This window comes from Amborella trichopoda, chromosome 3 (assembly GCF_054954075.1).
Source record: "Amborella trichopoda isolate Santa Cruz 75 chromosome 3, AtrichopodaSantaCruz75HAP2 v2.0, whole genome shotgun sequence".
NCBI classification, from domain to species: Eukaryota; Viridiplantae; Streptophyta; class Magnoliopsida; order Amborellales; family Amborellaceae; genus Amborella; species Amborella trichopoda.
In genome coordinates this window covers 42,499,156-42,571,244 of record NC_142338.1, presented here as the reverse complement: position 1 = coordinate 42,571,244, position 72,089 = coordinate 42,499,156, and the positions used below count along the sequence as shown (strand labels likewise).

The window sequence follows — 72,089 nt, the reverse complement described above, 5'->3', positions numbered from 1 at the left end:
TGTGCATCATGAATGCTTTGTGCGTAGTGTTTGGATGCATGCATGTGTAAGATTGAATTTGGAATCCTTGAAGTTGTATGTTAGAAACCATGGGTGTGTAATCTTTATGAACAGTGATGATGCTTGGCAATATTCTTATGAATTTTAGTATAAATAGAGTAGATGGTGATTGTTTAGCAACTGTGAGTTGAAAGTCATGACTGTGAATGGTTTGTGCTTATGCCTATATGAAGAGTTTAATAAAGAAAAGGGAAAAAATTAAATTTCCAGGAGCTATAGCTGTTTTTGTAACAAATGGCTCAGTGACCAAAAGGGGTCCAAATGAACTAAAATTGACCTTGAATGAAATCTATGTGTGTCTAATACAACTTTTATTCTTATGAAATCGTGAGATTTTGCACAAGTTGAGATTTATACTTTAAAAAGTAAGGATATATCACTGTTTAACAGACAGCAGATTTCCAGCCACTGTCATCCACCTTGCACCAAACTTTTAAATAACCAACCGGTGTTCAAATTCATTCAAACCACCGCCATTTGAAAGGTGTATGTATCCACTATAATGTTCATATTAAAACCATGTCCAAAGTTTTCATGAAAAATAAGCTATATTCTCAATTATGTAGATAGGTCACTGTGGCAAGCTATAATAAATTGCAGAGTTGATGTTTCTGTGGTCATGATTTTAAACGACCAAATGATATTTATTTTCTTCCAAACCATAGTCATTTTAAATATTTGTGGGTGAGCTGAAAATCACATGTTGAGCACTTATTAAAATTCTTCTTAAATTGAAAGTTACATAGCTAAAAGTGAAAACACATCAATATGGGTAGAACTTTTCAGAAGTTGTGCATATTAAAGTAATGAGTGAGAATGCTATTTATTGAATGTTATGTGATATACAAGTGATGAATGAGAATGCTATTCAATAAATGCCATGAATTATTCATGTGTTAAGTATGAATGCTATACCATAACTATCATGTGATATACTTGGGCAAAATGTATATGTCCTCTTATGAGTGCTAAGTAATGATGAGATTCTATGTGTTAGTAATGTGAAAAGCCTTAAGTACCACAATGATGAATGATAAGTGAAAAGTGGCTTGATGGCATGCCTCAATCATGACCCTCTATTGTGATTACTGATAGTGAAGTGTTTCATTGAGGCCACGCACGGGTTACTGGTGGTTGTATGAAGTGATTCGAGAAGAAAGTAAGACCGGCAATGTACCCTAACTCCCTGTAAAATAGGAAGGGAATTAGGTAGAAAGTGTAATGGGTGGGTCGCACCCCCCCCCCCCCCCCCCCCCCCCCCCCCGAAATTCGGTATATTATAAACAGAATATAGTGAACCGTGCCTTGCAAGGCAAGTGCCTATCAAAAGCTTCAAAGCGCGCTGGAGACTGCGTGTATGAGTGCGAGGGTATTACTGAATGGGATACTTATTGTCATTGCCTTCTCTCCCGAATGATGGTAGAAGTCCTAAACAATATGACTGGCTTGGCCTAATGAGTAGGGCTTCTACTTTGGGAGTAGGTGAATCTAAGGAGTGAGTGGTTAATAATTGAATTTGTGACTGTGAATGCTGGAAGTGGTAACGATTTTTTTTACGATCATCATGATATGCACTATGTGCTATGTAATGAATGTATTGATAAGATTGCTAACAAGATGCTTTTCCCATTGTGATTGCTTATAGATAAAAGAATTATTTATAATATCAAATAGATATGTTATAGATACATTACTTCTAGACTCTCTTACTGGGGTTTATAGCTCATTCCTCATTTTTTCACCCTTATAGAGTAGAAGTTGCAGGTTAACGGACTGCCGGTTGTGGGAGATCAATCTGGTCGACGAAGGCTTGTACATGTGAAGATGACTTTTTTCTTGTATGTATTTGTCGGTTGTGGGCCATGTTCTTGGTGGTCTTTTGGAAATATGTATTTTGTATTTTGGCCCTTCTGTGCCTTGAACAGATGTATTACTTTAAGATGTTTATGTAATGGCATTCTTAATTCTCCTTTTACCTAGTTTTTGGGTTTAGTGTTGGAGTTTCCTTACTTACTTGGTTTGCTTAAGTTACCGCTTTATCAAAGCAATGCACTAGTTTTTCTTGAGTCGTGTTCGCCTCCTATGGATCACGAACCCACACCCTGCTAACCCTCAGTGTGTTCGGCGGATCAGGGGGCGGGGTCGTGACATCTATGGTATAGGTCAACCCTTAGCACATTCGGTCCCTCTGTTTCATTCGGTCCAACAAATCGTGCAATTTCCTCAACCAGTGGCAACATCTATAGGTCAGTACGCCCCTCAAGCACAAATGTATGAAACTGCCCTGGTGACTGCAGCTCATCGATTTCAGTTCCATGCAGGCCAACATATACCCCAAGTTCCAATTTATCAGTCTACGTTTGGGAACCAACCAATTTGTGGGCCTACTACCATGCTAAATACTCAACAAGAAGGCACCTTTAAAGTAATGCAGGATATGCTTGTAAGAATGGGCATGCATGAAATTCTAGCCTCAAAGGCCTGTGTTCATGAGCCCTATGGAGGCACGGAAGACCTTCCCTTGGGATTTGTCGTCCCAGAATTTAGAAGCAAGTTCAATGGGAAGAGCGATCCAGATACTCACGTCAACGCATGCCTCCTCTCCGTTCGAGGATAGGCCTAACCAACTGAAGGCCATCTTTTCAAAAGCATTGACCGGTGAGGCCTTGAACTGGCATCGGAAAATAATGTCCGCTCGACCACACATCACTCCAGACGAAATATTCAAACTATTCGTCTCTCACTTTCGCGGGTCGACACCAAGACCTCTCTCCCTAGGCGAACTTAGTACAACAAAACAAAGCCCAGGAGAATCCTTCAAGGATTTCATCGGTCGATTCCACGATGCAAAGCGGGTCATAGAATGTCCACTTACAGACCCAGCCAAGATCTCCGTAGTCTTAGAGAATGCTGCTCCCGAATACAGGACCTTCTTCAGCCAAGGTCTTATCCCCCACTCTTTCGACTCCATGATCGAGCGGGTGGCATGTCATGAAAGGGCCAAAGGGGCACCCCTTTGCACCAAGCTCGATAACTAGCCGATAACAGCTCCCCAAAATAAGGGAAATGCTTCCAGTCAGGTTAATGAGATCGTCGTTAACGGATCGGCCCAAGGTTTTACTGCTCAACGCAACAATCAGAATCAAAACCGAAGGGGTCAGCCTAGAGTCAATGCTCAAAATAATAACCAAAGGCGAGAGGATAATTTCACCCCTCTCAAAGACCTATTAGAAAAAGTGTTGGAATTACTCTTAGCTAAGAATATGGTTTATCTCCCGCCACCATCTGAACCACCACTTCAAGTCGCGGATAAGAGCAGTTGGTGCAAATGGCATCAAAACCATGCTCATGATACTCAAAACTGCATATATTTGAAACGTGCAATTCAAGGGTTAATCAATAGGGGAGGCATCACTGTCGCACCTAGAAATTAACCTCTCGAAGAGCCTAATCAAAAGATGGGTATCTTCACAAATCCTCTCCCAAAAAATATGGTCACAACGACTGAAAAGCCGGGAGCTCAAGACAACTCGAAAGAGAACGTTGTCATTCACATGATTGAGTGTGGAGACAAAGAAGAGGATCTTAGTCAATTCATATTGGCTTGTGATCGTCACTTTCAAGAACCCGAAGAAGATCTTTTGAGGCTCCTAAGAGGAAGCCCTTTATCTTCAAACCTCGATAACTTTTCCAAATGAGACCGATATGATGAAGATAACAAACTAGAGATTGATATGGTCAGGACCAATGAAAAGGCGTCATCTTCCAAACAAGGGGCCAACACCCCAAAGTCTCCTATTACTCTTGTTAGGGCCGACCCTATCGAGCTTCAGGCTGGCGAGGTTGACTCCTTAACCCGAAGAGTCTGAGTGTTCAAACTCATTCAATTGATGGCCGATACTCTTGATGAAAGAATGAGAAATTCCTCAAAAACCAAACAACCAACGGGGGTCGTAGAGCACAAGCCAAACAAGGAAATTCAAGGATCTGCAACTACCTACGATCTACCAGCTCATCTCGGGAAGATCCAAGCTCAAATCTTCTTTTAGAGCTACTCGCCAATTCACCAGCACATAGAGCCTAGATCAAAGAGGTCCTTGTCAAGACACACATCCCGAGCAACACACAGCCGAATGAGTTGTACGGAATGATGAACCAGCTGATGGCACCAACACCAATCGTGTTCACCGACAATTACATCCCAGCCAGCTTCAACCGATTTCACGTCCAACCTCTACACATCACCGTCTTCAAGCAAGGATATGAGATGCGAAGAGTACTTGTTGATAATGGGGCATCCTTAAGCATATGCGCTATGAAAGCAGTGAAGCAGATAGGCAAAAGCCCGGATGATTTCAAGCCATGTCAACTAACTATCGCTGCGTACGACGGAACTAAAAGACAAGCTGAAGGCAGACTGCCTCTCACACTCAAGATCGGCCCTACCGTCCAAGTGATAAAGTTTTATGTCTTGGACATAAAACCTTCTTTCAACATGCTGTTAGGAAGACCGTGGCGGCATGAAAACCTCGTTGTCGCCTCTACAAGTCATCAATGCCTCAAATTTCTAACTAAAAACGGTGTCGCAAAGGTATGTGCTGACCCCTTGCTTTTCTCAATCCTAGTATACATAATGGGAAGCTAGCTGTAGAAGTCGAGCTTGGAGAAATCCCATTCTCTTCCTTCGAGCAAGCCGATTATGCCACCTTACGCCTAGAGGCTAGCGACCTTATTCATCAAATTTTGCAAACTTCTGCATCAATGGATGACATTGTCCAATGTCAACATCGATACGGTTTCGGGTCCCTCGAAGCTTGGCACATGCTCTTCTCCCAAGACTTCCAACTAGGCCTAGGCTTGGGTAGTAAAGGGCAAGGCGTAACGGTGGCAATTTTTTAATCATTCGAAGCCAAACTGAAAACGGAGATCGAAGAGGTCTGGAGTGTTTTCTCACCTTATTGCAAAGCCGGATGAAGCCTTCAAGCTATCCAAGCTTTGTATTTGGAGGCATTCAAATCCTCGATCCTCTCAATGTCCGTCCTTCAAAACGGCTTAAGGTGATCCTTGAATCCCCAATGGGGAATAACTCTTCTTCCACATCTCAGCACACACAAGAACTGGGAATCAATGACCTTTTAGCTAACCTGGATTTGAAGGTATACACAATCGGCTCTAACACAATCAAGCGTGCACATCCACCGATTCAAACCTAGGAATGAAATTGGTCGATCACTCCCCTATCTTGAGAATCACTGGAAGCATACCAACAGGACCTTCAAGTCCTGGTGTCAAAAAACGGATAGGCATAAGGTGGCCATCTAACCACCCTACGCATCTAGTCCCTAACATTTCTCTCGCGAGTCCCATAAGGGACACCTCATGTGTTATTTCAAAAACCATTGAGAAATCAAAACATGATAAAATTAATAATAATAATAAAATAATTTTCAAAAACGATGAACACTCAATATAGCCCGATAACAGTGCACAATACCCAAGATGACGAATTAGGTGACCAGGACGAAGATCAAGAGAGCTAAGAGTCTGAAGAAATCCCTCAACCTGAGGAACTCACTTCCAATGTTGAGCAATTCAAGAAGAGGTTCGATGGTGACCCAACGGCTATCATGGAAGCGACGATCGACATAAAACTTAGGAACTGAGAAGGACCCAAGGTTAACCAAGATTGGACCCTCCATATCTCCTGAGGAGTAGGAAAATATGATTTCCTTTCTCAAGAAATATCATGTGTCTTCGCCTGGACATACGATGATATGCGAGGGACTAGATCCCACATTGGTGCAACATCACCTAATATTCAGTGAAGGGGCCAAGCCTGTAAGGTAGAAACTTCGACGTCAGAAGATCCACCTTGAGCTCAAAATTAAAGAAGAAATCGACAAGCTGCTCAAAGTGAAGTCCATTACCCCCGTCAATTATTCAGAATGGTTGGCCAATGTAGTGGTCGTACCCAAGAAAGATGGGAGGATCCGAATGTGTGTTGACTACAGAGACCTCAACAAGGCATGCCCAAAGGACAATTTTCCATTACTAAACATAGATGCCTTGGTCGACAACACTGCAGGGCACGAGATGTTATTTATGGACGGCTTCTCAGGTTACAACCAGATCTTCATGGCAGAAGAAGACCAGACCAAGATTTCGTAACGCAATGGGGAACTTACTGCTACAAAGTCATGCCCTTCGACCTAAAAAATGTAGGGACAACTTATTAGCAGGCAATGACTAGCATCTTTCATGACTTAATGCACACCATCATGAAAGACTATGTCGACGACATTCTGGTCAAGTCATATACCAGGCCTCATCATCTCACCAACCTGAGAACCATTTTCGAAAGGCTCCGAAAGCATCAACTCAAACTCAATCCACAAAAATATGCCTTTGGGGTTGAATCCGGCAAATTACTAGACTTTATAGTAAGCCAAAGAGGCATTGAGGTGGACCCGTCCAAAATACGAGCCATCACTGAAATGCCCTCTCCCCGAAACATCAGAGAAATTTGTGGGTTGCAAGGTCGCATACAAGCCATAAGGCGTTTCATCTCACAACTAATAGACAAGGGCGCCATTTATTAGACTACTAAAAAAAGATACCTTATTCATATGGGATAACGAGTGGCAAGAAGCATTTGATAAAATCAAGTAGTACCTCACAAAACCTCCCATCCTTAGTCCTCCTAGTCCAGACAAACCCCTGTTCCTATACATGTCAGTGAGAGACAGGGCCATGGGGGCAATGTTAGGACAATACGATGACAATGGAAAAAAACAAACGATCTACTACATCAGCAAGACTATGGTGGACTATGAGACAAGATACACATATGTGGAGAAGCATTGCTTGACGCTTGTGTGGGCTATGCAGTAAGTTAAGACACTATGTCTTATCTCATTCAGTCATGCTCATCTAAAAAATAAACCCACTCAAGTACCTATTAGAGAGACCAGTCCTGAACGGACGTTTAATGAAGTGGAGAATACTATTGAGCGAGTTCGAGATCGAATACGTTACTAAAAAATTTATCAAAGTACAAGCCATTACTTACCACTTAGCTGAACATGCATTACCAGATAACACTCCCGTCAACACGGATCTCCCTATGAGAACATCTTCACAATTGAGGAATCAATTTGAGAGCTATACTTCCATGGTGCAAGGAATGAATATGGGTCAGGTATAAGAGTCATACTATGCTCACCCGAGAAGATTTTAATGCCAACAGCCATTAGATTGAATTTTCCATGTACCAAAAACATTGTTGAATATGAAACCTTGATAGCCGGGGCTCGATAACGCCATAGGAATGAAAATCCATCAAATACGAGTGATTAGTGACTCCCTACTTGTCATAAACCAAGTTCAAGGGATTTGGAAGGTGAAAGAAGAAAACTCAAACCTTATCAAGAAAAGGTAGAAAAGATGATCCCATATTTTAAGAAAATCACCTTTCATCACGTAACTAGGGAAATTAACCAATTCGCCGACACCCTTGCGACCCTTGCTTCAATGGTTGATATTCCTTCAAAAATCACCACACTACCATTCTATATCGGCAACAAACATGATCCTTCCCCACCAAGGATCGAAGAAGAAATAGAGCAAGAAAATGAGAACGATGGGGAAGTGTCTCTCGTGGCTTCAAATGCGCTAGTTAAGCAAAATCATGGTTCCACGATGTTCTGTTCTTGTCGAAAGATAGGTTATACCCTGAAGGAGCTATCAAAAAAGATAAAGGAGCCCTTCGAAGGTTTTCTATGGGATTCTTAGTAAGAGGTGATCTCCTGTTAAAATAGTCATTCGATGACATCATTCTACAGTGCCTTGATCAGCCAGAAATCGGCCAAGTACTGACAGAGTTACACAATGAAGGAGGTCATTTTGGTACAACCGCCTTAGCTCAGAAAATCAAGCACCAAGGCTATTACTGGACCACCATGGCCAAAGATTGTTGGAAGTTCGTAAAGAGGTGTTCCAAAGATCAGCTTTATGGAGACTTCATCCATGCATCGTCCGTACCACTGAACTCAACACCGCCTATATGGCCCTTTGCCATGTGGGATCTTGTTATCATTAGAATGATCTCACCGAAAGCCTCAAACAACCACTGTTTTATATTAACAGCTACATAGTACTTTACCAAATGGGTAAATGCCACATCATTTGTCAAAATTGAGGGACAACATGTTGCCTGTTTCATAGAGAACAATATTGTATTCATGTTCGATGTTTCTGAGTCAATCATTACTGACAATGGATCCAATCTAAAAAATGAAAAGGTCTCTAAGGTGTGTAAATAGTTTGAGATAATGCATAAATTCTCCACACCTTACTACCCTCAAAGAAATGGACAAGCAGAGGCTACAAACAAAGGACTTCTCAGAATTATAGTCAGAAGAATAGAAGGTGGCAAATATTAGCATGAAAAGCTAAATGACGTGTTATGGGCCTACCGGACAATTGAGAAGACTCCTACTGGCATGACCCCGTACTCATTGGTGTATGGTATGGAAGCAGTGTTACCCATTGAAGTTGAGATATCATCTCTCCGAGTGCTTATTCATAAAGATTCAGATGAGAAGTACAGATCAAAGCACGAATCGCTGCCCTCGTTAATTTGGATGAGAGACAACTATGAGCAACACAAAATATTGTTGCTTATCAGCGTTGAATCGAGAGGGCATACCAAAGTAAAGTTGTTCCTCGACAGTTCAGGGAAGGTAACATGGTACTCAAGAAAATTTACCACACTCCTACAAACCCACACCCTTTAGGCAAGTTCAAACCTAATTGGGAGGGGCCATTCGTGGTCACTTGAGTACACATAGACAATTCTTACAAGATCAAAAATTAGGAGGGGTGCGAGCTCAACGACCCCATCAATGCGATGTATCTCAGAAAATACTACCCATAACAGGCTCAAAAGAGTGGTGAAAACCTGAAAAGGCATAAAAATAAAATAAAAAAATGGATGTGGTGAAAACCTGAAAGAGCATTACGGGTAAAAAAAAAAAAAAAAATCTCCAAGAAGGAGCTTCTAATTCAAAAACACTCAAGTACAAACAAGTACTTGCAAGTTCCAACAATACGGTACAAGCAGACCTTGAGGACGTAGACTCTTCCTATACCCTACAGGTTCCCAACAGAACTAACTCAAAAAGATGAGGGAGCGCGATATGAATGGAAAACTGAAGTGACTTCGACAAATCCTGGAAGAACATCATGACCTCTCCAAGATGGAAGCTCAATAAGAATCTAGAGAACTCTTCATGGACCCGCGAAGCACAGGGTGAAAGCTCCAATGATAAAAAGACAACTTCGAGACTTTTGAGTTCTCACGCTCCCACAAGGAAATCCTTTCATCATCTTTGGGTAAAATATAATAAAGAAAATGACCACCAAAAGGGCCACAGGGGGCAACGCTGTAAGGCCCGTCCCTTTGTAAAAGCGCTTTTTCAATCTGATTGTTAAAGCCATTCATTTCCAAAACTTTTTTAGAATTGACTTCTTTCATCACTACAAGAGGTTAAACTGTTAGTGGATCTGACCTCGTTCTCGAAGCCAACTTCCTACTCATGTTATGAATGCTTGAAACTAGCCAGGCACTCCATAGTTATATGAGTATAACTACTAACTACTACAAATTGGAGATAGGTGAATCTCGCAAATGACGATATTGGCTAGTCTGGGAGCATTTTTCTCTCGACTGAATCCCCTGAGGCGAAATGAGGTAAGCTCATCCCCATGTGTGTGTACGATCTCCCAAAGTCCAATTCTGAAAACGTCAAACTCGTGCGACATAAAAGAGCCGAGACAGGATAAACGTCAAACTCGTGCAATGTCCAATAATCGAGACATGATAAGCATCAAACTCGTTCGACGTTAAAGAGCCGAGACAGGATAAACATCAAATTCGTGCAACGTAAAAGAGCCGAGACAGGATAATGTCAAACTTGTACGACGTTAAAGAGCTGAGACAGGATAAACATCAAACTCGTGTGACATAAAAGAGCCAAGACAAGATAAGCATCAAACTCGTGCGATGTTAACAGTAGAGACAGGATAAACGTCAAACTCGTGCGACATAAAAGAGCCGAGACCGGAAAAAAAAAAGTCAAACTCGTGCCACGTTAAAAAGCCGAGATAGGAAAAACGTCAAATTCGTGCGACGTTAAAGAGTCGAGACATGAAAAACGTCAAACTCGTGCGACGTAATAGAGCCGAGACAGGGACTGTCTAGCCCCATATGAGGTGAAAGGTCAGGTGTATTCAAGGCACAACCACCTTTTCAATGAAAAAACGTCAAACTCGTACGACGTAAAAGAGCCGAGACATTTATCGTCTAGCATTGTACGACGTGAAAGGTCGGGTGTATCCAGGGCACAACCACCCTGTTTCAATGGAAAAACATCAAATTCGTGTGATGTAAAAGAGTCAAGGCAGGTCTATCTCTGTATGACGTGAAAGGTCGAGTGTATCCAGGGCACAACCACCCTGTTCGACGAAAAAATGTCAAAGTCGTGCGACGTAAAAGAGCCGAAGCAGGTACCATCTAGACCCGTATGATGCAAAAAGGTCGGGTGTATCCAGGGCACAACCACCTTGTTCGATGGATTCCGTCTATCGCCTTATTGACATGAAAGGGTCGGGTGTATGGTCCATCGCTGCATGATGCTAAACTGCTTAGAGGGCTTTATGGTTGTAGGAGTTAAAACAGCTAACCAACCTTGTTTCCGAAATATCTTTCTCTTTTCAAAATTTTCACTATACCTTTTGTGTTTTCCAAAAACTTTAATTTCTTTGTTAAAATCGTAACTTGTCCTTGCTCCGGGTTCTATTTCAAATCTCCCCTTGTCCTTGCTCCAGGTTCTATTTCAAATCTCCCCCTACTTTCAAAAATTCTAAAAAAAAAGTCTTTAAAAAACAGAGCTTGGACACCCGTATATGATGATTACTGCGTTGTCACGATTGCCACGTTGTTGCCTCATCTCTCACTTCGGATTCGGCTAGCAAGTCTCTTCCTATAGAAAGCCTTAGGAAATCCTAAGGAGATCAAAAAAAATGGTAGGGTTAAAAATTCAAACTACAAAAACCCCTGAAGTTAAGTGGCATGGTTGGAAATCCAACTAGAGTTTTCAAGCTTGTGTAACTCACCGACATCTCACGCCGAAAATCCTAGGAGGAAAAATTCCTTAGGTGGGTGAGCACGGTGAGCGCAATGACTTGGAAGGATAGTTGGTGTGCCCCCTGACCATGTGACCTTAGAAAGGAATTTAAAATGTCTGCTTTATCTTTGACGTTCACCTCCCCCTCGAAGGACAAGGAATGCCAAAGTGTCTACTTCTTTACCACTCACATGTCCCTCGAAGGACAAGGAGTGTAAAAGAGGGGCAACTGTAGACGCCCCATTTTAAATCTGAAAAATTTTATTTTATGAACCTTTAGGACCACATTATCCTAGTAGAGCCAATTTAATTGCCCCAAAACTACCTAAGTCCTATTTCAATTTGAAGTAGAGGCCAAGAGCTTTCCAACGGTCCAAGAATCGCCTGAATCGGACCTACGGATAAAAATATATAACAAATGACAATTTAGTGCATGTGAGAACCAACTGTCGAGCCATGGGCCAGGCTGTAACGGGCCCAACAGGCTCAGACATGGGCTGATGATGCAGTCAATGCATTTGATGATGCAATAAGCACGTTTTCTTTAATTAGATAAGGCTAAAACTACAAGATAAATCTAAAAATTTTCGAAAAAACTCCAAAAAATTTAAGAAAAAATACCAATTGAATCTTATAAATATCCCCTCTCCTCAACCCAAAAGGAGAGAGAAAAAGAGACCAAAAAAACCTTAGAAATTCTCGAAATTAGGAAAATTACCCAAAAATAACAAAAATAGGAAAAATCCTTAGAAAATTTCTAAAAATTTAGAAAAAATCCCAAAAAATTAGAAAAAATCTCATAATTCACATTCAGCCTTTGGAGATCACAAAACCTTTAGAAAATTAAGGAAATTATCCTCTAGACCTCAAGAAAGATAGACAACTTTAGCAAAATCTCTAGATTGAAAACCCTAGAGAAGATAAAAACCCTAGCCTACTGAAGTCCTAACCCCAAAGACTGAGAAAACCTAGACATATAGCATAAAAACCCTAGATCAAAACTAGAATTAGGGCACAACCCTAGATCTACACCAGAGATCTGCTGGTAAACATCCGAATAAGAGAGGCAAAGACAACCAGTTCTGATACGGGCAAGCCCTTGAAGGCTCGAGAATCTCCCGTCATCTGACCCGGTTTGCTAATATTTCTTCATCTCTCTTTCTTCTTCTTTTTACTGTTTTACTTATTTTATTTATTTTTGATTTGTTAACTTGTCTTACACATCGTATTTTAATTCTCTAGATCATGCTGGTCTTTCCACAAATCTGAGAGTAGATCTCCTCATTTTCGGGCAAATCTGACCTCAGATCTAAATTTGATCTATCCAACTTTCTCTACCACTTTATTTACATCTTTTTAATTAGTTTAAAGTGTTAAAATTCGAGAGATCTTCATTAAAAGATCTGTCAGATTTTCATCCTAAACAAACTTCCCCTCATTGTGGTTGACCTGCTGCACAAAAAAAAAAGTGGTGATACAGTATCTCCGTACTTGCTACAATAACTTCCGTACTTGCTACAGTAATTTTCTGTAGATCACAGTCTCTAATATCACTTGTTGTAGGGAAATTTTAGGGAACAATAAAATCATCAAGAAACAAAGTTAAACATAATTATAATTCAAAGAAACATAAGGTTTCTTCTCCATACCCCAAGCTAGGGTTTCGAATGCCTAGCTTTTTTCTTTTACAATTTCTAAAAATCATGTGTAATAACCATCTCAAGGCCCCACACACCTCAGATATTATAATTAAATGCTTAAGGACATTACATGTCCATACAATGATTAAAATGACCTACATATCATAATTTAAACTTAAATTTCATAATAACAAATTTATCCATGTGAATAGTACCCATAACTAATACTCAAGAATTGTACATGTGAATAATATCATGGAATAAATAGGAAAACTATTAAATCCTAAAAACTAAAACCTAGAATTAAATCCTACAACTAAAATCAAAATATATATTCTTTAAAATTGAATAGAAATTAAAAATAAGATAACTTTTCTATCCATCAATTAATCTCCAGGGTTATGCTCCACCAACCTGCTAGTTCTTTTTATGAGGCATCAGCATGAGAATTTATCTTGGAAGAAGGGGAGTTATTGAAACTTCACGAAACCATCACAAGCGTTTATATACAAAGAACATGCAACCTTTTATGGGTTATATCTGAAGACATGGAAATGGATGTTTTATGTCAGCAACAGAAGCCCAAGATCAAAGCATTGTTGATGTTATAGCAGTCGAAAATATCTGGGATTTCTTGTAAATCCGTTATTCACTTCGAAACATAATTTGAATGACCTATGATATTTTTTCTTATCGAGTTATTGGGGGGAAAATAAAATAATTCTAATAGGATTAGAAACTATTATTATTATATAGCAAAAAGTGATTCCTGGCCATCTAACTAAGATCAATCTAAACTAGTTTATTTTGTACATGATTCAGCATACCAACTATTAAACAACTTGTTAGAAACACAACACCGCCAATCATAAATGTTATGAAATCTCTCGCTTTTTGAGGATGCCCTCAGCGTAGAGTTACATGTACTAGGGTATATATGTGATTCGTTCATATCTTGAGCTAGAACAAACTAGATGTTTTTTCTAGTAGCAATGAATAGAATAAAAGAATTCCATTCACTATCTAAAAAAAATCTATCATATACCCTTATTGCTTGTGGAATTTATGGTTTCCAAAGGTGGAAATCCAATAACCTCGTTGTAAGATGAAAAGCAATTCCTCATCGGTAGCAAACGGGTATTCATTAAGCAGGGGAAATGGTATTAAAAAAACATAAAGATTATGCTCTTAACTGTTGCAAGAGTGGACTAACAAGATCAACTACCTAGCTAACTTTCATAATTAAATGACAAGGTCAGCACTATATGGATAGATTCTATTGGGAAAAGACCTATTACTGGATAGTTGATGGGTAGAGCCGAATGGTATGTATTGTACGAGTTATCAATAGCATTAATTAAATGAGGGGGCTCCGATGTATAGAAATGGCCTCATTGTTAAAGAAGTAATCATAGAAACGAATGAACCTACTATATTATTTTAGTTAATTTATCCTTATTTACTATTCTAGTTGAAATGACTGGATAATAAATTGTAGTTGGGAAGGTCATAGTAGCAAGAGTCATTGGAATTTTTATTTTATACATTAAAAGAATCTGTTTTTTATTAATCATGATGAAGGTAAAGGATGACTGAAAGAAAAGAAATCAATTAGTAAATCATCTATAGTTAAAGTGAAATTAAATGAACCGAATTACATGTGAATATATAGCTCGTAGACGTTGAAGAAAAATTCGTTTATTTGCATCAACCTTTTGAGGGGCCCATTCAAGACTTACTCGAATTGCTACTCAACACAAAATGAGCGCTTCGGTTTCCATTTATCGGATAAATGTAAACAAAAGAGAGATTTTCGTCGTTTGTGAATTGCTCGAATAAATGTAGCAACTCACAAAAATGAGGTATCCTATAGTCGATTAATAAACAATCTGTACAAGAGGCAGTTGCTTCTTAATCGTAAAATATCTACACAAATAGCTAGATACACTCTAAATTCCTTAAAGGGGAATCCATCTACCGGAAGTGGAATGGAATGATTCCAACAGAATCTCCCAGAGCTTCCTTCCGAGAAGGTAGAGTAGAAATTAACATGATGAAATCCAGAATATATATATATATATATATATATATATATATATATATATATATATATATATATATATATATATATATATATATATATATATATATATATATATATATAAATTCAATTCATATTAAATTATAATAAAAAAAGTAATAGGTAGTATGAACAAATAAGTTTCAATATCAATAAAGAAAGATTTCTTTCTCCATTTTTTTTCTTCCAATGTAACAATTGAATTCGGACCAACCACTGCTTTTTCAAATAGAATATCCGTTTGAATCTTGATTTGAGTTCCAATCCAATAGGTCTATTTCTTTATGGTTCTAGTACCAATAATTCTAAAGATGGATTTGGTTCTCTCAAATTGTTTCTCATTATTAAGAAAAGGTAACAGAGATAAAATACGCGCTTGGTTTATAGCAATAGAAATTAATCGTTGTTGTTTTAAGGTGAATAGATTGACTCATTTAGATAATATTTTTCCTTGTTCGCTAATAAATCAACTAATTAAACTCATGTTTCTATAATCAATTCGATCCCCCAATCCAATTGGGGCAAACACCTATAAAAAGATCGCTTAGATTTACATAATCTTGCTTGGATTTATCTATGGTTTATTCCTTATCTCCGAAATCACATTTTATTTCTTCATTCATCTTGATCCGCTCGGAATAGGATTTGATTTGTTTGTATAGAATATTTCATTCTTCTTGTTTCTTGGAATGTTGGCACACGTTCTATCTATTTCTTTATCTTCGTGTGAATGATATGCTTCGAACAATAATGATATAATTTCTTCAATTCCAATCGACTAGGTGTATTGTGTCGATTCTTTTCAATAATATATCTGGAAACATTTGGTATGATCTCGAATAGCCTGCCTTAGATCTACATTGCAAGATTTGGTATGATCTCAAATAACTTGTCTTAGATCCACATTTCTATTTCTGCCCTCCCTCTTATTCATTCTATCCCAAACCTGGCCGAGATTCAATCCACTTTAATTTTTGTTCTCTCTTTCCTTCCTGAAGCAAGAGGGGATGAACTTTTTCACACATATAATTTCTTGTATCTCTCATCTTCTTCATTTCTTCCCATCTCAATAATTATAGAAAAAGGGGAATGCCAATGTATCTAGGAAAAAATGATTAATTTCTATCAATAGACCTGCTAAAGCACCAAACTATAGTGTAGTTAACAAGGGCCCCATAGAGAGAGATGTTTTTATATCTCTCATTGAAAATCCTCTTTCCTTTTGGGAACACATATATGATTAGATGCATATTGAGTTAAGAATTACTTGTATTTGTACACGGAATCTTTAACTCAAACAGAATCGATAATGATCGATAAATTAAAAAAGAAAATATGGTGCTCCTGCCCCTAAAATATGGAGAAAGGCACCTGCTTCCTTCTTGATTCATTTTTTAGATGGTGGATTTCATATTTACATAATTCTTTTATTTTATGTTATGGGACAAAAAAGAAGAAATGACAAGAGAAATGTATAGATTATATAAAATAATGATGTGGAAAACAAAAAATGTATTCTCTACAATGACAATGTGCAACAAATGAAAGGGATATAGTGCAACGCGTTTGTTTTGGGTACAAAATGCCATGGGTTCAAATCCTTTCATCCCTACCTACTACTTCTCTTATGGGTAATAATGAGGGATCAATTGAAATCACTTAGATTTAGACATAATCCTTAATGAGACTATACACATGCTAAATTAAGGGTTACAAAAAGTACCCTTATCTTTTTCAACTCTATCTACTATCATGAGAAATTGCTCTTAGTTTAGTTCAGTAGAACGTGGGATTTCAAAACCTGACATCGTAGGTTCAAATCCTATAGCGTGTGATTCTTTTTTCCTTGTAGTGAATCACAATAACTTGAAATTGGAACCATCAATGAAATTAGACCTACTCCTTGGTATGCAGTAGGTAAAAAAAAGTGAATGTCACTCAATCAAAGATCCAACCGATCCCCACGTTTGTATTGTAAATATGCAGTTACGAATAATCCAGTCAAAGAAATAAGAATTAGACCTAACATGATTCCAAATGAAAAAACTTCAATCATTTCAATTTGTTTGAAAGGAGAGAAAGAGAGAGATAATATCTGTCCCTAAATATTATTTCGAATCACCCAAGAATCTCAATGACCATGAATTGGTTGGCAAATGACACTGAAAGCAATTATATAATACCTGCAATCTCTCAAAAATCTCAATTTTTAGAAATTGTTCATTCAATTAATTTCAAATAAGTCGTATCTTGTTCAGCTCAATCATGGCCAATCAATAAAGTTGAAATTATAATTGAAACAACCAGTAGAAAACCAAAATAACTAATTATAGTAGGCATGAAAGACCTGAATGAAATATGTTCTTAGGGGAAAAGACATGTAGCGGAGATGGATGGATGGATGGGAGAGATACTTTAGGATGAGAGAGAATATAAGAGAAAGATAGATATATAGAGTTGGGGGTCATATCATATTTGTGAATAATAGTGGATAATTGAGATATTAGAATTAGTTAATCAGAGAGAGAGGGACGGAGTGAGAGAGATTAATAGCAATTAGTAGAGAAAGGATACATGTCAACAAAATAATAGGGGACATCTTCTGGCTTAATATAAAATAATATAATAGATATATCAAATCTGGACTGACCTAACGACTACAACTATATTTTGTATTCAAATTTTATTATTTTTTATACAAATTTAAATTACATGAAATTTTGGTCATCCACGCTTCTCATCAAGAAGCATTTAATAAAAATATTGCACAAATAATTTACAAAAAATAAATTGATCAAAATACCCCTAAAATATTTAAGAAGTATTTTTGTCAATTTAAATTTTTTGAATTATTGTTTTGATACTTATATTAGATTCGTCTATTTGTTAATAATATACGATCCAAATTTCAAGTGATTTGGATTTATAGAAAAAAAAATTTATAACTTCAAATATGAAACTCAATCATGACCATTGAATTGACCCAGATTCAATATGGGCCATTGGGCATTTACTATAGTTGTCAGCTAGCATGCTAACGTCTGACTCTCTCTCTCTCTTTCTATATATATATATATATATATATAAACACTACGCAACGCTTATAAGCGAAAATGAACAGTGATTTTGCCTATACTCATCACCGTCCAAAGTTCATCGCACGGTCATAGTTGCTTGGTAGTTTTTCATTTTTCATTTTTTTTTCTACAAATTAGAATAATCTAAAATTTGGAGCATGCGTTCAGAAAAAATATAAAAATATAAAAAAAAATTAGTAAAATATAAATTGATCAAAATAGCCGTAAAATTTATAGGGGTATTTTGGTCAATTTATATTTTACGAAATATTTTTTTTCATATTTTTATTAGGTGCGTCTCACTAAGATATACACACTCTCCAAATATCAAATCATTTCAATTTATAAAAAAAATGAAAAATGAAACACTACCGAACAATCGTGACCATGCGATGAACTTTAGACGGTGATGAGCATAAGCGAAATCATTGTTCATTTTCACCTATAGCTGTTGGGAAGACTTTTCATATATATATATATATATATATATGCAATGATTTCATGCAACCGTTGTATAGTAATATGATGTAACAGCCTTAAGAAACCATCTTGTGGCCATTTGTTTGATCCAATTTTGAAATATACACTCTTTTAATTCTAATGAACAATTACAAAAAAAGGAAAAATTGAAAACAGATTCTAGAAAGTATTTTTTTAGCCCAATTAACATAGGGCGTTCATTTTGATGAGATGCTTAGATCTAAGCTCTAGAATGATTTTGAGTTTATTCAAAAAATGATTTTGTGTTTATACAGGCTAAGATCTTGAAATTCATAAAATAAATGGTCTAGATTCGTTTTTGGAGGGGACTCATTTTGACCATATCTAGGGTTCAAAAAATTTTTTTTTTCAGGGGAGATTGAGTATTGAGAAAAGAGTGTGTGCGTAAAATTTGGGGTCATACAAATACCACAAACATGGTTTTCTAGAAGTGTCGTTGCATTGGATCATTGCTATATATATATATATATATATATATATATATATATGGAAAAGTCTTCTCAAAGCCTATAGGAAAAAATGAACAGTGATTCGTCTACCCTCATCACCGTCCAAAGTTCATCGCACGCATGATTGTCTGGTAATGTTTCATTTTAAATGTTTTTTTTAAAAAACAGGAATGACCTAATTTAAAGCATGTATATATCTTAGTGAGACGCATCTAATAAAAATATATAAAAAATAATTCGTGACAAATAAATTGACCAAAATACCCCAAAATGTTTTGGGGGTATTTTGGAAAATGTTTTCATGTAAAATATTTTTTTGATATTTTTCATAGATTCACCTATTTTTTATAAACACACACTCCAAATTTCAGGTTATTTTGATTTATAGAAACAAAATGAAAAATAAAATACTATCGGACAATTGTGACCGTGCGATGAACTTTGAAGGGTGATGGCAACCCCTCAAAATACAAAGTTTCAAGTTAGAAGGGGTTGTGATGGGTGTATTTATCAAAACAATCATTACATTATCAACAAAAAATTATTTAAATAAGTACCTTTACTATTAAGCAAGGGCAAATTTGAAATTTTCACTAAAGTACAATGGTATTTTGAAATTTAGTGTCCTGGAACTTTATTTATAGAATGCTTTTGTCCTAGTTAAATTTTTAATTTTACCCATTATGGAGATAACAAAAGTACCCTTTGTCTTGTAGTAATATTTACAAATTTGCCATAAAAAAGTAACTTTTTTTAAAAAATAGAAAACAAAATTAATAAATCCACCCTTCACAACTCTCTCTTTCTTGAACCTGTGTAATTTGAAGGGTTTTGAAGTTTAGAATATCCTTATATATATATATATATATATAATTCAGGAAAAATAAAAATTTAGGAATAAGATCTCTTGAAGTACATGGTATTGATATGATTATTAATTCCTGTTCTTTAAGGTTCTTGAGTTTGAGTTTGTAGGAATTACCTAGATGGGTTTTTGGTTACCACATATGGTCGACTGGAGGATTTTTTTTAAACCAAGTCTCTTACTCTGCATTCTCGGGGTATCACTATCTTTTAGTATTGTAAGGACCTGAATGTTTTTGGCGTCGTGCGTGCATAAGGAAGCCGTCGTGCGTGCATATGGGAGTCGTCATGCGTGTCGAAGTCACCGCCATGCATGACATCGTCGTGCGCAACACCACCATGCACGACACCGCCGTGCGTGCATATGGGAGCTGCCGTGCGTGCATATGGGAGCCGCCGTGCATGTCGAAGTCACCGCCATACGTGACATCGCCGTGCGCAACACCGTCGTGAGCGACACCGCCGTGCGCATCACCGTCATGCACGACACCACCGTGAGCAACACCATCGTGGACATCAGCACCGTGCATGTCACCGCCATGCGCATCACCGCCATGCGCATCACTGTCGTGCGCAACACCACCGTGGGCGTCACCGCCATGTGTGTTACTGCCATGAGCGACGCTGCTAAGGAGGATGTTGTCGTGCACATCACCACCGTGCGCGTCACAGCCGTGAGCGTTGCTGCTAAGGAGGAAGCCGTCGTGCACGTCATTGCCGTGAGCGATGTGAACGAGCACAATACCGATGTGAGCATTGCTATCGAGAGTGAATGTATAGGGCAGTCCAGGGAACTTCTATGCTTGCTCTTTCATGAAGCACTTGCATGCCACATGTCTACCACTGAGTGCCACTTGCATGCCACCTGCCTGCTGCCTCCCCCTCTTTGCTTATAAGTGCCTCCCTTCACACCCCTGTCAATAATTTTTGCTCTCTCTCTCACCCACGACCTCCCTTTCAAACACTTAGAACCTCAAGCTTGGAACCATTTTGGAAGCTTGGCCTGTGTGGGGGAAAACTTGGAGTCTTTTGGTGCATGTAAGTGGATTTAGCTTCTATGCTTTCATGCTTTGTTGGTATATGTCTTCTTAATTCATCCAAGTATGAAGTTAAGCATGATTATAAATGTGATTTTGGAAATAAGAATGAGTGTTCAAAGTATGAAGTTTAAGCATAAATATGTGTGTGACTTTAAATATGAGTATGAAAGTTCAAATCATGAAGTTTAAGCATGATTATGGATGAAATTTTGAATATAAATGTGGTTGCATGTTATTGAATTCTTGCTGGAATGTGCTGTTTTTCCAGAACTGTGACCCCCAATTGTATGAGTGTGTGAGCATAGAAAACACCTCTATTGATTATGAAATTTGGTGGGAAAGTACCCCTTTGAGTCTATTTTAGGAGGGGAAAGACCCCATATCAATATCTCTTTTGATTGGAAAGTTATGAGTCAGTTTCTAGAATATGCCAGAATTATGAAAAGAAATTCTAAGAACTTTACATGTTTTTGTGTAAGATTGTTCACTAACCAAATCATGTTAGAAGGAGCTTAAACCATTTTTGAATGAAATATGAGGGAGTCTACTTTAAATATGGTTTTGGAACCAAGATGAAATTTCCTACGGTTTGGAAATTATGCCCCTTTTTCTTTGAAGATGTCACTGTTGTGAATGTAGGAATTTTTCCAGAACTGTTACATGTTTTGTGCAGCATTGTTTACTGACCAACATGTCTCATAATGAGGCCAAATCACTTCTAAATGAAAAAATGTATGAATCTATTTTAAAAATGGTATTGGGAGCATGATCAAATTCTATGTGATTCGAAAGTTAGTTTCATTTTTCTACAAGGATACCACACTGGATTTTCTGCTGAATTTTTCAGAACTATCACATGTTTTGTGCAGCATTGTTCACTGACCAAAATGTCTCAGAATGAGGCCAACCACTTCTAAATGAAAGATAAATGAGTATATTTTAAAAATGTTTTTGAAACCATGAAAAAATTCCCTGTGGATTGGAAGTTATGTTCATTTTTCTATGAGACTATCACATTGAAATTTTTGCTCTACTATGAAATATTGAATGTGGATGGTTGTAATAAGACATGCTTTGAAATATTGAATGTGCATGGTTGTAATAAGGCATGTTTTTAAATATTGAATATGCATGGTTGTAATAAGACATGCTTATGAAATATTGAATGTGCATGGATGTAATAAGACGTGCTTTGAAATATTGAATGTGCAGTTGTAATAAGACATGCTTATGAAATATTGAATGTGCATGGTTGTAATAAGACATGCTTATGAAATATTGAATGTGCATGGTTGTAATAAGACATGCTTATGAAATATTGAATGTGCATGGTTGTAATAAGACATGCTTTGAAATTTCATGGTTGAAATAAGACATGTCACAGATGTGATATAAAGCACTATGCAATGGGTCATCCATTGATAGGGCGATATAATATGATACGAAAGTTATGACGACATTTGAGATCTTTCCTAAACTCCTGATGATAGAAAGGGAGTTAGGATGTGAGTCATATGGATCCCCATTATATGTATAAATGACACTACGCAATGGGTCATCCATTGATGGTGTAACGCCCTCCAGTTAGAAAGTAAATGAGAGTCATGTCTAGCAATGCCACCGCTTATCAAAAGCCCTAAAGCACATTAGGGATTGTGTGTGTGAGTGTGAAAACAATACGAAATAGGTCATATATTATCTTCCCTCTTGAGTAAGGGTAAAAGTCCTAAGCAATGGGATTTGACTTGGCTTGATTGATTGGGCTTCTACTTCGGGAATAGGTGATATTATGATTGCTTGCAGTCATTATATATTTGCTTGAATTATTGATCTGTTATTTCAATGAAAAGAGTTGATAAGCTGTTAGCTCATGTGATATCTCATATCTGATTTGTGCTTGCTCCACCATAACAGAAATTTCTCACGACATGTTGAACTGTGATGCATGACTCCATATTATATAACCTGCATGAATTCTAGGGACAGTTATGAATAGTTGTGTATAGGCAGGAATGCAAGACGCTTTGATCTACTTACTGAGCTTCATAGCTCATCCCTTTGACTTTCTTCAATGTAGAGTGATAACTCGCGATTTGAGGTCAGATGGTTGGGTGATCGCTGCTGACAGTTGAAGTCTGATCTTGACGAGGAAGCGTCTTTTTTATTGTAGGTTTTAGAAGGTAGTTTGGCCATATAGTTGTTTGGCTTTGATGTTATATAATTATTGTTGGGCCTTTAGTGCCTTGGACATATTTGCAAAAAACATTTGGAGCTGTATATATATTTTGGTTTTAGTCTGCCCAGCTTTTGATGATTGTGTTTGGAGTTTTGTTTTCTTTCGTGGTTTGCTTTGATTCCTTCTTTTCAAAAGCATTGAACGCTCTCCCACCTGAGTGGCATTCGCTACCTTTGGTCGCAGTCATGCACCTTGTTGCCCTCCGGCAAGTATGATAAGGGGGCAGGAGGCGAGGATGTGACATGTATACTCGCTCAATCCTTTAAAGCGACGAGATCATTTTATCGGCTACTTGTAGCCGTCACTCATCAAGATTTCAAGAGTAGCTAATTGGGCATCGGCTTGTTGCTTATATTTCGATTCTTGGTGAGCGAGTATCCTAAAAGGGTATCTCAATTTGAATTCGAAGCACCACCTCCATGTCATAGACTAGCGAGTAGGGTTCATTTTCAAGGCTATTTTCTCATCAATTCTATAGGCCCAAACTGCAGCTTGTAGTTTTTCATGCCCATCCTTGCCATTCTCTATGGTTCGATCAATGATCTTCAAGACGGCTTTGTTGGCCGCTTCAGCTTAGTCATTTGCTTGGGAATAGTAAGTCAATGAGAACTTTTGCTGTATCTCAAATCTTTTGCACATCTTTGCTACCTTTTTGTTCTTGAAGTTTGTCCCGTTATCGGTGACGATTATCTCAAGGACTCCAAATTTATAAACATCATAAGCAATGTTGTTTGCAATGAATCGGGACATGTTGTCATTCTATATTAGTGAATGAGGTGTCCTCAACCCATTTTGTAAAATACTCGGTAGCAATGAGGATATACCTATGTCCATTAAAGGTTATTGGAGTGATCATCCTAATTATATCCAATGTCTACATGGAGAATGGCCAAACTAGTGGTATGGAATTGAGTGGCATGGATGGAATGTAAATGAGAACCCCACAAACTTAAAATTTCGAGCATCTCTTCATATATTTCCAACAATCTTCAGCCATGGTAGTCCAGTAATAACTTTGTCTTCTCGCTTTGTGTTAGAAGGGCTTCTCCTACATATCCTCCTTCATTGTGTAGTTCTTTGAGCACCACATCGACTCTTAGCTGGTCTATGCATCTTAGGAGGATTCCTTCATAGAATTTCTTATAGAGGATGTTGTCTTTAATCAATAAGTTAATCGAGAATCTTCTTAGGGCATCCCTATTTCTTTTTTATGCGTCTTTAGGGTATATTCCATCTTTTAATAGGACCAATACATCATGGTATCACAGCTTGGCCCTAACTATTTGGTTTGGCTCCAGGAGAAAATAACTCTTCTTCCCTTTCCAGGTTTTGATTTTATTCTTATGGATCTATCTTAGGAGTAGAAGAATCACTCTTACGCCTTATATAAAAGGATTGGGTACTCATTTTAAAGGGAATGTCCACCCTAGATATGAGCATGGCTAGGGTATCAGTGAACCAATTATTTTCCCTAGTCCATGCTGGAATGTGATCTTCTTGAAGCATTTAAACAATTTTTTTACTGCATTGGTAAGATTGGAGTTTTTTGCCTCTAACCTTCCAATCCCCATTCGTTTGATTTATTACAAAGATAGAGTCGTCGATGACCCGTTATTGATAAATTCGAAGCTCACGGGCATTCTCGGGGTTGGCTATCAAAACTTCATACTCTGCAATATTATTTGTGTAGGGGAAGTTGAGCCTTGCAGTAGTTAGAAACAAATTTTTTTTGGGGGGAGCATAGGATGACTTAGAGACCATTCTCGTAATCATTCCTAGCCCCATCAAAGTATGATTCCCATGTAGAAACCTCAATAACAAAGAGGTCCTCATCATGCATATTAGTATGGGTGGGAGTGCTATGGGGCAAGGCATGCTCAGCTAGATGATCTGTAATTGCTTGCCCTTTGGCTAATTTTTGAGTGATATATTTTATATCAAATTCATTCCGGACCATCCTCCACTTAGTTAATCTCCTATTGAGAATAGGTTTTTCCAACAAGTAATTGAGTGGATCCACTTTGGATATGAGCTTAATAGTATGATATAGTTGGTCAGACCTCGATTTCATCCCGACTAGGGACCCGGTATGGGATCTGACCTGAGATCGCTCTCTCAAAAACCACTCACCCACATGTGCGGTGCGTGTGTGATGTGCAGATAGGAACCAACGATAAGAGAGATTTTGGGGACAAGGGAGTTAGGCACCTAACTCGCTCGATTGGGTTCGCGGACATGCCGAGCTCTTACGAGCCCTCTTAGATTACTATAGAAAGCCCACTGGCCTTCTCGACACAGTTTGGACCTGTCTCCCTTTCTGCTTACACACTGCACTTTCTTTCTTACGCTTTGTCCTGGAGTTGAGGACCCTCGGTTTGCCCCTCTTTATGGTTTGGGTAATAGACTTAGGCAGAATAAGCTTGGGATTTAGGTGGGGGTAGAAGAGAATGGATGATAGAAAGAGATAGAAGAAATATAGGGTAAGAGAGAGAAAAGGGAGAGAACTACCAGATGATCTTGCAGCCTTCCGGCATCGTCTCCCTTAGGATGTTATTCCGGCCATATCAAAAAGGGTAGCAGACCTAAGCTTGATACCCCGGAGGCACGACAAAAAGAAATAGACTTATTGGGAACTCGAGAGCCCCAAGGTCGACCTAGTGCATGGGCCTCCTTACGGAGTAGATATGAATAAGGGAGAGAGATGAAAGATGAAGAAAAGATGAGAAGAGAACCACTCTATAATCCTGCAGCCTTCCGACATCACCTCCTCGAGGAGGTTATTCCAGTTATCTTGAGAAAGGTACTAGGCCTAAGCCTAATACCCCGGAGGGGTGGCGAAAAAAGAACGACTCCTTGGGTACTCGAGAGCCCCAAGGTCGACCTAATGCACAAGTCTCCTTAAAGAGTGGCAACGAAAATAGAAGAGGAGGAGAATGAGAGATAAGAGAAGAGAAGTAAAAGGAGAAGAAGAGAGAGTAAGAAGAAAAGAGTGAGAGAGAGAGAGTGAGATGGGAGAGAAGAAGAGTGAAAGAGTTAGAGAGGTGAGAGGGAGGTGAAAAGAGATGAAAGAGAGAGATAAGAGAGTGAGAAAAATAGAAAGAGACAGAGAGGTGGGGCGGCCCAATCGCCTCTCTCTTGGAGAAGAGAGAGAGAGGTTGGGGCGGCCCAGTTGCCTCCCTCTTAGAGAGAGAGCAAGAGGTGGGGGGTGGCCAGCCGCCTCCCTCTGAGAGAGAGAGAGAGAGATAGAGAGGAAGAAGAAAAAAAATGAAAAAGGAGAGCAGAGGAGAGAGAATGTGACTAGCTACCTATCAAGTGGACCGGTAGCTAGGTGTACTCCCAAACGGTCCTTTGAATGCTCCTTGAGAGAGGCTATGTCTTGGGGTGGAGGGTTAAGGTGTTAGCGATCCTATGTAGGCTAGGATATATGGTGTATAAGCTAAGGGGTGTAGGGTTTGAGATTAGTGGAGACAATAGTCTGTGGTGGAAGTTGCTGGTCTAAGGAGTATAGTAGGGTTGGGTATATAGGTTATGGTGTCTAGTTTTGGTGTATAGGTTAGGGTGTAGGGTATAAGTTGTATAGAGTAGGGAGTATGGGAGTATGGAGTTTAGGTGTATGGAGTATGGAAGTGAGAAGTTTGGAAGTGTGGAGTATGGGAGTGGGAAGCCCAAGGGCAACTCTAAAAAATGAAAAGTATTTTCTCTCCTCTATCTTTGGTTCAAGTCCAAAGTCAAAATGGCTCAATATGCTCTTAATTAAACTTAAATCAAGTACCCTTACAAACGAGAAGCCCTTGGGGTTTATATAGAGTCATCCATAAAACATTGGTGGATGCTTAAAAGTTAATCTAATTGATGAAAAATACAATTAAAATGAATTAAAAGTGAATTTCGTTTTTATGTAAAAATGATCATTTTGCCCATCCATACTTTTCTGGAAATGACATGACCACCCCTAAAAAGGGGCCTCTTGCCTTCCCTATGGTTTGGGCTCATTTTGTGTGCATTTCGAGCAATCTAATGTCATAGAAATGTTGGTCGTCTCGAGGTGATCGATTTGATATACACTTTGAAGCATGAATCAAACTTTTGATCAAGGTTCAAACATTCGGCTAGAACCCATAAATGTGAAATCTTTGATCTTTGATCTTGTATGTTTTGTCGTATTTTTTGTTATCTTTCTTGTCACAAATCAAATGGGAAGTCATTGTGATCGTTTTGCAATGAAAACACCTCGATTTGGAGTCCATTGATCGCTTTTCTATTTTTGAAGGTCGTCAAAAAATGGAGTCTGTCTATCGAAAGATTGTGCCTTCTTTCAAGCTGTAATAAGATGTCTTCCCTACATCCATTTCAAGCATATAATATGTCAAAAGCTCTCTGAGTCACGATCGTAATGAACCTAAGCTTGAAGTTGTAGGAGTAGAAATCTTGAGATATGATAATTGGATTGACGACATACGTTGCTCGAAAATTTCTGTAATTTTATGTTTTAGCACACTTCTCTCTAATGTTTCTCCTTATTCGGGAGTCCCCATAGTGTGTCACCCACCAAAACATAGATCTCGGTGAGAAGAACAACATAGTTAAATTTGAGGTCTATTCGCTTCAAGATGAGAGAGAACTTGGCTGCACAAGTTGCCCCGTTTTTTAAAAACAAAGTTACGATAAGAGTAACCGATTCAAAGGGGCTCAAGTGAATAGTAAAAATCTTTCCATTTTTGAAAAGTAGGACCTATAAAGGTATGTTTGAGCTGAAATTCGACGGGGTGATTGTTTTCAGCCTTTTAAATCCATCAATAGTGGTTCCATGGTCACTAGAGGTCTCTAGAATAGAGTTTTAGCTATGATGCACCATGGTCATATGAGTAGCCTAGGCCAAAAATTGATTTTGTACCTGTTTCTTCTATACGCGCCTAAATTGGACAAAAATTCGAGGGCATCCTTAGAACATCATAAAAAGTTCATGTACTCGATTTGGAGCTAAAAATACGTCATTATCAAGGCTCTTCAAAATTAGACTTACTGGTGTGTGGGGATTCCATAGTCCATAGGCGTGACTGGCACCTACGAGCCTGGGTTGTAACCATCTCTCTATTATTTGTGTTGGGGAGTTAGTGTGTCAAAAATATGCAGTAACAAAAGTATGTAATCTCTGAACTTTTGAGTTGCTCATACCAAGGTTAGACAATTTTTCTCCATGTCTGAGCACCATGTTTTATTGTCAACCATCGTTTTACTAATGTAGTAGATGGTTTTTTATTTTCCTTGATCATCATACTACCCTAACACCGCAGCCATTGGTTTTTTCTTTTAATAGCGATTAAAATTAAAGTAGTATCGAGAGAATCACTCAAGGTATATAACAAATTTTTTTTATAAAACTTCATATAGTATTTCATTTTACTTTAGGAAAACCCCCACTTATTACAAACTCCAAAACCAAACTTTACAATGGTCTTCAACAACAACTATGCCCATATAATTTGAGTGTACCTTTTTACAATTCAAATGAATCTAAATTACATATATATATATAAAAGACTAAAGTAAAAATGTGCATAAGCTTAAAGTATCCAATGGGAAGCCGATTTAAAAAACAACCATCGTGCTAATATCCAGGTTTCGATCTAATCTTGGGAAAAAAATATATTATCACCACATGACATTATTCTCATTATCATATAAATCCCCTAAAAAATGTAATAATGGGCATAGGACCATGTGAGACAATGGGAAATTTTAGAGCCAAAACAGGCTCAAAATGGAATAGTTTTGGCCTTAGGGTTTGATTCAAAGGTCTAAACCAACATGAAGTCTCAACAGTTTGCACAAGATAACATTAAAAATATATCAACAAATGTACAAAAGGAGATGCTCTTTTATCACTAACACTTAAGCACTTGAAGATGAAACTTGAGTGAAATATGCATATTGTTTTCATGAATTCTAGCAACTGATCTATGATATAACAACAGCCATAACTGAGTGAGAAGTGCGTGATGAGGTTGTAGACATCATACCTTCATTACGAGAGAAAGGCATGTAAAGGTAACTCTATTTATGATCTTATATAATTGGGGGTGGACTCTTCTTTAGATTGCTCATGTATGGAAATGGCCAATCCTTTATAAGATTCAATGCTTTATCTGGTTATCAGGGCAAAATAAGATTTTGACCATAGATAATCTCATCAAAATGGGTAAAATTCTCCCAAATATTTGTAAAATGTACAAAGATGATGGAGAAACTGGATCACATCTCTTTGTGCACTGTAGGTGTGAGGGTGGTTTTGCTACAAGATATGTTGGGTATTATGACTCAATTGGTCTGTCCTTTTTTGCCAAAGTTGGAGTGTATTATCTAGCAAATTATAAGGGGAGTAGTTTGTTGGGAGATATGGAAGGAACACAATAAAAGAACTTTTGAAGGTGAGGCTCTTCGTTTTGACAAAGTTCTTAATAATATCATGAATACTTTATGGTATTGGCTTTCGGTTACGAAGGAAGGCATATGCATTTCCGAGGTGGATGTGAGATTAAATCTTACTAACTTAGCATTCTCTCGAATTGCTAAAAGTAGGCCAATGCGGCATTGGCTACCACCACAATAAGGATGCTTCAAATTAAATTTTGATGGAAGTTCTCGCGGTAACCCAGGTGATGCGGGTATTGGAGGAGTTGTGCACAATTGGAGTGGGTCAGTAATGTTTGCTTATGCAGGTCCGATTGGTTTAACAACAACAAACCATGCTGAATTGGCTGCCCTCTTAAGTTTTTAGAACTAAGAATTTGGGGACTATTTGTCTTGTGGAAAGATATTCGTTGAATGTTATCAAGTGGTGTAATAGAAAGCAACGAGTTCTGTGGGAGCTATGCTCTATCTGGTGCCAAGTGATGGATTTGGTTGAGATTTCTTTCGACCATATTTACATAGAGGCTACTAGTGTTGCAGATACCTTAGCAACGAGAGGTGTACCTCTTGCTTTGATCTTAATTTCGAATGATGTAAATTTATTGTAGTTCCTTGGCAATAATTTTTTTTAACCTTTGTAAAAAAAAAAAAAAAAGTTTCATGAGCACACTAAATGGTACACCTTTAGCTGCACAATTTCACATTTGATAGCTAGGGTTAATTCTGACCATATCTTTTGTACTAGGGGTAAACATTCTCACTGAATACTTTTTTAAAATAAAATTGAAAAAATAGCTTACAAATGGCAAATATATAAACATATTTTTATTAATAAAGAAAATATATTTCAAATACTCACTATTATTTCTCATATATATATATGTGTGTGTGTATGTGTGTGTAGAAAAATGCTGGATTTAGCTCACAGCTCATATGAACATATGATCCCCGATCTGACGGTCACGACCTCATTTTGTATTTGAATTTTAATTTTTTTTACAAATCCAAATGGCTTGAAATTTTAAGCGTCAATTCTTCTCATCAAGAAGCACCTAATAAAAATATTTAAAAAATAATTTACAAAAACTAAATTGACCAAAATTCTCCCAAAACATTTCAAAGATATTTTGGTCAATTTACACTATTGTACTCTACTTTAGTTCTTCTTTGAGTAATCATAGATAGCATGCTTACAAAGATCATGTAGATGGCTCCACCGAAATGGACAATAGTGGAGCATGTCGGCAATGACGACCCTTATCGGCTGCTACTATTGATGCCCCAACAGTAGTTCCTAAGATGACCATAGCACATCATTAGGTGATTGTAGGTGGTAAAAGAGGAGCATTCATCGAGTAATTTGGAGGTGCCAGGTCAACGAAGAAGCCAACATAGTGACGGTGATGGCGATGATAATTTTAGGCAGATATTGAGCACTAGCCAAGGTGACATGCCAGCGAATATTGCCAAGTTCAGCGTGCATCTCATATTTGATCATTGAGCTGGAGGACAAAGTTGTAACAGCCTAAGGCACAATTTCTTATTCTTTTGTGTACCTGGAATTTGAGGGTGCTCATTACAGTAGCATTTTGCTCGAACCTTTTGATAGAGGAGTTTTACAACATTGCTTTCGCTGCTGAAGGCTAGTGCATTCCGTTTGTAATATACAATATGATTGTTCCTATCTCTGATGTACATTCCAGAAATCCGCTCAAAGGATGTGGCACAATCCACAAAAACAACTAACCCTTTTAAAGGTGATTTTCTAGCTCCAAACACAATCCACCATGCACCTATTTTCCGATTCCACCAATACCTGATTGCTGGTTCTTTTCCAAAATGAATTATGTAAGCCCAGGTGGTTTACATAATTTAACCACTCCATAACTTGAAAGAGCAGTATCTCTACATTCACAAGCCTTTCAACCTTTAAACTAGGCAGTGTTCTACTGAGATCAAGATCCTAAAATTCATAGAGAGCTTGTGAGACATGGGTCCACTGTATATGAAATCAAAGCAACTCAGAATTTTTAACCTTTGTAAATTTGTTGTAATTCCTTAGCAATAAATTTTTCTAACCTTTGTAATTTTTTTTTTTTCCATGAACACAATGAATGGTACACCTTTAGCTGCACAATTTCACATTTGATAGCTAGGTTAATTCTGACCATAGCTTTTGTACTAGGGGTAAACATTCTCACTGAATATATAAAATTGAAATAATAGCTTAAGAATGGCAAATATATAAACATATTTTTATTAATAAAGAAAATACTTTTTCAAATACTGATCATTATTTCTCATATGTGTGTGTGTGTATATATATATGAAAATGTTCTAGCTCATATAAACACAGGAGCCCAACGGCTTAGATTCAGATTGAATCTGAGCCGATCTGACGGTCACGACCTCATTTTATATTTGAATTGTAATTTTCTTTTACAAATCCAAATAACTTGAGATTCGTAGAAAAAAAAAATAAAAATTCAAATACAAAATGAGGTCGTGACCATCAAATCGGCCCATATTCCATTTAATCCATTGGGTTCATATGAACTAGTTGTTGTTTAAGATAGTGTTTTAAAAATGCATGTGGGGTGGATCATCTACCCACTAATCCGGATCTGAATCGTCCAAATCAACAATTTCATATGGGCAATCTAACAAAAAAAAAAGGAGAGCAAAACAAATAAGTTATATGTAAAATAGAATATATCACTTTTCATTGTTGATGTGCCTGTTAAAGTGGTTGGTTGCATTTTAGAGTTTGGAAGATTGATTCCCAATAGTAAAATTATTTTGTATTTAACATGAAAAAATAATAAAAAAAGACATATACCCCCCTTTTAAATTAATAATCATGTATATACCTCCAGGTCAATGAAAATCCCATAAAACCCCCGGAAGTTTATAAAAAGCTCGAAAAATCTCCTAATATATTTTGTCTTTTTTTCCCCAAAAATATAACCCACAATACTTTCACTCTCTTTTTTATTCTATTAACTCTCACCACAATGAACCTTACCCTCTTTCTCCCTCTACCCCATTATCGTCTCCCTCTTTCTCTCTCTACCCTATAAACCTCTCACTTTCTTTTTTATCCCCATAATTTTTTTTTTCCTACCTCATTATGCTTCCCCCTCTCTTCCTTCTCTTCTCCCTCTCTTTTCACCCCATAAGCCTCTTCCTTTTTCTCTCTACTCTGTTGCCCTTCCATTGTGCATAGTAAATAATTGATAATCTTCCTCTCACCTTTTATAGGAGTAAGAGTTAAACAAGATTAAAAGGAGAAGGAAAAGTGATTTAGAGCATAGGAGTTGGTTAAAAAAGGAAGGGGATTCTCGAAAAAGAAAAAGACAAAACTAGGGGTTAGAATTCTTGGCCTCTTTTTATAACCTCTGGGGTCCCTTGGACTTCCCATGTAGCTGGGGTGTATATAATATCCTTGGTTTAGGGTACTAATTGTTTTGGAATACACACTAATTTCAGTTTTGTTGCCATTTTTTTTTTTGATATGGGAAAAGTTTATATAACATTGCAACCTTGAAATGTAGAATTACAGATGCACCTCAAAAATTCATCGAAAAAGATTGTTTTAATGTTGAAAACCCTGTGATTGATGATCATCTTGACATAGAGATGTATGACTATGAAAAATAAAAAGATTTTGGATCTCAAAAATAGTGCATCTTACAACATATTATCTACACCGTCTATTTTCAAAATTTCCATATGTTTATAGATCTACTTGATTTTAACCATTTTTAAAATTTAAAATTTTATAATTAGATATAAAAAAAGATTTTACGATAATCTTAAGACTATTTTATTTCAAAAATATATACTATGATAAAATTTAAAAGTCCACCTTAGTTAGATTGTTTAAGGTTGCAACCTTATAGAAACCACCCATTTGATAATGTTAACGTTAAGTTTGTTGCCATTTCTTATGCATCAAAACTGACTTCGATGGTAGGCCATAATGTTTATACTGCACCAATACTAACACCAACCCCGAAGAGCAGGATCAAATATAACGGCCGTTATTTTTAATTACGGCCGTTTTGGAGCCACGCCATTATCCATTTTCCACCGTCCTGATCTATATGATCACGCTATATTGCCCATATATAAGTGCATTGCTGCTTTGTTTTCCGCACCTCTCCCCACGTTTATTTGTTTGTTCCCGACCTTTCCTTCAAATGAGGGTTTCTACCATGGCGACGCTGAGAAATTAGATCGCAGTCAGGAAGAGGAGCAGAGGCAGTTGGAAAAAATGGAGGACGACGAACCAGGAATGAGGTTGAGCAAGAGGTTCTCTGAGAATGGCGAGGTTGATTACAAGATAAAAGCTGGAACGGCATGGAGTCATTCTTATCTGAATCAGAAGCCCTGGCACCCCCTCTCTTACCCTAACCAGAGGCGAAAATGGATTGCTGAACAAACTGACGCTCAGCACCATCGCAGAGCTCAAGAAGTCGCCCGTGAGGTAAATTCCAAACCCTATCTCTCTCGCCCTCGACCTTTTTTTCTCTCGTTGCATATATTTGTTGTTCTCTCTCTGTCCTGCTTCTTTCTGGGTAGAGAAGGAAAGTTTTGAATGACAGCGACAACTGCATTTCTAAACAATCATCTATTTGGAGGGCTTCCCTCCATTCTAATTTTGGTGATGATTGTCATGTGTACATCCTATCTTATTTCTTTTGTTTTCTTTTCTATTTCCGTTTTCTCTTTCATTCTATATATCATCATGTATCTTTATCTCTTTCAGTCTCTCCTGCTTCATTTATCATCTAATACATGATAAGTTTTTTGGTGCCATGAAAAGACAACTTTATTATTTATCATCTAATACATGATCAGTTTTTTGAAAGATTAAAATTATGAATTTTCTTTCGTTTAAAAGTAATTAATGCCAATTTAAAAATAATAAAATTGAACTTTTAGAAAAGAAATCGTACATTATCCCATTTTTCACCTTTTTAGTTGCATTTGTTTTCATTTATTTTAAACTAATTTATGTCGAAATTAAACAATTTGATTTTTCAACAATTCATAAAATAATTCCTATATGCAACATTTGTTATAATGATTTTCTAAGATTTTAATTATGAAAAATTGTTTGTTTTAGAAATAATTTATACCAATTTAAAATAAGAGATTTGAAATTTTAGGAAATACATGAGATGTGGCTTCTACTTTTCATTCCTTTTTTTAGGGCAACTCCTACTTCCCATTTGAGAGAGAGAGAGAATCTAAGAAATGGTTGGAGTTAGATATAGATATGATGTTATTGAATTTCCTTAGAAGTAGCAATGGAGAATGGCTGAGAGGAGAGGGATGATCTACTAATTCCAAACTTATGCATTTTCTTAAAGAGAGTTTTTAGGAAATAAGAGGGAAAAGGAGTTGGAGGAAGGAATTCAAAATTCATACTCCTATTTATTTCCATTAGTAATGTGGATTTAATTTGGATATGAAGTATTTGATATAGGGAGAGTTTCCTTTTCCAGTTAAATTCCCTATTACACATGTGTATTCTCTTTCTGCGTGTTCTCCCTTGAATTGAATCAAGAATTGTCCTAGCCTTATCGGTGGCTTGATATATGCGGATGTCTTAAGATGGAAAAAGTAAAGTTATGGGGTAACACCGATTATTGTGGTTCTCAATAATCCTTTCTTTGGATGGATCCCTTTAATTGTTTTTTCTTGAGAATGATATATATCAATTTTCAGAAACATGGAGGCGGGCGCCTAGGCGGTTTGGGATCTGGGCTGCCTAGGGCCTGCCTTTTGGGGAAGTGCAGATTCTTGCAGATTTTGGCCTTCCCACACCTCCCCCCAATTTCATTGTATATAGAAATGACTTTTTTTATTTAATAAGTAGGTTTTGTATATAATATATTGTTCAAAACTCAGAAGTCAGGAGTACATATCAAACATAAACATTTATGATTTTAGACTGTAAATTAAACAGTTAAAACTCAAAAGTCGAACTTGAAAACATTTACAAAAAGTGAAAATTGTAAATACACACAAAAGCAAGATGAGCCATCCAAAAAAGAATTAAAAGATGGTCATCTAAAAAACTTCAAATAGGAAATGAAGTAAAAATAATTTTTACATTATTTGTACATTGACCCTTTAATATATTGAGTTCTTATTAAGCCAAACATAAATCTAGGTAAAACATACGCATCAAAATTGCAATGATTTAACACAAAATTGAAAAAAAAAATTAAATATGCAATTATTTAATAAAAATGTTTTTGGGAGCAAACTCAAATGTTTTGGTTCCCAAATCTCCTCTTTTACAACCACTAAAAGCCTCAAAAAGATTGGGGATGAATATCCTTTAATTTTGTGACCATTTGAGGAGGTCAAAAAAAATTTTGATCTCTCCACAAATCTTCAAAATCTTGTTTTTTTCAAGTTTTTTCTCACTCTAAACTTCACTAACAATGTTTTTGGGAGCAAGAATGGCCCTCCAAACTCTTTCCCCCCTTTTTAGGGGTTAAAATGATGATTTTAGATATTGCTCGAGTTTTTTTTTTTTTTTTCTGTCATTGGGTGAGGTGGTGCCTAGGCGCCCGCCTTTTGTGCCGCCTAGGCGGGCGCCTTGAAGGATCCGCCTTAAGCAGGGCGCCTAGTCCAAGGCTAGGCGTTTTGGAAAAAAGGCTGCCTAAGCGGCAAGGCGGCCGTTTTTTGTTCATTGATAGGGATCCCTTCCATAGTTGTTGGTAGTTGTCATGTGTATGTTCTATTTTGTTAATCAAGTATGAGGTTTATTGGGATCTAAAAGGGAGTTGTTATGTCATTGTGATTTCTTTTTCCCAGTTTGCCCAAGAGCAAGAATTTTTTCGACAAACTGCTGCAATTTCGAAGAAAGAGAAGGAGAAGGTAAAATAAACCTTCTTGTACTTCAACTTGTTCTAGGTCATCAACGTCCTTGGTTTTTATATGTGTCCATGTGTTTGAGGTTAATCTGCATGTTCATTTAGCTGCAGTTCTGATTTTCACTTTTTACCATGGTTATCGATTGTAGTATTCGGGGTTTAGTGGCTTGCCTAACCAATTCTACTATCTAATTTTTTTAACAATCATAGTTATCGAGATACTTTACATCAGTATTGGTGCATAGGTCATTAGGCGTTACTTGATACGAGACCACTTTTTAAGGTTACATTTGGAAAGGGCTATTGAGTACATTGAAGTCAAGTATGCTAGCTCTTAAACTTACCATAGTGGTCAATGGGATAATGTTTGGTAGTGCCTTGCTATGGAGTGGAGAGAAAAAAAAAAAACGGTGCTATGGGATGCCTCAACCATCACATTAGCGATTAACAGGTTGAGACTCAACCTGACTTGTCTTCACCCCCGTTCCAATGCACCAATACTGGCATTCTTTATATTGTCAATGGATATCTTTACTGGTACTCTCTATATCAACCATGAATATATATGTAGAGAAAATTAACATTAAAAACTTAGAAATTATCGTATTTGTTTGTTCTATGGAACTTTATTGCTTGTCTCACCTTGAGGAATGCTTCATGAGATTAATGATCTAAGTACTGAAGTGCTTGAGTTATGGAGTGCCATCTCTACAGTTGTCTTGCTGATCAATTTGTTAAAAGAAACGTAAAAAGAAGGTAGTGGTGAAAATCTTTTGAGGCCTGAAATTAGAGTCTTATAGATTTATAACGAACAATTTGTTATTGGATTCTCCAAAATTTGTTAGTTTTGGAGAATTTTATGTGTCATCTTTGCACAATATTTGACTTGTCGCATTGCTCAAAGGGAATTTTTTGATGGGAAATTTGTCATCTATGGCGTGAAATTGCATTCATTATTTGCAAATAAGCCTAAAGGATATTCTTGAATGCTAATGTAGGTATAGTTTTTAACCTTTCAAAAAAAAAAAAAAAAGATGTAGGTATAGACCAGTCACATAATTAAAAAAAAAAAAAAAAAAGGAAAATGTAGTATGATGCATATAAACAAACACTTAGGCCAATATCAACAAGAATATAATACTTCCAAAAAAAAAAAAAAATGTCAACAAGAATATACTAAATCATTAAAAAGTAACCATTGACATGATTAGAAGATATAATCGAATGCACTCTTATGGAAAGAAGAGTTTAAAAAGATTATTTCTTTACCTATACCCTATTGAAACTGATTTCTTTCTATTTTTCCTAATATAAAACAACAATAATAGAAAATGGGATAACAAACATTCTTGGGGTTTGATTTAGAGAGAGAGCAAAAATCACTAGTTTCTATCTCTCTTTCCCTCTAGAAACCATCTTTTTTAATCCCCAAACCCACCCAAAACATTTAAATGACAAAAATGTCCCCTTGCATTTTTAAAAGGACCAGTGTTTCAAAAAAGCTAGGTAGCGCATAGGCGGCAGGGGGGGTCCAGGCCACCCAGCGCCTAAACGAATGCCTAGAACCTTGGCGGCTAAGTAGAAAGAAAAATGTTTCTACAGTCTAATAGTATAAGTATAACACATAAGAGTTAGGGACTTAGGGCACATCAAATGTATAGTACACAAGTCCACATAGCACACTATCCTCCATACTCCATACGTTCATGGTCTGTTAGTCCACTAAATCTAATATTAATAAGTGATGCTTGGATCAAATTCTCGTAACTTTGAGAAACCCTTAGATTCTATAGAAATCACCAAAAGCTAGTTTTTTGGGGGTTTTTCTCTCTCTAAAATAGGCTCTAAATGGGGTTTAGGTTTCAAATGAACCTAAAACCTACGATTTTTCCCTTTTAGTATTAAAAAGAAACCAAAAAATGGGCATTTCTGCCCCTGGGAGGGGTGCAAGCCCTGGGCGGCCGCCTAAGGCTGGGCGCTGGGTGCCCCTCCTAAGCGGGTTCCTTGGGTGTCCAGGGAACTTGCTTAGGCCTGGGAGCGGTGCCCCGACCTTCTGGACTTCCTAGGCGTTGGGCGGTCTGCTTTTTAAAACATTGAAAAGGACAAAAGAGCCCAAAATTGTGGACTTTTTTTTTTTTTAATAAAAAGGGCTTGTTGGAGCCTCCATTAGGACCATACAGTCCACCGGTTCACATGTCCAACCGTCGTTCCAGGGGTTGACAGGCTGGTCCAAGTGGGTGGACCGGACCAGCTTGGGTACTAGTTCACAGCTTTAAAATCTTTGATGCATCTCATGTTTTTCACTATATAGTTATTTTTTTACCATGAGTGTACTTTATCAATTGCCCTATATGGTTTGTTGCACTGTCAACTCTTTTATTTATATGACATTCTCTTTTTCCTTTTTTTTTGGTACAACATTGATTAAGTAAATAGAAGTATCATCCCCTGCAATGGGCTATTATCTGATTGAAACTTGCGATATGAAGTGTAGTTTTTAGATAATTAAACAAATTCTTCAACATCCAAAAAAAAAATGAAAAAGATAATTGAACAAATTCTTTTCCATGATCCCATCCTGTCGACCATTCATTTGGCATCATATGTTGGGTTATATATAATCTCAAATCCTTTTTGAAATTCATGATTTCAATCTCCCTAACCCCCTCCCCAAAAAAAGACCCTTTCGTGTTGTCAATTAGTTACATCATGTTCTAGGAAATAGGCCTGACACTACTGCCACAACCAGGAACAACCTTAAACTTTGTCATATTCAGAAAAATAACTTTGTCATGTTCATGAAATGAATTATGACTTTTTTTAATGAAAGAGCATTCCCAAACCATAGCCTAGCCATAATCTTTTGTGCGACCTCTTTCATTTTCTTGCAATGTTTAAGGTGGGTCGGTGGCCTAGAAACCCATGGGTAAACCACAATTGAGGAGGTAATTATAGTCTTCTCTCACAAGTCAAAGCTTAAACTGAACATGTGCCCTACAAATCTAAGGCGTATGCATAAGGCATATGTAAAATGTTGTTGACCAAGAAAAATGTTAAGGCATGTGCATGCAAGCAACGCTCTTGGTTATTAGAGAGAGAGAGAGAGAGAGAGAGAGAGAGAGAGAGAGAGAGAGAGAGAGAGAACTGCTCATGGTTCCATGAAATCAAGGATGTGATCAGAAAATGCCCAAAAAATATGGGGTTTCCCAAAATTAGAAGCAATGTGAGATAGTGGCCTTGGATATCTAGAGTTCAATGAGAACATGCTCATTGTTTCATGAATTCAGGGTCTGATCTAGGTTTTAAAAACTTGGATCAGTGGGTCAAACCTATTACACCCAGTCTCGAGCCGCGCCAGCCTAATCCTTATCCTTGATTCAACTTGGTGGACGCGGCCAATTTTTTAAAAGTAGAAGAAAAAAAAAAGGGAAAAAGAAAATAGAGAGGCAAAAAATAAAAAACACAAAATCAAAATCCAATATCTGATTTCATCTAATAGGAGCCATATAACTAAATCAAAAATAAAAAATAAAAGTCAAGAAACACTTTGGGAAGAAAATAGCAGTAGAAAATGAAAATTGGGTTTTAGAGTGTTTTGTTTTGTAACGGCTTTTGTAGATCAATGTGATGGGACTATCTTGGGAAAAATTTGAACGAAGGTGGTGATACAGCGAGAGATAAATTCAAGATTTTTGATTTTGGTTTAAAAAAACTCATGATATTTGGAATCTCAAATTTTCTATTTTGCTTTTCAATCTAATAAAATAGGGGTATGTTAGAGAGCGCCTCTACGAACAATTTGAATCAAATTGTAGATGATTTGGTTGAGAAATGGGAGAGATTGCAAAAAAGGTCAGCAACATTATTGAAAATGAGTCACCAGAGCAATCCCCAGAATCATCTAAAAATATCTCACAAAGAACCCATACATGGTTTTCCTAAAGTAGTTTTGTTTTATAAAGAGTAGATTTGCCTTTTATTAGTGGTTTTACTATTTACCTTTTTAGTGTGTGGAAGAGTGAGTGACAAATGTATATAATTATAGCTTTGTACTTGTTGCTTTTATTTTTGCTTTTAAGTGGATGTAAAAACAAGTGACATGTGGAAGTACCTGATGTACCTGGGTACTGTATAGGTTTGCTTTAGGTGACATGTAGATGTACTTGATGTACAAGGGTACTGTATGGTTTTTCTTTTCGTCTATGAGTCCATAGTTTTGTTAACTACTGTGTGGTAAGTTGGGCTGTGATGCACTATTAATATTGTAACTCCTTTGTGTGAAATAAATCAAAAGTGCAGTTGAGTTTGCAGTTTGCAAATTAATTGGGTAACCAAGCCTGGTAGAGTCGTCGTGTTCTAATAGTCATTTGGTGGACTTGTGTAACCCCATTCCCGGACGAAACTCACGATATTGAAGTTCTCTTTTACTGTGAGTGTAATATTGGTTGAGGACACCGTGAGGCGTTGTTAACTGTTCCAGTGGCTGATTTGATCGAGAGGGCCAGTAAGTCGCAACCCTTAAAAGAATATCTCGGCGAAATGTTGGCGGTTGAGCATAATACTTATCCCCTTTTGTCAAGCTTCTTGTCTATTTGCTTTCTACCTCCCTGTTGCCTGTTGTTTTAGGTAGTCCCTATTCATTTTTTAAACAAAAGAAAAAGAAAAAAAGCAAGGTCCTATCTCTGTCTCTCTCAAGTGTGCTTGTGCTTGGGCCTCTCTTTCTCTCTTTGTTTCTCTTTGAGGATTTATCTGTATTTTCTTATTTTTCATATTACCCGGAAAAATTCCAAAAGATAGTGTCAGATCTGTATTTTCAACCTATATAAACCCATCTTTACTTGCTCTTCTTAAAGTCCTTCGTATTCCTCTTTTCCTTGTTTACCTCTCCTTACTTTTTTTGATTATTGAGTACTCTCTTCATTCAAATCATTTTGTACTCCCCTCTTAATTCTTTGTACTTTTTTCATTTAAAGCCCCTTAACTCTTTTTTTTATGTATTCTTTTCATCATTCTCTTTTTGTGATCCTCCCAAGAACCTTCTTGACCCTCTCTATAAATAGAACACTCTTTAGACTCTCTTTTTAAGTCTTCATCACTCTCTCTCAGTTCCTAAAACTTTTCTTTTCTTACCGAGACTTCTCTCACTGAGACTTTTCTCTTCTCTCAACTCTCTTCACCTCTCTCCCCCTTTTTGGTATTAGAGCCCATAAATTCGCTCTTGTTTGCTCCCTCTTTACAGTAGGAATTCTTTTATGTGATTTTTGATAATAACTTAAGTAAACACACTGGGAGAGATTTAAAGGGAACAAAAGGGAAGCAGAGAGATAAAGAGAATATTTATTTATTTATTTACTTTTTTAATTTCATAAAAAGGGTTTACCTGGTAGGGTAGGTAATAGGGAGGTAGAAAACAAATAGGTGAGAAGCTTGACGAAGGGGGATGAGTACTGTGCTCAACTGCTAACAGTCCGCTGAGATATCCTTTTAAGGGTTGCGACTTGCTGGCCCTTTCGGTTAGATCAACTATCAAAACAGTTAATAACACCTCACAATGTCCCTAACCGATATTACATTCACAGTAAAAGAGAGCTTCAATGTCCCGAGTTTCGTTTGGGAATGGGGTTAGACGAGTCCACCAAATGACTGTTAGAGCGCGATGATTCTACTGGGATTGGTTACCTAATTAATTTGCAAACTGTAAACTGAACTTTTCTTCTGCTTTATTTCACATAAAGGAGTTACATATTTATATTGAAACATAGCCCAACTTACCACACAGTGGTTTACAAAACCATGGGCTAAACCATAGATGAAAAGCAAAGCCATACAGTACCCTGGTACATCTGGTACATCCATATATCACTTATACAATACCTTCGTACATCAAGTACTTCCACATGTCACTTATTTTTATATCCACTTAAAAGCAAAAATAAAAGCATAAAAACAACAAGTACAAAGCCATTATTATATACACTTCACACTCATTCTTCAACACATTAAAAAGGTAAATAGTAAAACCACTCATAAAAAGCAAATCCACTTGAAAAGAGTTAATGAGCTTGTAAAAACCATGGGCTCGGGCTACAACCGGAAAATTTCTTTTATGATGAAGACGTTTTCTTCATTAAATGCTTCTTCAAGTTGTGCAACTGTCTCGATCAGGGACCGATCCTCTTCGATCTCAGATTTTGTGAATAGTGCTTTGATTTGCTTTGGAGCCTTTTGTGGACGTTGTGCAGCCAAATGTCTTTCTTGCTGGCAGGCATAGCAAAGTCCTCTGGATGTCGGTTTTACCCCTTGTTTCTTTTGTAGAACTTGTAGGGTTTAAAGTATCGTCTTTTATGAATTTTTCTATATTTGGGGATGTTGTATTCTTCTGCTCGTTCAATGGTGTTCATACTTTGAATCCTGCTTTTAAGTATGTCCTGGTATTATCTTTGTAACACAATATTTTAATTTCCCCTCTGGCAAATCCGAGTACATCAATCATTACTAGATTTTGCACTAATATGTTTTTCATTGAAAGTGTTTCAAGCACAAGCTCAGGGATATTACTGGGAAGAGATGCAAGATAATATCCATTACTAGTTGCATTATTGTGTAATCCCAAGCTGTAGCACTCATTGCTGTAGATTTTTTAATATTCTTCAAAATGATCAATGCTTTGGAGCTTTTTCTTTCCTAATGTTTGTAACATATTTTATTGGAGATTCAAAAAGAAATTCCGAAATTAATTTGGACCCTAATTCAGATATTCCTGCCATAAAAATGGCATTTTACTTGGCATCATCAAGATTAGTCCACCAATAACCAGCTCTTTCTTGCAAGAATCCTGTAGCATACCTGATGGAATCTATGTCTGACCATCTTCTTATGCTGCCAACATACATTCCTTTGTGTACCTAAGTAATGATCTTTTATTTTATTTGAGGAGATTGAGTAATTCATCAATATTTACAATTGGAATGTCTTCTCCTATATTTCTGAGATCATATTGCTCAACAGTAGAAATTCTCATCATTTTCACTTGGGAAATTGAAGATGATTCTTTCATATATTCAGAATTTTGAAGAGGAAAAGAAAGAAAGCTAGGAAAACTAGGAGGCTTGAATTTAAAAGCTTTTGCAGCTTTGTCTTTGTTTTTCTTTTTGTAGCTTTCTTTGTTTTCTAATATTTGCAAAACCTTTTCTTCTTCTTTTTCTTTTCTTTCTTGTCAGCCAATAATTCTAGATTTTTCTTTATTTCTTGAATGTGAGTTTCTATGGCTAATATATGCTTTTCAGCATATGAGGTTGAATGAATTAAGTAATTTAACTGGCATATCTCGTCCTTTTGAACTCTGTCAGAATCAATGTTAGGAACCAGGAGGTAGCTTGCATCTGCCTTGATTTAGGACCTTTAGGATTTTCTAGTTGCTCTGGAGTAGCAGTAGAATAAGCCATTTTGGGAGGCCAATCTCCTCCAATGACTAATGACTGGCTAGGATCTTTTTTCACTGTGGTTATCATGCGACTCTGAGCAATTTGAGCGGCTTCCCTATTTGATGAATCTATAATTTCTCTCACAGGGGGATTAATATTGATAATTGGGAGAATGGGGGGGGGGGGTGGTGGTAAAGTATTTCTTTGGCTAGTCTGAAGGGCTTTGTTTATAGGTTTCAGCGTGATGGTAGGGTAGTTTACTGGTGTTCTATACGGGGTTTTGGATATCCTTTTGAAGCTAGCTTTTTCGTTTGAAATTGACGAGACTCCAAATATTCAGAAATAGCAGGAAAACCCGTTATGAAGCTTTCAAAATTTACAAAGGAATCAACTTCAAACACAAAATTTGAAATTTGAGGGAATTTGACACTATAATCTAATTTTGAACAGGACTGTAGAACTTGTTAGATTAAAAATACACCTATACGCTATGGCAGCATACACATACCCTGATAAAAGTTTTACTGCTTTTATTTCTATATAGACCAAGAAAGCATTGGTAATAAACTCATCATTTAGGTTGAAAGAGAAGTTTGGAAAAACAGTGCAGATATTATCTATGTCTAAACATCCTCTGAATTGAGATACCAACGCCTTTTCCCACTCTAAATGTCTGATATTTAAAAAGGAGACTAAATATTCCACTCCTAAATCGTAATTGAAGTGTGGATGAACAAGCATATCCATTTGTCCAAATGGACATATTGATATTTCTTATTTTTCCACCTTTCTGATTTTTCAAAGATAGGTAAAAATACAGGACAAATTCCTTTACCTTTGACATGGAGATTGACTTCAAACTGACAAATTGACTTGGAAAATTTGGATTCAAACAGAGAAAGATTATACAAATCTTGTTTATTAACTTCAGGGAAACTAACATTACCTTGACTATTTAAGACACTTTCCTCTTTTGGCACAAAAGAATGCAATGGAACAGAGGAGGATGGACCAATTAAGGATTTTGGATTTTTCGGGGTCATTTTTTGGGTTTTTGATGAAGAGGCTGAAGAAGATCTGGATCTTAGCATTTTCATCTGGGAAATTGGATGGTCTGAGTATTTAGGAAACGCTCATTTTGCTCAGGATCGTCTTTTAGAAAGTCATTTAGCCATTGAGGATCAGGGGTTTCCTCACCAGTTTGAGATAAAGGCATATGAGGATCAAATTCTTTTTCAAGCAATTCGCTTTTTTCTTTCATCATTTGTTCATATTTCTCAAATCCTGGAGAGTATTCGGGATATGACTTTGAGCATGAAGCTTTTTTAGAAGAAGAGGAAGAGTCTTTTTCGTCGAACTTTCTTTTTAAAGAAGATGAGCTTACTGAAGATGAACTTTCAGCAAGACTTTCAACATTCTTTATATCTTTAGGGGGGAATTTTTTGCAAATGGTTTTAAAAATTGTATAGTACCAATTTTCAAAGAAAAAAATGGCTTGTGCATGGCTTTATGATAACATCACTGATCCAAAAAAGCCAAAAACAATTGGTTTTGAAGATAGACCTTTACTTGAAATCAAGTTTTTGCATCATTGGAATAAATATTCTTCTGTGAGAGAAAGAGATTTAATCATTCCATGGATGGTTCATGATCTTCCTGTATTTCACCTAAAGAAAAAGGCGAAAAGAAAAGAATGGGTATGTATCGAAGCATATCCTTACCCTTAATTAAATATTGGGGAAGTGTATATTATAGTAATGATGGAGGAAAGTTTTATGCTCTGTCAGTACTATACTTGGCCCCAAAAGAAAACTTTGTCTGCCCTGTATTTGTTAAAAATCAGAAAAACAATTTTTAGGAGATGATTTCAGAGTCATCAATAAGAAATTTGTTGTGCCATGGAGATCTCGAAAAGTTTTAGACTCAACATCTACTTCTACTCCTGCTCCAAATAATGCAAATACAGATGATGAAAATGAAGATGATGAAGGTGAAGAAAAAGTAGGAAGTAAGATACTTGGAAAGATGTAGTGTCAGGAGAAAAAACAAACAAAAAGGAAGAATGCTCGACATCCTGCCCTTACGAAATAATCGAAGAAGACTCTGTAACTTCGCTGTCCAGTGAATGATGAATCTGTTGATTCATAAGTTTTTTTTGATGACAATGCTCATAATGAAAAATTGAAATAGAGTTTGCAAAGTGATTATAAGGGTGATTATAAGAAACTGTTTGAAAAAACATTCCAAGAGGAAGAGATTTCGAAAGAAAATATGTATCAAATTCGAAAAATGGTGCATTCTCAAAATCTATTACTAGTGTCAGCAAAAATTGCAATAGATAAAGGTGAAAATTGGAAAAAGATAGAGTTATTTCTTGATACTGGCGTTAATATAAATTTTTGCACCAAAGAATATGGAAAAACTGGCTGAAATATTCTCAAGGACAAGATGTTTATACAATGAATGGTGGAAGAAAATTAACAGAATTTACCATTATTGTTCCTGTTAAAATTGGAGAAAAAATGATTTTGGTATGAGATAAGGCCTTACACAATATCGAGATATTTGATAATTTTTACTATGGAAGGAGACAGAGAAATTGTTCCTCGAATTCAGCCTACTTTCAAAATGAGGACAAAAAAGATTCAAAATAATCATTCTATAATAAAAATTATGAAAGATGTTATGAAACTAGAAAAGGGGTATGAGAATTATGAAATAATTAGACAAATATAAGGGCATGAGCCTAGAAGCCGTTTCAAAATTACTTGATATAAAAGAAATCACAAAATTCCTCCAAAAATGTTATGTTAACCATCCTCTGGAAAACTATGATAAAGATTCACCCAAAGCCCATATACGAACTCTTCATAATATTCCAGTTCAAAGTAAACCTATAAAATGCAGTAAAGAGGACGAAGATGAGTTGAGAACTCAGATAACATAATTGATAGAAAAAGGGTTAATCAGGCCTTTCCAGTTCAATTACTATTGTGCAGCTTTTATTATAAGGAATCATTTAGAAGAAAGAAGAGGAAAAACCAGAATGGTAATTAATTATATTCTTCTAAATCAGGTGACAATAGATATTAAATGGCCATTACCCAATAAGGAATAGTTGATACAGAGAGTTGCAGGAAGAATTTTCTCAAAATTTGATTGCAAATCAGGGTACAATCACGTGAAAATTGAGGAATAAGATATTCAGAAAACAACTTTGTCTACCATTGAAGGTTTATACGAATGGCTAGTGATCCCCTTCGAATTAAAAAATGCTACTCCGTCATTGTTTCAGAGGAGGATGGATTCCATCTTCAAACCATTATCTGAATTTACTGCTAACTGTATAGATGATTTTGTTGTCTTTTCTGGTAGCATGTAGGAACATCTGGGGCATCTCAAAACATTTTCATAAACAATGCAAAAAAATGGAATAGGCTTCTCTTCTTCAAAAGGCAAATTTCAAATTGCCATAGAATCAATTGATTTTCTTAGTGTACATATCTCCAAAGGTGAAATACAGATGTAGCCCCATGTCATTAAGAAAATTGAAAAATTTCCAAACAAGCTGTAAGATATATTGCAATGCCAGAAATTTCTTGGTTGTCTCAATTATGTTTGAGACTTTATTACTAAGCTTTTTGAGAAAACCAAGAAAATTAGAGAAGCAATGAAAGAAGAATCAATTCGATGGTCTGAAGAAGTCGCTCAAGAGGTAGGAAACCTCAAAACAGAAGCACAATCTGTAGAGATAGTTGAAGATCTTGTATTTATCTTGTATTTATTTTATATATACTAGGTATAGAAAGTTACTTACTGCAATTTATCTTGTTGTACAAGTTAACTTGCGGTGCAAGTTACCTCGGGTTGTATTATATATGCATGTTGATGATGGTCAATAGAGATTTTTTTTGGTCGATTTAATAAGTCTTTCTAATTTCTCTTTCTAAAAAAGAAGGCTAGGATTGACATAGGTATCGAAACAACCTTAAAAAAAATATACCTAATTGAAAGCTTGGACCAAACAATAGAACAGAGGAAAAACAACTTATAGCAGTGACGATAATCAATTTGAGAACCCGAGGTAACTTGGGTTGCAAATAATCAAAACGTCAATGCACTAAGGTAACACTCGCAAACCACTTTGCTAACCGTTTACAAATCGTACCGTAGCAATGGCATGGTTGCAAACCACTTTGCTAACTATTGCGAATTGAACCTTTACAATGACGTGGTTGCAGGCGAGGGATATGGAAAGTAGGCGAGAACGATGTCTCTGGTTGCAAGGGACAGGGGTGTGATAGACTTCAATAGCCTGCCAGAGGTGACTGTTATGATTATGTCATTAAAAGCTAGAAACCTTGGTTTGAATATGGTTGCTGCCTATCATGTTATTCTTTTGGATCTTTGGTGGAGTCCAACAATTGAAGATCAAGCTGTTGACAGAGGCAACCAATTTGGGCAAACTCATCATGTGACTTCGATTTGAGATACCTGTTCATGGTCTGAAGGCTCGATTTCGATTCCCATATTGTCTATGGTTCATACAAGATGCACGAGAGCGGTGAACAACTTAGGAAAAAAATAGCTTGTCTAGTAACAGAAAGTCTACCTCCATAAAACTTCTCCACAATCAAGAGATGAAGAAACCACCGGTGAGCAATGGGTCGCTACTGGTAGATCGACTTGCTTTGATACCATGTCAAACACAAAAAGGCAGAGGAAAAAATATCTCTATTGACCATTATCAGCATGTATATAATGCAACTCGAGGTAACTTGCAAGCAAGATACATTACAGTAAGTAACTTTTTATACCTACAAGATAAATACAAGATCTTCAACTATCTCTACAGAAGCCGAATACCTCTTCTGTAGAAGCCAAATATCGAGCAATGTCCTCAGCTTGCGGTGAAATTACTTCGTTGAGAGGTCTTTTACATGAGCTCAATATTCTTCATCAAACTCCTTGTATCAAATCCGGTATTCCATGACCGTACAAAGCATATAGAAGTTGATTGTCATTTCATTTGTGAAAAATTTTTGACTGGGGAAATTATACTCCTACATATTACCTCGCAGCAACAACTTGCAGATATTCTTACTAAGGCAATGACTCGTGCTCGTCATAACTATCTCATTGACAAACTGATGTTGTTCAACTAACCTCAGTTTGAGGGGGAGTGTAGAGGTAGTTGAACATCTTGTATTTATTTTATATATATCCGGTACAGAAAATTACTTACTGTAATTTATCTTGCTGTGCAATTTAACTTGTGGTGCAAGTTACCTCAGATTGTATTATATCTACATGTTGATAATGGTCAATAAAGAGTTTTTTTCCTCTGCCTTTTTGTGTGTTTAACACAATCTCTGCCTTTTCTTGCACCCGTATATAGAGGTCCTTTTATTCTCTTTACAGATGCATCATCTGACACTTGGGTAGCAATTTTGCTAAAAAAGGAGAACAAAGAAGAAAGAATATGTGCTTATACTAGCGGCCAGTTCAAGAAGCATGAGCTAAATTATTTGACTGTAGAAAACAAAATATGGACTGCGGTCATAACAGGAGTCGAAAAGTTCCACACAAGAAACATTGATCCTCAGAACCGACTCTTCAAATCTGGTAAGTATAATGGAAAAAGAAAATCACCAGCAGTCCAAAATTATAAAGATATACATGGTGGCAGTTCATCCTTTCGTAATATAAATTTTTAGTTGAAAACGTTCGGGAAAAAGAATATCATCTGCCATATGCCCTCACTAGAGAAATCAAAATGATAAGAATAGTACAGAAAAATTTAGTATAGAAAAATTAGTGGCTGGCATGGTCTTTAGAAACCCCGGAAGAAAGACAAAAGTTTTGTCAACAGGTTAAAAGTTTTTTTCTCATAAACCAGAAAATATTGATTTGATCACAGGAAATTGCCCTAATAGTGTGTGCTTTCTCACCTCTGCCGGAAGAATTAGTATAGTGATATACAATTTCAGATGGACTTCTTTTGAGCCCGAAGTAATTTTCTAAGTTGTTGAAAAGGGAAAAAAGAAGAGAAAAATGATTTTGTTCATCTCTCTGCTTCTCTTTTGCTCTCTTTAAATCTCTTTTTGTGTGTTTCCTTAAGTTCTTATAAAAAATCTCAAAAAAGAATTATTCTCTGTACTTCCTAAAGTCCTTTGTATAACTCTCTCCGTTTATTACCTCTCCGTTTTATTGTTGAGTACTCCCTCATTAAAACCTTTTGTACTCGCTTCTTGCATCTTTGTACTTCCTTCCTTTAAAACCGCTCACCTCTTCTTTTACGTATTATTCTCATCTTTTTCTTTATAATCTCTCTTGTGGTCCTCCCTTGAACCGTCTTTACACTTTCTCCCTATAAATGGAATCTTCTTTAATCTCTCTTTCTAAGTCCTCATCACTCTCTCTGAGTTCTTAAAACGTTCCCTCTCACATTGAGACTTTTTTTTCTCTCTCTCTCTCTCTCAATTCTCTTCACATCTGTCCCCTTTTTCTGGTATTAGAGCCTATAGTTTCAATCCTATTTGCCCCCGTCTACCGTAGTGAAGCGTGGTGAAGGAGTTTTGCAAAAATGGCATTCTACATGTTGGCAATAAGGTAATCGCTCAATTTGACTTATATGATGAAAGTGAGCCAAACAAGTTCACCATTTCTGTAGTAGCTCATAAAGGAGGAAATCACTATTCCTTCATAGATCTACAACTGGATAGCTCTCTTAAGTAAGAAGATTTTGATGATACTGCTTTGGGAAATCTTGAATGGGAAGGTGCTCTGTTTCTCATAGCTAAAATTGTTCAGTGGGGAAGAACATTTCCAGATTTCAAAAGAAAAGAATAATTGTTGAGTTTGTAAGAATTCTTTGTGTTTCTCTCTCCCTTTTTTAGTTCTTTTATTATTGTGTACTTCTCCCCTTATCCCTTCATATATTTAACCTATTTTCATTTAAAACCTTTGTACTTCCTTTGTACCTCCTGCATAACTCATTGTACTTCTCTCCCCCCTTAGGCCATTCATTTAAAGCCTTGCATTCATTCTTCTCGTATTTACAATTTCAAAGCCATATTTGCTTTTGTAGTCCTCTTTAGAACCCTCTTTACACACTCTCTCTCACTGAGACATCTCTCACTAAGACTTCTTTCTCTCTCTTACTTGAGCCAACTCTTTGAGTCTCTCATAAAATTCTACAAAACCCTTCTCTCTACTCTCTTCACCTCTCTCCCACTTTTTGGTATCAAAGCGAACCTATGGGGTGAGAGAATGGTGAGGACTTAGAAAGAAAATCCAAAGAGGGTTCTATTTATAGAGTGAGTGTGTAAAGATGGTTCAAAGGAGGACCACAGGAGAGTTTATAAAGAAAAAGATAAGAAGAATACGTAAAAGAAGAGGTGAGGGGCTTTAAATGGAGAAAGTACAAAGATGTAAGCAAATAGTACAAAAAGGTTTTAATGAAGGGTTATGCAATAATAAAAAGAAGTAATGAAGAGAGAGAGTTATACAAAGGACTTTAAGAAGTGGAGAGAACAATTCTTTTTTGAGATTTTTGATAAGAACTTAAAGAAACACACAAAGATAGATTTAAAGAGAACAAAAGGCAAGCAGAGAGATAAACATAATCCTTATTCCTTTTTTTTTTCCTTTTTAATAATCTAGGCAATTGCTTTGGGCTCTAAAAAAGTCCATCTGAAATTGTATCTCACTATGCTGATTCTTCCGGTAGAGGTGAGAAAGCAATTAATATTAGGTTAATTTCTTATAGTCGAATCAATATTTTTTGGTTTAGGACAAAAATAATTCCGAACTTGTTGACAAAATTTCTGCCTTTCTTTTAGGGTTTCTATGGACCATGTCAGCCACTCATTTTTCTGTACAAAATTTTTTTGTACTATTATTGTTATTTTGAGTTCTCTTGTGAGGGCATTTGGCAGATGATCTTTTCCCTGAACCTTTTAAACTGAAAATTTATATTAGGAAAGGATGAACTGTCACCATGTATATCTCTATAATTTTGGGCTGCTGGTGATTTTCTTTTTCATTATATTTATCAAATTTGAAGAGTCAGTTCTAAGGACCAATGTTTCTCCAATTAAACTTTTGTGAAAATTTTCGACTCCTCCTATGACTGCAGTCAATATTTCTTTTTCAACAGGTAAATAATTTAGCTCATGCTTCTTGAACTGATCGCTAGTATAAGCACATATTTTTTCTTCTTTGTTCTCCTTTATTAACAAAACTATCGCCCAAGTGTCAAATGATGCATGTGTAAAGAGAATAAAAGGACCTCCATATATGGGTGCAAGAGGGGGCAGAGATTGTGCTTCTGTTTTGAGGTTTCTTACCTCCTGAGCAGCTTCTTCAGACCATCGGATTGGTTCTTTTTTTATTGGTTCTCTAATTTTCTTGGTTTTTTCAAAAAGCTTGGGAATAAAGTCTCGAACATAATTGAGACAACCAAGAAATTTTTGGCATTGCAACTTGTCTTGCAGCTTGTTTGGAATTTTTTCAATTTTCTAAATGACATGGGGCTGCATCTGTATTTTGCCTTTGGAGATATGTACACCAAAAAAATCAATTGATTCTATGGCAATTTGAAATTTGTCTTTTGAAGAAGATAGGCTTATTCCATGTTTTTGCACTGTTTTTGCGAATGTTTTGAGATGCTCCAGATGTTCTTGCATGCTGTCAGAAAAGATAACAAAATCATCTATATAGTCAGCAATAAAATCAGAGAATGGTTTGAAGATGGAATCCATCATCCTTTGAAACTGTGAGGGAGTATTTTTTAGTCCGAAGGGCATCACTAGCCATTCATATAAAACTTCAGGGGTAGAAAAAGCTGTTTTGTGAATATGTTCTTCCTCAATTTTCACTTTATGGTACCTTGATTTGCAATCAAATTTTGAGAAAATTCTTTTTACAACTGTCTGTATCAACTCTTCTTTATTGGTTAATGACCATTTAGTATCTGTTACCTGATTTACAGGAATATAATTAATTACATTCTGGCTTTTCCTTTTTTTTCTTTTAATGATTCCTTACAATAAAAGTTGCACAACAGTAATTTGATTGGGATGACTTGATTAGCCCTTTTTCTGTCAATTCTATTATCTGAGTTTTCAGCTCATCTTAATCCTCTTTAATGGTATCAGAGCCCATAGGTTCGCCTCTCTTTTCTCAACTCTCTTCACCTCTAGAAATGCAACTTTTGATCAAAATAATAATTTTTGGTGGCTAAGAGGGATTGATTCATGTCAAAATTGATTAAAATGGGGCTTATTGGTTGAATAAGCCACAAAGGAAGACTTTTTTTTTAAAACGTTTTTTACCTGATAAGTGGGTGTACTGGGCGACTCACCCAAGACTTGGTAGGAACCAGCGTAGTGACTGTCGTTCCCTAAGATTCAACTAGATCAAATACTATTCTTAAGTCCCTGAGTCGTATGCTTAAGAGGCTTGTAAAGAACCACAGTCTCAAAATTAATGATGTCTTTCCAATAGGTATAATACCATAAAACATTAATTGGAAACAAATTTCTCTCTCAGACTACAAAATTATCTTCTAATGGGTGTCACACCACTACTCCAGTAAACATTGATTGGGAAAATATTTCTCTCACTTACAACAATTATCATCCAATCGGAATGATAACATTTATACATTGATTAGGATCAAACTTGAACGGACTTCTCTCTCACTACAAATTGTCATCCAATTAGTAGTAATAAACTTTAATTGAGTGAAATATACAAGAATAAATTTTTCTGGCATTGTCAATTTGTTGACACCTTCGTATTGAAATTTTGGCAGAACCTCCCCTTTAATAGAGTCAGTTTCTGCCTAAATCTCTGACAACATTTCTAGATCCAATTAAACTCCCGTAGGAATTAAATCAGGTTTCAGAAGTTGATAATATAAATACTCCTAGTCCTATATCAGAGGGTTTCGGAGGTTATAGGGTGATACAAAAAAAGAATCAAGAAAAATTCGTATGCCTTGTAATATAAAAGAAGTGAGGGTGTACTTTATTTCAAAATCTCGTAAAGAGAGAGTAGAACCCCATCTTTCCTTTACAAAAGGAGCTCTCACAAGCTCCTTGTTAACCTTGCAGAGAGAAGCTTCATTTCAGAGAGAGTAAAAACCTTATCTTAATATAACCAAACAAACTTGCCTCCTTTTAACACTTTTTGTATAATATAATAAATATTTTAATTAAGCTATGATGACGTGTTAAAGGGAGGGATATTGGTAGAAGATTTACTTTTAAAATAGGGATAATGCCACTTGAAAATTATGTGGCACCAAATCAAGGAAACAAAGAGGTTGAAAAGTGAGGAAAAGGTGGAGATGGTTCCTAAGGATCAAATTGTTAAAATGGACTATCAGATTGTTTTGAAACAAATTTAGCAAAAAGCTAACAGTTCCCCACCTTTTTCGAAGCAACAAAACTCTCTCTGAACATATCTTGGAAGACGAATGCATAGGTGAAGGTGTCCTACATAATTGAACCCAATGTTAAAAAAAGTGTAGGCGAGTGTTTTGGGGGACTGGCCGCCTAGGCGCCTGCCCAGGAACAGGGGAGCCTCACCAAAAATGACCCTCCCTCCCCCCAAGTTTTAAATGAAGATATAAGATGTTGGTTTTTACTGACACCCTAGTCCTGAGAAACAATGAGTATATGATGTCAATTTGAAAAAATAATCATATATAAACTTCACATAAGAATTAAGATATAACATAATTATCAATTTATCAAATAAAGTAAAGCAAAAATAATAGTATATTAAAAGATAGCACATGGTACAAAAAAGAAATCAACTATTCATAAAAGAATTCGATATAGGCCCAATTTCGTCATTCAAATGAGGAAAAATTCAATCTTTCAACTACGAACATGTAAATGTAAATTCTTCTCCCTCTTTGTCCATTTTTTAATTTGTATCTCTCCCTCTTTCTCCTTCTTCTCTCTTTACTTATGTTTGTCTGAACACGCAACTGTTGGAGTGCCATCTTTAGTTTTTCAGCTTAATGTATTCTTTCTATTTATAATAAAGTTAAGCTCTCTCTCAAAAAAAAATGTAAATATATCATAAAAAAAAAGTAAAAGAAAAAGAAAAACAAATGATTCACAACATAATACGTTATAAGAAAAACAAATCAAAACCCTTATTGAAATATGATAATGTTTTAAAAATATCAAAAGTCAAATCAATGTCGGCGCAGACCTCGTATATTGTAGCGCCTAGGCGGCGCCTTACTCGCTTAGGTAGGCTCCTAGATGTAAGCCGCCTAGGTGCCCGGCCTCAGTTTCACTTAGGCGTTTTGGTAATTTAGCCTCTTGGGCGCCTGAGAGGCCGAATTTTCTAACATTGAACCTTCAAATAGTATTATGTAGAACGCTTACCAGGACCTTGAACTATCTCCTTTTTGGATAAGCCTCTCACATATCATACATTCCCTTTCAAATGTTGGGTTTTCTAATAGGCTTGCGCATTTGAGCCTTGCACAAATCTTAGTTTTTATGAGTTCTCTAGGGAATGCCCAATTCCCGTAGGAAGTAGCCTCCACTTCCACACTCAGTTCTAGGGAACGCTAATTCCCCTAGGAAGTGGCCTCCACTTCCACACTCACATAGATGGATCCATGGAGAATGCCCTGCAGTACAACACCCTAGCTTAAGCCTTACATCATCTAGGCAAGTGGATCAATTCTAGAGATGACCTTTGAACTTGTTGATGTATTAAGACCATATCATTTAAGGCTAGATTAGGATGATGATGTTAATTTAAAGATGGCACCATAAGGTTGTCCTTTCTCGAAAGCTGGGGAGGTCTGTAATATATAGATTAAATACTTTCTACCTTCTAGCCATCTATTTACTGATTTTGTGATTGACCCGGTCACACGCAAAACACTCCAGGCCTATGTGATCAATGAAAATATGTTGCTGTGATCTCCGATGTCAGTGTAGTAGGGGCATTATTGCTTGGTGGATGGACTTAGATGCCACTAGAAATGTCTTCATTGGAGCGTGTTTAGGACCTATAGAAATGATGGGGTTGATACCATCCTCTATAGGGGCTGCCCCATCTTTGCCAATATTATTGGTAACAAGATGACTGAATTAAAATTCATGTCCGTGGAGGTCCTTATTTTTTGTAGTATGCCCCGGATATCCGGAGATATCTTGTTCAACATAAGCATTACGCCTCAAGAGGTATGTTTCGTATAAGATTGGTTTTTGGCCTTTGTGTGGGTAAACTGGATATACATACCAATAATACAATTAAGAGCATTGGATTATGGGGGTCCTCAGATATCTTAAAGGAACCATAGACTATGATTTGTACCATATGGGTGAATCTGCTGTATTCAAATGATATAGCGATGCATCCTTGATTTTGGATTCCAATAAATCCATGACTATTAGTGGATGCGTATCCACTTATGGTAGGGGTATATCTTTTGGGATTCCAAGAGTTAGACTTGTATCTCCAAAGCCACAAAGAAAAGGAGAAAATTTCCTTGGAATCCACTGGTAAAGTGGTTGAGGTTCTTAGGATTTGATGGTAGACACACCACTTGTTCAAGGCCCATGTCTACAATCTCAATTCAGTGTGACTACACTGGCGAGACCGTTGCACCTTCCTCTGCCTTCTCTTATTTGTATTTTGCTTCTTATTGGTGCTGCTGGGAAGTGACAGTTATTGTGCATCAAGAGAGAGGTAAAAGATTCATTCTGAAAAATCTTGATATACTCGCTTGAGGCGTAGTTGGTTAAGATCTTTGCGTGGAGATGGAGTACTATGGAGTACTCCACCTAGAACTTGGCAGAATTATTAATAGAAGTCCTTGCAAGGGGCCAAGTCTGGAAGATGGCTAGAGGGATGGGATTGAGCCCATATGTTACCACAAGTTGTTGGGAGCCCTACCTAGGACAAGGAGATCCCAAGTCCAAGGTTCAAATGGAAAAACTAGTCACTTGTGTGATGTCTGATTAGATATGTTTGGAAATTTATAAAATTTCTTCCCCATCCTTGGCTGTGTGTTACAACATACTCCAATGAATGGAGATGTTGAGCTTCACTCTTAATGGTTCCATTTGTCTAGATGATGTGAGTCGTAGGCTGGGGTGTCGCCCTATAGGCATCCTCCATAGAGTCACCTATGTGAGTGTGGAAGTGGATGCTGCTTCCTATGGGATTTGGGCATTTCCTAGAGTGCTCATGAAAACTAGAATTCATGCAGGGCCTTAAATGCACAAGCCTTTTAGAAAAAACAACATTTTGGGAGGCTTTTACATAAAGGATATAATTTAAGGTTACATTCACTCATTGACTTGGTAAGCGTTTTGCAGAAGGAAAAAGTTTATATAAGGTTGCAACCTTATACTGTTGAAATAAGGTGCAGATAAAAAACCCTACTGTGGAGAGTGCCCTGGCATAGGAGAACCCTCCAACTGATTATCTCGACCTTGAGATGAATGGACATGAAGAAAGAAAAGAATTCTTAGTTTAAAAAATAATGCATCTTGTAACAAGTTATCTAGACCGTCTATTTTCAAGATTGTTAAGTATTTCTTGATCTGCTCGATTTGTAGAATTTTTGAAATTGCAAATTTTTTAACTGAGGATAAAAAGATATTTAAAGCCATCATAAGGTTTTCGACCCCCAAATGACATCTCTAATTAAATTTTATAGGTGCGCCTTACGTTTACAGTATAAGGAGCAACCTTATACAAACCTCACCCTTTGCATAATACTATTTGAAGGTTCGAGTCTGGAGGATACCTTTACTTGTGCATTCATCTTTCCTAATATGGTCAAAGAGAGGTCTTGAAACAGGTGGGAGATTGTTAATTTTTTTTTTTTAAATTTGTTTCAAAATAATTTGATATTCCATTTTAATAGTGTGATCCTTAGGGACCATCTCCTCCTTTTCCTCACTTTTCAACCAATTCTTTGTTTGATTTGGTGCCGCGTGATTTTCAAGTGGCATTCTCCCTTTTTTTAAAAGTATATACTTTCACCATGATGCCTCCCTTTAATATGTCACCATGGCCTTAATTAAAATATTTATTTTATTATTCAAAAGGTGTTAAAAGGGGGTGAATTTGTATGGTTACATACATAGAAGGTTTTTATTCTCTCTCTCTCTCTCTATCTCTCTCTTTTTGTGAGAAAGTTTTTCTCTCTACGGGGTTAAGAGGGAGCTCATTAGAGCTTGTTTTGTTAAGGAAAGAGTTTTTACTCTTTACGAGGTTTGGAAGTAAGGTATGCCCTCTCTCCTTTTATATTACCGAGTACATGAATATTTGAATTTTTCTGGATTATTTTCTGTGTCACCCTGTAACCTCTGAAGCTTGATCTAATACTTAGGGGAATTTAACTGGGACTAGGAGCGTTTCTGTTATCATCAACCTCTGAAATTTGATCTAATTCCTAGGGGAATTTAATTGAGACTCGGAGTGTTGTGAGATTTAGGTATAAACTGATTCCATTTAAGGAAACGTTCTGTTGAAATTTCACGAAGAGGATGTCAACAAATTGATCTTTGCCAGAAAAAAATATTCTTGTATATTTTACCCAATCGAAGTTTATTACCAACTATTGAGAAATAATTTGTAGTGTGAGAGAAGATGTTCAAGTTTGTTTCCAATTGATGTTTAATTGATATCATTCAGATCGGATGATGATTGTTGTAGTGAGAGAGAAGTTTTTCCTCAATCGATGTATACTGGTGTTATATCCATTGGAAATATAACCCAGGCTCAAAAAAACGGATTCGGGCGCCTAGGTGGTTTGGGCGCCTAGGTGGTTTGAGCTCCCAGGGACAGGGAGCCCTCAACAATATCAAAAACCCCCCCACCCCAAAAATAAAAAATAGGGGAGTTCTTAGGGCTAGTTTATAGCTTTAGGGAGTTTTGAGGGCAATTTTAAAGCCCCAAACTCCTCGTTATCATGAAATAGATGAAAAAAATCAATAAAAGAATACGATATATGCTCAATTTCATCGTCCAAGTGAGAAAAAAATCAATAATTCATAAAAAAAAGTCAATCTTTTAACTACAAACATGTAAACATATCGTAAAAGAAAAAAAAAAGTAAAAGAAAAAACACATGATTCATAATATAATGTGTTGTAGCAAAATAAAATCAAAACCCTATTTTAAATATGATAATACTTAAAAAATATCAAAATCAAATCGGTGTCGGTGCAAACCTTGTCCATTGGGTTGCCTAAAGTTCGCAAAATCATCTATAAGAAGCTCCAAATCCACCCATGAACTATTGTCTTTGTTTTGGGAAGAAATCGGAAAAATATAAAATTTATCAATCTTTCGATAAATCACAAAATAGTGGTTTTTGAAAGTTTTTTCTCACCCTAGAGGCCACGGATTGTATATTGGGGGGTTTAAAATACCCCTTAAAACCCTCTTCCCCCCTTTTTAGGGGGAAGAAATTATGTATTTTACCCTCGCCCGAGGGTTTTTTTCCTCCGCTTGAAAATTGTCACAAGGCGGTGTCTAGGTTGCTGCCCAGACAATAGCGCCTAGGCGGCGTCCAGAAGCAAAACACCTTATGCTCTCGTCGAGACTACGCTTAGGCGTTTTGAAAATTTTTCCGCCTAGGAGGTCAGGTGGCCGAATTTTCGAACTATGAATATAACATTGGAAGATAATTTTTGTACTGTGAGAGAGAAGTCTATTTTCAATCGAGGTTTATGGTATTATACCGATTGGAAAGACATTAGTATTTTGAGATTGTGTTTTTGTTGTATCTTGGAAACTCAGGAACTCAGAAATGGTATTCGATCGTTTGTTGTATCTTGGGAATGTACTCATTGGGAGCTGTTTGCAGCATTGAATTTTACTGAGGTGGGGCTTTTAACACTTCCAATAAAGCGAGTTCACTCGTGCCTTTGGATCACCTGATTTTGATCCTTGTCCTATGGTTGTTTATGTCCATCATGCTGTATAGTTAACCGCGGTAATAACCGGCGATTTCAAGTCGGCTCGGTGATTTTTTAATTTATGGCTGACCTGAAAATGCTTACAATTCTAGGGTTTAGCAAAGAGATGCGAGCTGGCACGTGTAAGAGGTTTTAACGAGAGCAATGCAACCAAAAATCCCACACATCTTGAATAATCATGTATGAGAGAGAGAGAGCAACAGTCCATCCATTCCCAATAAGTAAAATAAAAAAAAAAAAAAACTATGATGCTAAGAAGAACCGATTTTGTGACTTAAGATTTTTGCTGAAAGAATGCGAGAAAGATTGACAGACTCATGTCCTCTGCCAACATCATCAATGTTGTCCAAAGAGTTACTGAGAGATTATTGGAGATGGTTTGAGAGTTGAGTAGTGCTACCTCACTAATGCTATTTATGGATGGGGAGGTATATTTAGTTCTTAAAGAAGAGATATGGGGCTCTTCACTTTTTCTCACAATTTAATTAATTAGTTATTATTTATATGATAAAAATATTATATGATAATATATTAATGTCAAATACACAACTCTTTGTTTCCAAATTCTGAAATTTCGAAGTAAATTTAATGAAAACGATTGTTATTAAAAGGATTTGAAAGGGTTGGGTCTAGTTAAGTTGTGTTGGAACCCACTTGACCTTATTTGGCTCAGGTTGTTTGGGCTGTTTGGCTGTACCAAGTCCATCCCTTGTTTTGAACATTCTTTTTTTGTTTTTCGTTTTTGTAAAACGAAAACCTAAGTATATTTATTTGAGTATTGAATGCAAGAGGTTACAGTTGTAGAAAAGTAAAGGGTTGGGGTTGGAGAATTTTTTTCATTCAGTCTTTAATGGGTGGTTTATTTCTTACATTTTCTAGTGATGCACGACAATTAGAACAAATGAAAAAATACACCCTTGCATAACTAAAGATTTTGTTACAAATCTGCGGAGAAGAGAAAAAAAAAAACATGGAAAGGGCTTTCTACTTTTAAGTCTACTTGTAAAAGATCTTGTCTAAGTCAGTATTTGAAAACTTCTGAGCTAGATCAGAAATGGTGGGTGGGCAGTCTGGGTATAAGGAATGCTGGTTTTGCATGCTTCCAACTAGTTCCTTTATTTTTTATTTTTCCTTTTTTTAAACAAAAAAATCCTTGAGAACCGGTGAGCTGGATTATAATTTGCTCAAACTGTCTCAGTTTGGCGCATAGTTACCCAAATCTCTCACTGAAGGTCGCGATTCCGATTCGGAATCCCGATTCCATGAAGTTTAGAATCTTGATTCTTTATTTTAAGAATCTCGATTCCAACACGTATAGAATCTCATATCCAATATTTACTAGTTCTCGATTCTCTACAACTGGTGAATTGCGATTCAACACTTGTCGAAACTAGTTTTCACATTTAGCGGAATTCTACCATTTCGCTTCCCCCTTTTACTTTCTTTTTGCATTTTTCTGAGAAGTGATATTTATAAGTTTTCAAGGTAGCAAACTACTCGAGCTAGACACTCACTCTCATGCTACAAGCAATAATTGAAAATTCAGCCGCCCGAGTGCTTAGGCAAAAAATTTTTAAAAACACCTAGGTGCAGTCTAGGCGGGGTCATTATGCGCCTTGCTTCTGGGCGCCTGCCTAGACGGTCAACGCCCTTTCCAGGTGCTAATTTTATGGGTGCCAGCCTAGGCGCCGCTCTGTGACAACTTACGGCAGGCGGAAAAAACAACCTTCGATAAGGGTAAAAGATGTAATTTATCTTCCTAAAAAGGGGGGGAAAGGGTTTTACAGGGTATTCTAAACCTCCAATAGAAAATATGTGGCCTTTAGGGTGAGAAAACGCCCCCCAAAGTTTTTTGAGATTTATCGAAAGATCGATAAATTTTTTTATTTTTTCGATTTCTTTCTAAAACGAAGGCAATAGTTTGTGGGTGGATTTGGAGCTTCTAGTAGTTGATTTTGAGAACTTTTGGCGACCCAATAGACGAGCTTTGCACCGATATCGATTTGATTTTGATATTTTTAAAATATTATCATATTTGAAAGAGGGTTTTGATTTTATTTTTCTACAACATATTATGTTATGAATCATCTGTTTTTTTTTTTTACTTTCTTTTTTTTCTTTTGCGATATATTTTCATGTTTGTAGTTAAAAGATTGATTGTTTTGGTGATTAATTGAATTTTTTTCACTTGGACGATGTTTGGGGTGGGTAGGTGGGGAAGGGAGGGGGGTTTGATATTGGTTAGGGCACCGTGTCTCTGGGTGCCCGCCCGACCGCCTAGGTGGCCAGGCACCCAAACCGCTTAGGCACCCGAATCCGTCTTTTTGAACATTGGCTACAAGGTGTTGTCATCTTTTTTAGCATGAAATGAACAATAGAAACCAAAGTGGTAGTATGCATTCTCTACTTAATTCTTTGAGTATGTATTGTATTGATCCAATGGGGAGATTGCAACTCCAAGATGTTTGAAATAGTATAATACAAATAATATAAATGTGTATGTATGGCATGTTCAGTGAATGGCATCGAGACATGTAATGGCATTGAGGCATGTATTGTTTCCATCTCAGTTCCCTCTCAAGTCCAATGATGTCAGCATCTCGATTCTGTGAATGAAGAAATTTCGATTCCATATTGGTCGATTTCAGCTAGATTAAAAACGTGATTCCATTTATGTAGGGATCTTGATTCTATTTTGGTCGAATTTTGATTCTTAAAACTAGGAATCTCGTCCCCCACAATTTCTCTTGTATGAACGTCGATTTTGAAAGCAAGAATCTTCCAGCTGGTGCGATTCGTTGTTTTGAATTTCTAAATAGTTTCGGTTTCCGTGTTGCTTTGGGTAACTATGGTTTGGCCCACCTCTTGGGTTTCTAAAATAGGTCAATAGAATAATTAAATTTATAGAGACTTACATTTGGAAGGAAAAAGTTTATATAAGGTTGCAACCTTAAAATGTAGAATTAAGGTGCACCTCAAAAATCCATCATAAAAGGTTGTTTTGATGTTGGGAAATCCTCTTATTGAGCGTCTTGACATTGAGATGTACAAATATGAAAAGGAAAAAAGATTTCAAGTCCCAAAAATAGTGGCTTGTAATATATTATCTGAACCATCCATTTTCAAGATTTTCATATGTTTATAGTCTACTGGATTTGAACCATTTTTGAAGTTTAAAATTTTATAGTTAAAGTATAAAAATTGATTATCAAGCCATCCTAAGAATTTTTGACACCAAAATTATATTTATGATAAAATTTAGAGCTGCACCTTAATTTGATTTTTTAAGGTTGCAACCTTATACCAACCACACCCCATTTGGAAACATGATTGGCAATCATTTACATTAAAGATTATCTTTTAACAAATTTTAAATTGAAATACTGTATGGGGCATTGTACAGGGAGGGGTGTGATCAAAGTTTGAATGGTGGGGTTTATCAAAGAAAAAAAAAAGAAAATGCATGCACCACACATAAGGAGAAGATTATGTTTTAACAAAACACGAATATTCAACTGAAAATTACTCTTTTTATTTATAATTTTTTTTTTTGCAGAATTTGAGTAATAGTATGGTGAATATTAGACAGCCACATGAACTTATGAAGTTTAGTTGCTATGTTGTGTGAAATTATATATCTTATCCTTTTCAATTTATGGTATGAATATTGCCATTATTCATTCGTTGTTGTTTTTTATTTTTTATTTTTTTTAAAGTTTTCTTATTGCTTTTCATTTGTTGCTTGCTAGTTTGCCTTCCAGACCTATTTCTTTTTTTTTTTCATTGATCATTTTATAGGTGGAATTGATGCAAGCTGTGAGCTTTATGTATGTCCGTCCTCCGGGTTATAATGCAGAGAGTGCCAAAGCTGCAGAGTTGGTTGAAGAAAGGAAAAAAATTGAGCAAAGCAATGGTCATCAAGAGCATTCTGGAAATCAGGGACCTCTGCAGTACTATATCTCCTTTCCCTTTTAACTATGTTTTGTCTTCTTATCTTGAAAAGTGTCGCATTGGGGCTCTGATTGGATGGCTTGAAGCTTACTGCTATACTCATTCTGTTGCATTCTTCCTTTTTTTTTTTCTAGGGATTCTAGCTTACCATGTAAGGATCATGCACATGAAGATAAGAAGAAGCCAAGGCCAAAAGATGTATTTGGTCGTACTCTACCGACAGAAGAAGAATTTGAGGTTCTGAAGAATGCGCCACGGTATATCTAAGTGCTTCATTAAGATTGTGTGATTTAAATATTTATTTCTTACCATATTACGTATGCCTTGTTAAATGGTACTAGAGTAAACCCTAGCAGAAGTGCATTTTGCTTGGAATGGGGACACAATTAATAATCTCAAATTGACTAGTTGTTATATTTCTGGAACATTGTTTGTATGAGCAGTACTTGACATAGGTCCAATTGATCCTCTTTAACTTTAGTGTGACTGAAACATTCTAACCTTGTGTTATTTTATATAGAGAAATTTATATGGATGTCATTGTGCTGGCGATTTGAGAACATGCATCCATTCTGCCAAAAGAGAAATATTGTGAAACACAGTCACATTCGGTTTATTTAGAATGGTTAAGGTGTTGGTATGATATAAGTTGTTCCCTCTGGATGTGAATTGGACATATCTAGAGTTTCCTAGATGCTGTAGCATGTCAGTGTTGTATGTGCAGTATTTGTGCTTTGGTTTTTCTGTTTGCATTGCTTCATTCTTGCTTTGTCTTCTGAAAGTGGTAATCTATTATAAGATACAGGAAAACCCAAAAAAAATGGTTTTGCTCTATTATATCAGTTTCATTGGACATTCATGATCCTCACAAGACATTTCCTTAGCTTTTTCACCATAAATTGCCATCTATGGCTTGTATTTTGAGCATTATCATTGAGGCTTGTCTATGAACCAAATTGTAATTGATTGCAGGTTAGAGACAGGTGTCCCTGTACGAGCGAAGCCCTTTGGGGTTGAAATACGTAATGTTAAATGTGTGAGATGTGGAACTTTTGGCCACCAAAGTGGTGATCGAGAATGTCCCATGCGAGATGCAATCATGCCAAATGAGGAGAGCCGTTTGAAGAGAGATGATCCTTTGACTGTTATTATGGCACAAACTGATTCTAGTGAGGTGAGCATAGTGATTTCTATTGATTGTAGTAGTAGTAATAGTAGTACGATACACAGAGAGGTCATGTTGAATATCGAATACATGCCTGAATGTGGAATTGATCTGCTGAATATCGAATACATGCCTGAATGTGGAATTGATTTGCTCAGCTTTATGCATTTTATCCCTTCCCAATATGAGCATCAAGAAAGCATAGTACCTATGTTGCATGGTTATGAGTAATTGGTCGATGTCAAACATGGGTACTGTGCTTCCGTTTCCTCGAATCGTGAAGAACAGGATGCTGTGACACTGCTATACTATAAAAGAGAAAAAACCAACATTGTTTAGTTATATTCAATCTCAATCTTAGTTGCCCAAAAAAGGCTAAATTCATCCATATTTTCGAAAGTCAATGTGTCTCTGCTCAAAGCAAAAGAGAAAGATCAAGTGTCTAATGATTTAGTCAATGGTTAATGAACAAGAACCTTGAAGAATCTGCATGGATGTGTTTTTATACATGTCCAACATGAGTATGGCACCCCGACAAAAGGATCTATTGTTTTACATAATTGAGAACTAGTCATAATGCATCCATAGGGTTTTTCTGAAGGTCTTATTTGGTGCTGGGTTAGTGTATGGAAAATGTAGTTTTGGTACTGCTTTATCCTTTGATCATCCTAAGTGCATCCCTTGCATTTTCAAAGCCAAGAGGTGGTCCGCATAGCAAAGATCTTGGGATCAAATCTTTGGAGTTTAGGCTTTAGGCAACTAAACTGTCATCCATTTTGCTTCCGAGGGCAGAGGGGCTATATGCATGGTATTTCTCTAGAAATGCATGTGAATTACACAATCTAAGAGATTAAATGAATTTACCTTTTTAAAAAATTTGCCATTATATTATTTGTACACTTTGCTCGTAATTTAGTCTTCCATTGTTATTAATGTTCCATGTGCTAATCAATTTACAGCCTTTGAAATGGGAACTGAAGCAAAAACCTGGTGTTATGAGCCCCCCTCGTGGTGGATTCAAACCAGATGATCCTAATCAGCAGATAATTCCAGAGGAAATATTCGATGAGTATGGAGGTAACTTATTAAACTCAAAATATCCTCGTCTTTTTTCATTTCCCATTGAAAATAACAATGGCATCTTCAGTACAATGATTTCACACATCTGAATTTGTTTTCACTACCTGAATATTTGAACTTTGAAATGATAACCTTGTTAGTACTCACTGAAATATTTTTGCATCTTCTATCTTTCCTAGGCTTTCTTGATGGGGGTAGTGTTCCTGATCTTTTGGCCAATTTCTTGGTGGCCAAGTCTAAGAAGCACTCGAAAAAGAAAAGAAAGAGTGGCAACTCATCTTCACATAGCCGTCATTGTGATTATCATCACAAGACCAAGTCAACCCCAAATTCCCCTTCCAAAGCAAAAAGATGGAAAGAGAGAAAATCAAAGAAGAGCCATACGAGAGAGAAAAAACATCACCGTTCTTATTCACGCACATCGGAGAGCTCAGATTCTGAAAAACATAGTAAGAGGAAAAAGAGAATGCGACAGAGATCAGATTCAACAAGTGGTTCAGATTAGTCAGGGCTGATATAATATTATGTATGGTGTATTATATTTACCTTTTTATGTTAATAGAAAATAACTTACACTCCAAGCTTTAAAATTGCCTATGAGCAGATTTCTAGGGTTCGTTTGTGGGCTCGTCATCATCCAAATTCCATCAAACAAATACGGTCATCTGATATATATATATATATATATATATATATATATATATATATATATATATATATATATATATATATATATATATATATATTGACGGAGATTATTTCTCATTCCAATTCACGACATATGGTGAATTTTAAATATTTACTTCAAAAGCTAACAATTTACATATGATACATGTAAGCCTCATTCCAATTCACTACACAAGGTATCTCTTATAAGGACTGTAAGGCTTATAAGACTCTTGTATTCGCATTATCAGGTGGCCTTATGAATCTCCCTCACTAGGGGGTTTAATTGAATTGGAAATTTTTAGCCTTATAACTAACAAAGCTGTTACAAACTTATAGTTGGTTTAATTAGAAATTTTTTCTTCTGGACTTTTCTATAGGATATCTAAGCTAGTTAATTGGAAATCCTTTTGGTTTTCCAGGCTATATAGGGTTGTAACTGACAGCGCTATAGTTGAGCCTTATAAGGGCTCTGTTGGTTGTAAGGCTAGGACTTATTGGTTGTAGGTGCTTATAGCTCTGTTGGTTGTAGCCTTAAAAGGCTCTGTTGGTTGCAGAGCTGGTTATAGGTACAATCAGCTATGGTTACAACTTATAGGCCTATAGTTGGTTGCAACTATAGTTACAATCCTTACAACCATAGTTGATTGTAGTTACCATATCCTTATCCTTATAGTTACAACCAATTGTTGTAGGCCTCATTAAGTTATAAGTTTATAAGGTTGTAAGGTTATAACCTTATAAGGTTGTAGGTTTAGGTTAAGGTTATAACCTTAAGGTTATGGTTGTAGCTTATACTTGGTTGTAACTTTAAGGTTATAACCTTATAAGGTTGTAACAATAGGTTGTAGCTCATAGTTGGTTGTAACCTTAAGGTAATGTAACTTTAAGGTTATATTATAAGGTTAAGGTCATAACCTTAAAGTTACGGTTGTAACCTATAGTTGGTTGTAATTTTAAGGTTATAATAATCGAGGTTTACAAGTTGTAGCTAATAGTTGGTTGTAACCTTAATGTAACTTTTAAGGTTATAACTAACTCTAGGCTACAGCTAATTGTAGGCCTTAAAAGGGTTATAACCTTAAGGTTATAACTTTAATTTTATAGTTACAATGATTGAATGTAACCAGTGGTTTAAAAAACGAATCAGTGCCCTGGATTGAGCATCCCAAAAATCTATCCGGATCAAAAACCCCTGAATCGGTCGGATTAGGCTTTACAAAAATCTATAAAAGTTATTAAAATTCATTATAAATATTGTTTTTTAGGAATTCAATAAGAAATCGGTGTATTACATTATTAAATTTTATTTTTTTTATCAAAATACGAATATTCAGATGATCTTTCTATGTATGAATTTATTTTAACCATTACATTTACATCACACAAAAAAAAAATCATGGAATTATTATGGATGAAGTATATAATCATACATGGACTACAACAAAGAATAATTTAAATTGATGAAAAAATGACCACCAAAATCTCGAATTGGTGGAGAACCCTAATCTTTTAAAAAAAAACCCAAATTATTATAACCTAACTAACTATAATCTAAAATTATTACAACTTAACTAACTATAATATTATATACTGAAATTAAAATTGTTGGTTTACATTTTATAATTATTTTACTATACAAATAATAACAAATTCAAAATATCTTATAATATCATCTAATGCAAAATATAATAGTGACAACGGTAATAAAAATAGTACATTATATAATTTATAATGCAAATAAATTAATAAACAAAATAAAAGATTTAGTTATTAATGTAGAAATTATTAGAATGTGTATCATTTTTTCAAATGGCCTCATTTTATAAACCCTATCTTTAAATTAATATTCTTAAAGATATGTTAAAGACCACCATGTTATAAAATAAAAAAAATAATTAGACCATTTATTCATAGATAAAAAAAAATCTAATAATAAGTATTCATAGATGAAAGACAGAAAAAGAGCTAACATGCTTCAATGCTATATTGTGTTACCTTTACATATCTAATTTAAGCTTATAATAATCGTAGCTTAAATGCATGTTTGAAAAGCATGATACTTGTTGTTTTATCTTTTATTTTGTTTTTTTGACAAGAAATACATGTTGTATTACCGTTTATTTTTTGTATTACTTTTTATTTTTTTGACAAGAACTTTTTATTTTTTATTTTTTTTACAAGAAATACTTGTTGTATTATCTTTTATTTTTTTGACAAAAAACTTTTACTTTTTTTGACAATAAATACTTGTTGTATTACCTTTTATTTATTTTTGACAAAAACCTTTTATTTATTTTTGACAAAAACCTTTTATTTTTTTGAAAAAATAAAGCAATTTGATAAGAAAAGGAATTGATAAGAGAGCCTTTCATTTTTTTTTTGACGAGAACTTTTTATTACCTTTTAATTTTTTTGACGAAAACCTTTTATTTTTTTTAACAAGAAAAAAAAAATTGATGAGATAAGAAAAATGACCAGAACTTTTTATTACATTTTATTTTTTTTTAACAAAACCTTACTTTTATTAACAAGAAAAAAAAAATTGACAAGATAAGAAGAAAAACAAAGTTAAAATATGACAAGATAAGAAGAAAAACAAAGTTGATTCGAACAGACCTCCATGGGAAGAATCGCGAACTAGCGACTTCCATGTAAAGAAAGGCCATGCTAACCTGTACACCACATGCTATTATGTGATGTAATCAACCCAAATAAAATAGCATAATATATCATCTTGTCATGTTATAACCTTTTCTCACAATATCCTACATCGAAAAGGTGGAAGTAGGCAGATGGGAATAAATACTTCCTTGTACTCCAAACACGTATCACGTGCCAGTCAATGTAGAAGCTAAAGGCCCTTGGCTAGGGATACGTGGTGTGGTGTGGACCGTAGGTTTTTTGACGAATTTTAACTCATACACGTCATGCAACGTGATTAATGATGTCATACGTCATGTAGCGTGTTTACTGTACAGACGTGATGCAACGCGATTAATGACATCATGTAGAGAGTTTACTGTACACACTTCATGCAAGACGATTAATGACGTCATGGAACGAGTTTACTGTATAGAATCACCGGTTCTTCTCTAGAATTAGGTGTTCCAACGTCTTTTAGCGGAATTGACACGGGGGGACCGATTCCCGTGCTGACTCGGGCGAGTCCGTTGCAACTCACCGATTTTTTAATCACCGGTTGTAACTATAAGGGTTGTTGTTATAATTACCATAACTTTATAACTATAAGCTATAACATTAACCTATATTTATAAGGTCATAACTATAAGGCCTACAACTATTATAACTGTAGTTGGTTTTAGTTACATCCTTTAAGACCTATAGCCTTAAAGGGCTTTGTTGGTTGTAGAACAATAAGAGTCGTAGGCCTATATAGGTTGGTTATAGGCCTTACAAGGTTGCAGAGCTTTGTTGGTAATATGCTTAAAAGGGCTCTGTTGCAAGCCTATATTGCTATAATCACCTGGTAATGTGTTTATAAGGGCCTGTGGTTGTAGCAAACCAAAACGTTCCCAGCTCCTAGGCTATAACCAAAATCAACAAAAAGCCCTATGGTATTTCTAACCCCCTCTGTTGGGGAATATATGTAGCTTTTATTTTTAATTTTTTTGGGTATCGAAGGGGATTGCCCTAAAATTTTGAGACTATGCACCTCAATAAGTTGCACCCAAAAAAAAAAGGGAAAGAATAATTCATTTTATCACGAGGTCATCTACATAGCATTCCACCTCTTCATGCAACATGTCTTCGAAGACTATGGTCATGGCTTGTTGCTAGGTGGCTCATGCATTCTTGAGCTCAAATGGCATCATCGAGTAACAATAGACTCCCTTGGGAGTCAAGAAAACTATAACTTCCTTATCTTCAGGAACCATCCTTATCTAGTTATACTTCGAATAACTATCGATGAAGGAGAAGGTGAAGTTTGTTGTTGAGTCGATAAAAATTTTGGTGAAAGGAAGTGGAAAATCATCTTTCGGGCATGCCGCATTCAAGTCGCAAAAGTTTATGTACACCCAGAGTTTCCTGTTCTTTTTCTTGATTCGGACAACGTTGGCCAACCATCTTGGGTACTGCACATCCGTTCAGCTCTTAACTTCCTCGATTTCTGCTTCACAGGTTTGAAAGATGGGTCTATCCCAAGTTATACACTGTGACTTAGGGATCAAGACCAGGCATCTCATGATAATACCATACAAATACATATCTATTAGCTAGAAGGAAGTTAGCATATTCTTCCTTTTCTTCGGGAGGTATTGCTGCTGAAATGAAGATTGGCCTTGGGTCAGTTTCATTACCAAAGTTTATCTCCTCCAAGTCGTCAGCTATAGATTGTCCATCGTCTTCCAACACTTTAGGTGCTTCCTCTACTTTCCAGTCATCAAAAGGTAGGGGACAAATGGTTCATGGGTTGTTTCGAGCACCATCATCTCTTGGTAGATGACTGGAAGCTCTTTCTCATCTTCCTTTGTTTCCAAGACCTCTGCTTCTTGAGAACCATGGGGGCGAGGGGGGATTTTCCAGCTAGAAAGGGGTACCCTCGAGAATCGAGGGCTCATATGATGGAGGTGGAAAGGGGTACCCTCGAGAATCGGGGGCTCATATGATGGAGGTGGCGAATCCTGGGATGGCGTTACATGGGTAGTCTGATCAACCATAAATGACTAGGAGGTAGGTAAGTGGGCTCATATAACCAAGGCCTTGCTTTCCAATATACTTTATTGGGGTGGACTTCAGGATTTCGAAGGGTGCCATCATGCCTTCACCATCATTCAGCCCTTGATTAGAGGCAAGCTAGTAATCTCTCCTCCTCATTATTTGATGAGCTTGGGGACTGTAGAGATCCCATTTTGGAGGTCTACTATATTCGCAAATGTTGACTCTTAAGAGGACTTCGGTTCATCAAGGCTCCAAGATTCTAGGACGAATTTGAGTAAAGGCTTAGAGATGAAGAATGTCGGCAGAGTTTCTTCCATGACTGCTTTCCCCTTGTTCATGAGGTTTAACTTGGAGAGAAGGCCTTCAACCCATTGCATTAGTTCAACAATACTATCTCGCTCCTTAGTTTCTGCTTGGGGAGCCGGGATGTCGGGGAAGAATTTGGGAGGAGATGGTGGGTTGGCCGTAGCGGTACAACACGCAACATCTTCTTCTAGCATGGCGATTGGGATGGTCAGGACTTTTTGAGAAATAGGTTGAGAGTTGGCCACAGTAGCATGACGTGCAACATCCTCTTCCAACATAGCATCAAGACGTTTTAGGTGAGTAAGGGGAGAGTTAGCCGTAGCAGCATGACACATAACATCTTCTTCCAACATGGCTAGTAGGATGGTCAAGACTTTTTGACGAACAGGGG

At 36.4% G+C, this 72,089-nt stretch overlaps 1 protein-coding gene across 2 annotated transcripts; it reads left to right on the top strand.

Moving 5' to 3' along the window:
- Positions 1 to 33,702: 33,702 nt before the first annotated feature.
- On the top strand, positions 33,703 to 66,659 carry LOC18422673 (zinc knuckle (CCHC-type) family protein). Of its 2 annotated transcripts, XM_011625597.3 has the most exons (7): positions 33,703 to 34,033; positions 36,382 to 36,444; positions 63,646 to 63,797; positions 63,933 to 64,055; positions 64,771 to 64,972; positions 65,923 to 66,040; positions 66,223 to 66,659. In XM_011625597.3, the coding sequence occupies exons 1-7, from the start codon at positions 33,821 to 33,823 to the stop codon at positions 66,546 to 66,548; spliced, it is 1,197 nt and encodes a 398-aa protein (XP_011623899.2). In that variant the 5' UTR covers positions 33,703 to 33,820; the 3' UTR covers positions 66,549 to 66,659. The 2 variants fall into 2 exon arrangements, with proteins under 2 accessions (XP_011623899.2, XP_088716729.1); XM_088860603.1 differs by lacking the exon at positions 36,382 to 36,444.
- The last annotated feature ends 5,430 nt before the right edge of the window (positions 66,660 to 72,089 follow it).

Bases quoted from the DNA above. Each gene is read 5' to 3' on its own strand.
- LOC18422673 (XM_011625597.3), top strand. From the start codon at position 33,821: ATGGAGGACGACGAACCAGGAATGAGGTTGAGCAAGAGGTTCTCTGAG. The intron at 34,034-36,381 runs GTAAATTCCAAA...TCTTTTTCCCAG, and splicing joins CTCAAGAAGTCGCCCGTGAG to TTTGCCCAAGAGCAAGAATT. The intron at 64,973-65,922 runs GTGAGCATAGTG...ATCAATTTACAG, and splicing joins CACAAACTGATTCTAGTGAG to CCTTTGAAATGGGAACTGAA.